The following is a 72089-nucleotide window of genomic DNA, read 5'->3' on the forward strand; positions in this document are numbered from 1 at the left end:
TGATAGATAATCTGATCGTAAATCCACAATTCATCGGATCTCGGCAAACACACCACAAAAGAATATTACATCGAATAGATCTCAAAGAACGTCGAGGAGAACATGGTAATTAGAATCAATGGGAGAGAAGAAGCCATCTAGCTACTAGCTATGGACCCGTAGGTCTGTGGTAAACTTCTCACGCTTCATCAGAGAGGCAATGGTGTCGATGTAGAAGCCCTCCGTGATTGAATCCCCCTTCGGCAGGACACCGTAAAAGGTCCCTAGATGGGATCTCATGGGTAGAGAAAGTTGAGGTGGTGGAAAAGTGGTTTCGTGGCTCCCCTGGATGTTTTCAGGGTATAAGAGTTTATATAGGCAAAGGAGCTAGGTCAGGAGACCCACGAGGGGCCCACAAGGTAGGGGGCGCGCCCTACCTCCCTTGGCGCGCCCTCTACCCTCGTAGCCATCTCGTTGTGTCTTCGACTTCATCTGCAAGTCTTCTGGTTTCCTTCTGGTCCAAGAAAGATCATCGCGGAAGTTTCTTTCTGTTTGGACTCCGTTTGGTATTCCTTTTCTGTGAAACTCTAAAATAGATTAAAAAACAGAAACTCGCGCTGGGCTCTCGGTTAATAGGTAAGTCCAAAAGATTATATAAAATAGCATCCAAAACTGATAATATAATAGCATGGAATAATAAAAAATTATAGATACGTTGGAGACGTATCAAGCATCCCCAAGCTTCATTCCCGCTCGTCCTCAAGTAGGTAAATGATAAAAACAGAATTTTTGATGTGGAATGCTACCTAACATATTTATCCATGTAATTTTCTTTATTGTGGCATGAATGTTTAGATCCGAAAGATTCAAAACAAAAGTTTAATATTGACATAAAAACAGTAATACTTCAAGCATACTAACAAAGCAATCATGTCTTCTCAAAATAGCATGGCCAAATAAAGTTATCCCTACAAAATAATATAGTCTGGCTATACTCTATCTTCATCACACAAAATATTTCAATCATGCACAACCCCAATGACAAGCCAAGAAATTGTTTCATAATTTTGATGTTCTCAAACTTTTTCAATCTTCACGCCAATACATGAGCGTGAGCCATGGATATAACACTAAGGCGGAATAGAATATGGTGGTTGTGGAGAAGACAAAAAGGAGAAGATAGTCTCACATCAACTAGGCATATCAACGGGCTATGGAGATTCCCATCAATAGGTATGAATGTGAGTGAGTAGGGATTGCCATGCAATGGATGCACTAGAGCTATAAGTGTATGAAAGCTCAAAAAGAAACTAAGTGGGTGTGCATCCAACTCGCTTGCTCATGAAAACATATGGCAATTTGAGGAAGCACATCATTGGAATATACAAGCCAAGTTCTATAATGAAAACTCCCACTAGTATATGAAAGTGACAAAATAGGAGACTCTCTATCATGAAGATCAAGGTGCTACTTTGAAGAACTAGTTTGGAAAAAGGATAGTAACATTGTCCCTTCTCTCTTTTTCTCACATTTTTTTATTTGGGCCTTCTCTTTTTGTATGGCCTCTTTTTTTTTGTCCGGAGTCTCATCCTGACTTGTGGGGGGATCATAGCCTCCATCATCCTTTCCTCACATGGGACAATGCTCTAATAATGAAGATCATCACACATTTATTTACTTACAACTGAAGAATTACAACTCAATGCTTAGAACAAAATATGACTCTATGTGAATGCCTTTGGCAATGTACCGGGATGTGCAATGATTCAAGAGTGACATGTATGAAATAATTATGAATGGTGGCTTTGCCACAAATATGATGTCAACTACATGATCATGCAAAGAAATATGACAATGATGAAGCGTGTCATAATAAATAGAATGGTGGAAAGTTGCATGGCAATATATCTCAGAATGGCTATGCAAATGCCATAATAGGTAGGTATGGTGGATGTTTTGAGGAAGGTATATGGTGGGTGTATGGTATCCGCAAAAGTTGCGAGATACTAGAGAGGCTAGCAATGGTGGAAGGGTGAGAGTGCGTATAATCCATGTACTCAACATTATTCATAAAGAACTCACATACTTATTGCAAAAAATCTATTAGTTATCGAAACAAAGTACCACGCGCATGCTCCTAGGGGGATAGATTGGTAGGAAAAGACCATCGCTCGTCCCAGACCACCACTCATAGGGAAGACAATCAATAAATAAATCATGCTCCAACTTCATCACATAACGGTTCACCATATGTGCATGCTACGCGAATCACAAACTTTAACACAAGTATCTCTCAAATTCACAACTACTCCACTAGCATGACTCTAATATCACCATCTTAATATCTCAAAACAATCATAAAGAATCAAACTTCTCATAGTATTCAATGCACTTCATATGAAAGTTTTTATTAGATCCCTCTTGGATGCCCATCATATTAGGACTAAATTGATAACCAAAGCAAGTTACCATGCTGTTCTAAAAGACTCTCAAAATAATGTAATTGAAGCATGAGAGTTCAACAATTTCTATAAAATACAGCCACCGTCGTGCTCTAAAAATATATAAGTGAAGTACTAGAGCAATATTGCCTACCTCAAAAGATATAAGTGAAGCACAAAGAGTATTATAATAAATCATGATTCATGCATGTCTCTCCCAAAAGGTGTGTACATCAAGGATTATTGTGGTAAACTCAAAAGCAAAGACTCAAATCATACAAGACGCTCGAAGCAAAACACATATCATGTGGTGAATAAAAATATAGCCTCAAGTAAAGTTACTGATAGACAAAGACGAAAGAGGGGATGCCTTCCGGGGCATCCCCAAGCTTAGGCTTTTGGTTGTCCTCGAATATAAACTTGGGGTGCCTTGGTCATCCCCAATCTTAGGCTCTTGCCACTCCATCAGATCCTTACCCAAAACTTGAAAACTTCACAACACAAAACTCAACAGAAAATCTCATGAGCTCCGTTAGTATAAAAAAAATAAACCACCACTTTAAGGTACTGTTGAAAACTCATTATTTATTTATATCCATACAATGTCTACTGTATTCCAACTTTTCTATGGTTCATACCCCTTGATACTACCGATAGATTCATCAAAATAAGCAAACAACACGCGAAAAAACAGAATCTATCAAAAACAGAATAGTCTATAGTAATCTGTAACTCCAGAATAATTTTGTAACTGCAAATATCCATCAGAATTAGGGAAACCTTGGCAATTTGTGTACCAATCCAGAGCAATAAGAATCAGATCAAAAGCTTGTCTCTGTGAATTATCAAAACTAATTTACTAAGCGCAAAAGTTTCTGATTTTCAGCAGGATCAACACAACTATAACCGTAAGCTATCCTAAAGGTTCAACTTGGCACAAACACTAATTAAAACATAAAACCACATCTAACCAGAGGCTAGATGAATTATTTATTACTAAACTGGAACAAAAAGCAAAGAACAAAAATAAATTGGGTTGCCTCCCCACAAGCGCTATCGTTTAAGGCCCTTAGCTAGGCATTGATAATTTCAATGATGCTCATACGAAAGACAAGAATTGAAGCACAAAGAGAGCATCATAAAACATGCGACAAACACATATAAGTCTAACATACTTCCTATGCATAGGCATTTTATTAGCAAAAAAATTATCAAGACAAGAAAACTAGCTTAGGCAAGGAAGAAGAAAGAGACGATAGCAATCTCAACATGAAGAGACGTAATTTAGTAACATGAAAATTTCTATGACCATATTTTCTTCTCTGATAATAATTACATGTAGGATCATAAGAAAATTCAACAAAATAGCTATCACATAACATATTCTCAACATGATCCACATGCATGCGAAGTTGACACTCTTCCAAAATAGTGGGATCAACATTAACTAAAGTCATGACCTCTCCAAACCCACTTTTATCAAAAATTGCATGAGATTGAACATTCTCCAAATATGCGGGAGACAGTGGCGGCGGGTGGCAGGACGGCCTGGCTCGGCTGGGGTTGGGCACAGTCGGGCGCGCGCGCGTTTTTTTTAAACAATTCCGCCGAACAAAAAATAAATTCTAGAAAAATAAATAAATATCTAAAAATACCAAAACAAATTTTCACCGTCTAAATAAAATATTTATAACAAGATGAACATTTCCTTGGCCCTAAAATGCAGTTTTGAAAAGCGTGTAATTTTTCCTAAATTCAAATAAAATAACCAAAAACTCCAAAATAAAACTTATTTGATTTTTTATTAAATCCTCAATATTTCTTTATTTTGGGAAAGTCATTTTATTTCCCTCTCTCATATTTTTATAGTTGAAATAATTCAAGATAAAATAAATAAAATCAAATGATCCCATTTTCAAAATTCGAGAAAACTCAAATATGAAAATAACGAAATCCCCAACTCTCTCTGAGGGTCCTTGAGTTGCGTAGAATTTCTAGGATCAAACCAAAAGCAAATAAAATATGATATGCAATGATGATCTATTGTATAACATTCCAAATTGAAAATTTGGGATGTTACAAACCTACCACCCTTAAGATGAATCTCGCCCTTGAGATTCGGGTTGGCTAGAAAATAGCTGAGGGTGATCCTTCAGCGGATCTTCCTCTCGCTCCCAGGTGGCTTCATCCTCGGTGTGGTGGCTCCACTGAACTTTGCAAAACTTGATAACCTTGCTGCGGGTGACTCGGCTGGCATACTCAAGAATCTTGACTGGTTTCTCCTCATAGGTCAAATAACTATCCAACTGAATCGCTTCCAGCGGCACTGTATCTCTCAGCGGTATATCAGCCATCTCTGTGTGGCACTTCTTCACCAGGGAAACATGGAATACATCGTGAACTCCTGACAATCCTTTGGGCAATTCCAATTTGTAGGCTACTTCTCCCATATGCTCCAAAACTTTGTATGGTCCCACAAAACGTGGCGCTAATTTTCCTTTAACTCCAAAGTGCTTAACTGCTCGAAGTGGAGATACTCGAAGATAAACTCTATCTCCGACTTCGTAAACTGTCTCCTTGCGTTTAGAATCTGCATAGCTCTTCTGCCTGGACTGGGCTACCTTGAGCCTATCGCGAATCAACTTTACCTTCTGTTTGGACTCCTTAATCAAATCCGGTCCACACAACTGGCGGTCTCCAACTTCATCCCATGACAATGGGGTCCTGCACCTCCTTCTGTATAAGGCTTCAAAAGGGGCCATCTTCAAACTGGATTGATAACTGTTGTTGTAAGAGAACTCTGCATCTGGCAAATTGTCATCCCAACTAGACCCGTAATCTAGCGCACAAGCTCTCAGCATATCCTCCAAAATCTGATTGACTCTCTCGGTCTGTCCATCCGTCTGCGGATGAAAGGCTGTACTGAACTCTAGCATGGTACCCAAAGTTTCGTGCAACTGATTCCAGAACTTTGAGGTAAACTGGGTTCCTCAGAACTCCATGCAGACATACGATCCTGGTCATGTATATCTTAGCCAACTTAGCACTGGTGTAAGTAGTCTTCACTGGGATGAAATGAGCTACCTTCGTCAAACGATGGACTACAACCCAAATCGAGCCATAGCCTTAACGAGTCCTGGGCAATCCCATGATAAAATCCATGCCTAGTTTATCCCACTTCCATTCGGGTATTGGCAATGGCTGTAACAATCATGCTGGCTTCTGATGCTCTGCCTTTACTCTCTGACATACATCACAAACTGCTACATACTCCACAATATCCTTCTTCATTCCAGTCCACCAGAAAGTATCCTTCAAATCCAAATACATCTTGGTATTTCCTGGGTGAATCGAATATGGTGAATCATGGGCCTCCTGCAGAATCAACTTCCTGATCTCTGGGTCATTAGGCACATAAACACGGTGTTCAAACCATAGGGTATCGTGCTCATCCTCACGAAATCCTTTAGCTTTTCCTTTGCTCATCTTCTCCTTTATACAGGCAATCTCCTTGTCAGTCTTCTGAGCTTCTCTGATCTTATTCATCAAAGTGGACAGAATCTCCAAGGCTGTTACATAGCCTCTCGGACCTATCTCCAAACATAGCTCACGAAGGTCCTTGGCTAACTCCTTCGGTAACTCTCCGGTCATTAGTATGTTCACATGGCTCTTGCGGCTCAACGCATCGGCTACTATGTTAGCCTTCCTGGGATGATAATGCAACCTCATATCATAATCCTTGATGGGTTCTAACCATCTCCTTTGCCTGAGATTCAGCTCCTTCTGCATGAAGATATACTTCAAACTCTTGTGATCCGTGTACACCTCACAATGGTTTCCAATGAGGAAATGTCTCCAAGTCTTCAATGCGTGCACTACGGCTGCTAACTCCAAATCATGTGTGGCATAATTCAACTCACGAGGCTTAAGCTGTCGTGAGGCATACGAAACAACTCTTCCCTCCTGCATAAGCACGACTCCAAGTCTTCGACGTGAAGCGTCGCAATACACCTTGTAATCCTTGCGTTGATCTGGCAGAATCAACACTGGTGATGTAACCAAACGTTTCTTCAACTCCTGGAAACTGGCCTCATATTCCTCAGTCCATTTGAACTTGGTATCCATCTTCAACAACTCCGTCATGGGCTTCGCAATCTTCGAAAAATTCTCAATGAATCTCCGGTAGTATCCTGCAAGTCCAAGAAAACTCCGGATATCTCCAACTGTTGTTGGGGCTACCCAGTTTGTCACGGTGACAACTTTGGTGGGATCTACTGCTATTCCTTCTCCGGATATAACATGTCTGAGGAATCCAACTTCCTTCAACCAAAACTCACATCTGCTGAACTTGGCATATAACTGATGTTCTCTGAGCTTCTCATGTACCAAACACAAATGCTCCTTATGCTCCTCTTAATTCTTCGAGTAGACCAAAATATCATCAATGAACACTACGACGAACTTATCCAAAAACTCCATAAACACCTTGTTCATCATGTTCATGAAATATGAAGGTGCGTTAGTCAGACCAAATGACATAACAGTATACTCGTACTGCCCATACCTGGTGGTAAAAGCCGTCTTAGGTATATCCTGCTCTTGAATCTTCCACTGATGGTATCCTGATCGCAAACCGATCTTGGAAAATACCTTAGCTCCTTGCAATCGGTCAAACAGATCATTGACCATCGACAGTGGGTACTTGTTCTTGATTGTTACTTCATTCAATCCTCGATAATCAACAACCATCCTTAATGATCCATCCTTCTTCTCCACTAGAAGTACTGGCGATCCCCAAGGCAAACAACTGGGGCGAATATAACCTTTATCCAGTAACTCCTTAATCTGCTTCTTAATCTCCTCCAAATCTTTTGCGGGCATCCTGTATGGTCTCTTAGATATTGGCCCTATGCCTGGCAAAAGCTCAGTCAAAAACTCAATGTATCTATCCGGTGGCATGCCTGGCAACTCCTCGAGAAATACGTCAGGGAAATCCTTCACCACTGGTACTTCCTCCTGCACAACTCCTGATAAGGAATTTACTTGGGTCCTCTTCGGTACATGCCGGGATACATACTTGATCCTTCTTCCTTGTGGCGTTGTAAGCAAAATCGTCTTACTGGCGCATTCAATATTCCCTCCATACTTCGATAACCAATCCATGCCTAGTATCACATCCAATCATTGCGATTCCAATACTATTAGGTCCGATGGAAATACGTAGTTACCAATCCTTAATGGTAACCGATCACAACATAAATTAGTCATATACTTTGCTCCAGGCGAGGTTACTAACATGGGTGACCTAAGGGCTTGGGCTGGCAGTTTATACTTATCCACAAATCCCCTTGAGATGTATGAATGCGATGCACCAGTATCAAAAAGAACGAGTGTAGTAAATGACTTAACCAAAAACTTACCTATTACTGCATCTGGCTGAGCTTCAACCTCCTCCACGTTAATGTGGTTCACCTGTCCCCTATTGAAAGGGTTCGACTTCTTCCCCGAGCTTCCATTTCCATTTCCATTCTGGGCTTCAGGACATTCATTTGCATAATGTCCAGTCTTCTGACACTTATAGCAAGTGACTTGGCTCAGATCTCTCTTGGCTGGGGTTGACGGGTTGGTACGGTTCTGACCATTGCTTCCTCCATTCCCGTTACCATTCTTGGGGCCATTATGATTGTGCAAACTCCCTCCTCCATGGGTATGCTGAAAATGTCCTCCCGATTTCAGGGTAAAACATGGCTTCTGCTGAGCTCCAGAATTGTACTTCCCTTGTCCATACTTCCTCTTACGGTTTTCAATCTGCTACTACTTCCCTTCAATCATAAGAGCACGATCTACCAACTCCTGGTAGTTGTTGAAGCTTGCTACCATCAACTGCATGCTCAGCTCATCATTCAGTCCTTCCAGAAACTTCTCATGCTTAGCTGCATCCGTAGCAACGTCATCTGGGGCATAATGTGCTAGCTTGCTAAAGTCATCAACATACTAGCGAACTGTCCATCCTCCTTGGCACAAGTTGCGAAACTCATGCTTCTTCATGGCCATAGCTCCTGCTGAAACATGGGCAGTATAGAAAGCCTGCTGAAACTGATCCCATGTGACAGTGTCGATAGGATAAGTGGCTGTGAAATACTCCCACCATGATGCTGTAGGTCCTTCAAGCTGATGTGCGGCATAACGCGCCTTTTCCGCATCTGTGCATCTTGCAGTGGTCAACTCCCTTCCTGTCCTGCGGAGCCAATCATCTGCAACTATCGGCTCGGTGCTACAGGAGAACACCGACGGATTCGGTCTAAGGAAACGGGTTGAGTGACCAACAGGTGGGGGATGTGGTGGGTTGTTGTTGTCGTTGTTGTTCCCCTGATTCTGATTCTGGACTAGCAACTGCATCAACGTATTCTGCTGCAGGATCAACTGAGTGAGCTCGGTGGGAAAGAAAATCCATTGTCACGTCTCGGAGGTATCCGAGGGTTTAGAAAAGATGAGAATATAGAATAGAATGAGGTCTAGAGAGAAAACACTACCCATATGCACATGAGTCAAATGCAAACAAAATCACTTCATTCAATTCAAACAAGGGCATACAACGGTCTATCTGTCATTATGAAAGTGCTCGCACTATACTAGATACATGGGGGAATACTACTACTGTTATGGTGGTCAACTAGAAAAACTGCTCCAATGAAGATTCCATGATATCTGCTCCAGCTTCATCAACATAGTCATCATCGCTATCGTTTGGGTCCGAGTCGGTGTCGTTGATGATGATGTAGTTATCTGGACAAGTGCAACCTTCGTCTTCTCCTCCAGTTACGGGAAATCCCATGAAAACCTTCAGCTTCTTCTTCAGATCATCATTCTTCTCCATGAGTGTTACTATTTCCTCCTCGTATCCATCGCGTGTAGACTTGAGTTCTTCCTCCAGCTCCGTGATCTTGGTCATGGCCTTCTTTAGATCTATCATGACTGCGCACATCTAGTTCTCCTGGCGTCGAATGTGCTGGTTTAACTCCTGGATGAAAGCTGCAATGGATCTATCCTTCCTCGTGCTGATCATCTCCCATTGCTCATCTTGGCGCCCACAAATCTGGTAAATAGTATCCTTGAGATCCTTGTGGTAAACTTCTCCAATGCGTCCCATTGTGATGTGGGCTGGCATGCTCTTTCCTAGACTCCAGGTTGGTGCATCAAAGGAAAACTCTATGGGCTCAGTGACGGGGATGAACATCCTTCCTGGAACTTGAACTTGAATCGTCCAGCGCTCCTCTTCGGGTAAAGTGGCATTGTAGATCCCGGTGAAGCTTGGTACTCCGATGTTCAGGTATCTAGTGACTTCCTTCAAGTGCCGTCCAAAGGGTGTATCTTCATCCGGTTGCGTGAACTTGTTCCTTGCATCCGCCATCCTAAAAGAGTAGAAAAGATGAGGAGTCAGAAATAAGAAGAGTGAGTAGTGATCTAGGGCTTTAGCTTAGTGGTCGTGTCCTACAGTCAGTGTGTTCTCTGATACATCTTGTAGCGACCAGACCTCAGACAGTCTGATCTCCGTGCTTTAGTGTCATCCCTGGATCAGTAATGCTGACATGCGCAGTGCTTCAAGGATTTATAACAGAGTGGCAATCACACACTTATTACATTGAGTGTCTCAAAAGAGAACTTATTACAATAAATATGGCTTAATGCCATCTAATAACGATAACAGCGGAAGGCTTGGAAGATAAGTGAGTCCATCAACTCCAACAGCATCACTGAGTATAGAACCACGACCTAAGGCACCTTGCTCGTCGTCTGAAAAGTCTGCAACATGAATGTCACAGCCCAGAAACGGGTCAGCACATGGAATATGCTGGCAATGTAAAACATAGAGAGTAATGAGCAGAAATATGCTATACTACATGCATATATGGCTGGTGGAGAGCTCTATGGTTACAGTTTTGCATAAAGCCAATTTTTCCCTACTGCAAAGGAATAAATTTTATTTAACTATCATGGTGGTTGTTAAACATTGAGAAGATATACATCCTCTCAATCCCAATTAAGCATCATCATTAAACCCAACATAATTAATTAAAGTAACATGATGAGATTCACATGATAATCCAAGTACTAGATACTCAAGATGTCCATAACCGGGGACACAGCTAACCATGATTAGTTTATACACTCTGCAGAGGTTTGCGCACTTTTCCCCACAAGACTCGATCTCCTCCGTTGGATTTCTCGCACTACATGGTGTTTGAGAAATGGATGACCGAGACATAGTCTTTCAGAAGCGTTTGCACCTTACGATCGGGTAGACAGTACCAACCTACATCCCCTACATCTGCTAGTCTACCACTGTAAGAGTTCACACGACTTAATCAACTATGCTAGAGCCCATAGTAGTTGTGGCTGCACACAGAAGTTTCTAGCATGAATAATCTCATGGTCCCTTTGAGCCTGGGTGGCGGTCCATAAAGAAAAACAAGCAATCGCTAGAATACCCAGGTGCCTCAATCCACCCAGATGTGTGTTTAAGTTGCCACCTTAAATAAACCATTAAATTAACACTCTCACATCTGTCATGGATTCACTTACCCAATCCACGTCTACAAGCATAGCATGGCATAATAAGCAAACGCAGAAGTAACTCCCAAGGGTTTGATAACAAAACAGGTAATAGGTACTACCTCATCTACTTCCCAAAACCCACATATTAATCAGATCATAATCATGCTATTGTTTGAGGATTGATCTAATGCAATCAAACTGGTATGAAAGAGGTATGATGAAACTATTACTTGCCTTGCTGATGATCCGTGAAACCTAAAGATTCGAAGTAGCAAGTGGCGCACTCCGGGTACTCTAGCGCAAACAAACAAGCATACAATAAGTACTCTCTAATGCACGGGTAAAACTCAAATAAGAGATCAAACCAGAAAGTTCAACTTAAGAACTCCGGTTTGCAAAACAAAAAAAATCGAACGAAGCAATGAAAGTCAAACAACGAAAGAAAGAAGCTTTGTTTACTAATCTGGATCTAAGTCAAATTTTACAGAAGCAAAATCTTGTTTGAGTTGGTTAAACGAAAAGAGGGGTTTGATATGAAATTGTAGGCGCTTCAATCGCCTGATTCCGATAAAACAGTGAAAAGTTATACTGGAACGAAAATCGGATCAGAAATCGCGATAAGAAATAATCACGGAAAAATCCGAGAAAAAGAAAAACTGACGAACAGATTAATGAACGCATGTTCGTTAACTGGAACTAAATGGTGAATTTGTCCGTTAAAATGAACGAACGGGCGAACGCTTGCTAAATAAATAAACCGAAAAAAACCGATCTATTTAAAAAATTTCGAAAACTTGGGTTTTCTAAAAAACCGGATCGGTTTTCTTTAGAAAAACCGGGGCGGCGGGGCGGCTACCTCGGCTCGGCTCTGGCGGGGCTCCGGTGCGACGGCGGGACGGCGTGGGGTGGCAGGGCTGCGGCGGGAGGCGGCGGCGGCGGCTCCTGCTGCTACTGTTGTCGGCGGAGGGGCGGGTCGGGTGGCGGGGTGGGAAGGGGCGGTGGCGGCGGTATTTAAAGAGGGGGGTGGCGGCCTGGGAGAGGGGGCAAGGTGACGGAGAGGAGTCCGGCTCGGACTCTGTCTGAGTCGGCGGCGGCGGCGGCGCGGTCTCCGCGTGGGAGACGGCGGCGGCGGGAGGCGGGCCGGCCTGGTTCGGCTGGGCTTCGGCCCAGCCGGGCGCGCGCGCGTTTTTTTTAAAAACAATTCCGCCGAACATAAAGTAAATTCTAGAAAAAAAATAAAAATCTAAAAATGCCAAAACAAATTTTCACCATCAAAATAAAATATTTAGAACAAGATGAACATTTTCTTGGCTCTAAAATGCAGTTTTGAAAAACGTTTAATTTTTCCTAAATTCAAATATAATAACCAAAAACTCCAAAATAAAACTTATTTGATTTTTTATTAAATCCTATATATTTCTTTATTTTGGGAAAGTCATTTTATTTCCCTCACTCATATTTTTATAGTTGAAATAATTGAAGATAAAATAAATAAAATCAAATGATCCCATTTTCAAAATTCGAGAAAACTCAAATATGAAAATAATGAAATCCCCAACTCTCTCCAAGGGTCCTTGAGTTGCGTAGAATTTCTAGGATCAAACCAAAAGCAAATAAAATATGATATGCAATGATGATCTAGTGTATAACATTCCAAATTGAAAATTTGGGATGTTACACTTCCAAACCCACTTTCAATAATATTGCAAACACTATTATGAATCTGATATTCATCGTCGGGCTTAAATAAACTTTCAAGATCATAAAAAGAGTCACCCTAATCATGATCATTGCAACAAATAGTAGACATAGCAAAACCAGCACCCCCAAGCTTAGGGTTTTGCATATTACTAGGACAATTGACATTAATAGAATTTATAATAACATCATTGCAATCATGCTTTTCATCGAAGGAACTATCAATTATGGGTGCAATAGGAACAATCTCATGTTTAACATAAGGGACAATAGCAAATTCATCTCCATAAATATTGGCATCATGGCCACAAGAATAGCAAGCATCATGTTCATCAAGGGATATTTCAATCAAATCATCGGAATGATAATTATCCATAGATTCATGGATATCATTATTTTCTTCCAAAGCAACGATCATTCTCTCAAGAAATTCTTTGGCATACACATTATGAGTATAGTTTTCATAGCAATTTTTAATTCCTGTCACATCCTAGCTAGTTCATGCATTAGGGTGATGGCATCATGTTATATTCATCAGAAACTGAAATGGGGATGACAAAACCCCCAGCACCCCTAAAACCAACTAGGGTTTACTAAAAATATTTTTAGTGAACCTGAAATGCCCTTCTAAAATGTTCATCATCTTTGCGTTGGTCTTAAACCTCTGACAAAAATGGTGCACAAATTTCTAGGTCATCCTAAGGTCACTGGATTAAATCATTAGATATTTGAATTTGGGCATTTAAATGCTAGTAAATATTTTAAATGTCCAAATAAACCTAAACTGAAATGTTCCATGTTAGATATATTCTAAACAATGGGCATGTGCGGTTTGGTGATTTTAGAAGGAGTCTAAGTATTTTTAGAAATGCCACGAACTTGTAGAAATAAAAAAAATGAAAAAGACTTACCTTGCCGTAACCCACCACCCAGCCCAGTCACATCCCTAGTTCTGGTATGACCTAGACTAGCTAGTCATGTGTGCATCATGTTTAAATTTGATTTAAGTTTGAAACGGGGATATGTGAAACCCTTAGGAATCATTTCTGGAAATGACCCTAATAAAAATTGCTCCAAAATGGTCCAAGAAAATGTTCACGTTGCTCTCTGAAAATGTTGGTCAGAGGTAAAAATCAAACAAATATTTTTAGGAGCTCATAAGTATTTATTTTGGGCATTTGGAATTAAAGCAGTAATTATTTGCTTTGGATATATATTGTTATATATATGAAATATTGTCCAAAAATTATGCTAGTTGATGAGGAGCTCTGGAATAATACCACTAAGTCCTACAAAAGTTGGCATAAGAAAATAAATTAGTTTTGTATTGTTTTTAAATCAAACAAATGTCAGAAAAATAGAAAAGAAAACAGAAATGGAAAAACTCACGTGGCACCTACATGCAGCCCCTGGCACCTGAGCAGGCCCAGCACTATGCGACCCAGCTGGGCCAGCCCACCAGCGCCGTCGTCCTCCTTGAGCCAGTCGGCCAGGCGTGTGGCAGGCGCACGCACACGGCCGTGTCGCCATGCCACCTGCCTGCCTGGCCTCCCCCTCATTGCCTGGATGCCCCGCGTGACGCCACGCGCCGCCCCACACCTCTCTCACTCTCTCTCATTCTACCTCCTCCCCTGGGTCCCTCTCTCTCGACCCGCCGGAGTACCACCGTCGCTGCCGCTCGCCGTTGCTGCGCCCACCGCCACGGCCTCGCCTCTCCGACAAGCTCAGAAGCTCTGCCACATCGGCTACCTCTCCACCGAGCCATGCACCTCGGGAGGCCCTGGAGCGGTCCCATCGCCGTCGTCTTCATCTCTGGACGCCGGAGATCATCTTCGCTACCCCGCCGTCTCAAGTGTGTCCCCGAGCTCGCTGACGACGCTGTCGAGATCGTTGTGAGCTTCTGCTCCGTTCTCTTCTCTCCGTTTAGCCGTTCTTGTGCCGTAGCCCTAAACCCCGACCACGGCCGTAGAGCCTCTCCACTCGCTTTCCCGTCCACTGCAGCCCTCACCCGCACCTGGTCGTGCTCCAGCCGCCGCCTCGAACTCATTTTTGGCGAGCTCCGGCACCCTCGCGCCCTCCCGCTTGCTCCAACCGACGCGGACAAGTCTCAGCTCCTCGCCCGTGGTCTCCTCCGCCTGAATGGTCGCTGGATGGCGAATCCTGTGACCCTCCGCCGCGTTTGGCCTCGTCGGCGGCTAAACGCCGGCGGGTTTGACCGCTTTGACCTCGCCAGCCCATCAGGTGGGCCCCGTCGGTCAGGTGATTAGCTTAGGGCTAATCACAGTTTAACCAACCCCCTGACACTAACACGTGGGCCCTGGCCCAGCTAATCTGTAGTTAGGTTAATACTAATGTTAATTAACCTGTTAATTAACTAAGACACTAACGTGTGGACCCCACACGTCAGGTTTGACCTGGTCAGCTCCGTTGACTTGCTGACGCAAGCGTGACGCGGTTATTCATTTTATAGTTTTAGAATAAATTAGGAAATTCCAAAAAATTGTTATAAACTTCAAAAATTCTGAGTAATTCAACCATAGCTCAGATTCAAATAATTTATATATGAAAAAATTATCAGAAAAATTCAACCTATCCATCTATCTAGTTTCATGCATCACAAACCAACTTATACCTACTGTATAAGTGAAATACTAAAATGGCATTTATAAAGGGCTTATTTTGGAGATGCATTTGAATCTTTGCTTCAAATGGACTTCAACCAAATGAATGCTAGCTGCATTAGCTCAAGCAACATCACATCTACATGCCAAGATCATGCATCATATTGTTGCATATGCTTGTGTTTTGATTGCCGACAACATTCCCTCTTGATAGGTCTTGCTCTAGAGAGTATTCCAGAGTACCCGTGGAGCAGTGCACCCTCTGTTGATCTACCAGGCAAGCAAACCCCCTTGTTCATTCCAATATAATCCTACTCTCTCGCTCCTACTCTCAGTTATTGCATTAGGAAAACAACGATTCAATTGCTACTTCGTGATGCGGTAGTTGAACCCATTCATCTACATGACCTGTCATTTCCACAATAAATAGTTGAAACCCACTAGCATGTGTAGGAGTTGATTGAAGCCATTGTTGTGTTCCTACCATGCCATGCCTGCTATTGCTTAGAGTGTGTCAGGTCTGATTCATTGGGAATGAATTGGAGTGCAGTGCTCTATGTTCAGATGCTGAGAGTGAAGTGTGTGAACACGATTTGGTAAAGGTAGCAGTGAGAGGCCATGTAGGAGTACATGGTGGGTTGTCTCACTAGAACCGTCCTTAAGCACTGAGTTCTGTCTATGTTGTCCAATGACTAGTTAATACCACACATTGGGTTCCGGTAACTCGACCCCTCTCGGCTTATTAACCAACTTGATCTCTATCCAGGAGTCGCAACTAGTTTCTGGTGTTTGTAGGTAGTGTTATTTTTCTACCAAGTGGCACCCGGAAGGGTGGGCTTGGGACAGACTAGGCACACGTGGCCTGGTGTACCGAGTGGCACCCGGATGGTGGGCTCGGGAACCCTGCACACATCGTTTGGGGCCGTGATGGAAACCTCGGCCATACTCCCTTGCGGATAGAACCCGAATAGGTGATAAACCTAGACTAGGGTCTTGTGTGGTTCGTCAGGTCATGGCTGACACCCTCGCCAGGCTTCTGCTTGAAGGTTGCCAAGATACATGACGTGTACATGGCGGTAAGTGGCGAGAGAATGTGTGAAGAACTACACTCCTGCAGGGTTAACATGATCTATTCGAATAACCGGGTCCATGGATATGGACTTATTGGATGCTTACGTGGTACATAGACAACTTGAAGTGGATACGCTAAAATGCTCAAGACAAGTGTGAGTGCTATGGGTGACCTTCTTGTAGGGAGACGGGTATGAATCCATGGTAGTGTATTGTGTGGTGATTAGTGGACTCGTGTGCGTTGCCTCACCTCAAAGAAGTTTCTTGTAGTCGTAGAACAGGATAGCCACTGAGTCAAAGCTGGCTTGCTGCAACTAAACCCCACATTACCTTCTTGATACAAATGCATGTATGATAGGATCTGATGTAAGTCTTGCTGAGTACCTTTGTACTCATGTTGCTTTATTTATGTTTTCGCAGCGGGGACTTCTGTCTTACAAGTGTTCTCGTGGACTTCGATGAGTAGCTTGTACCTCAGCTACGATCTTGATCGAATGTTGTAGATAGTCAGGCTCTTCAGCCTTTTTCATTTGTAGATGTCTGTACTCAGAAATTTAATGCTTCCGCTTGTTGCTTGTATGCTCTGAATGTGGGGTCATGTGACCCCTACTTGTAATAAATGCTATGATGACATTCTGAGTCTTTATCTATATGAGTTGTTGAGTTATGTTGTGATGCCATGTTGTACATCACATACTTGCATGTTATGCGTACATGTAATGTGTATTGCTATGTGTGGGACCCGACAACCTAGTTGTTTATTCTTGGTAGCCTCTCTTACTGGGGAATGTCTCCTAGTTCTTCCACCAAGCTATGGTAGCTTGCTACTGCTCCGGAAGACTTAGGCTGACCGGCATGTGTCCTTCTTCATTCCTGTGTCTGTCCATTTGGGGAAATGTCACGCGGTGTCTACCAGAGTCCTGTTAGCCTGCTACAGCCCGGATTCTCCGGAGTCCTGTTAGCCCAGCTGCTACAGCCCGGATTCACTCACTGATGACCAACAAGTTCGTTGTTGGGTCTTGTATGCCTGTCCCTGTAAGTTAGTGCCAGTTTGGGTTTATGACTAGTCATGTCGGCCCGATTTCTCTGTCATATGGATGCTAGCAGCACAATCATATACGTGAGCCAAAAGGCGCAAACGGTCACGGGCTAGGTAAGGTGGCACCTGTGGGAATACCATGCGTGAGGCTACAAAGTGATATGATGTGTTACATGCTAGATCGGTGTGGCATTGAGTCGGGGTCCCGATAGCCTTGGTATCATTGTCAGGACCCCGACTCAATGCCACACAGGTCTAGCATGTAACACCTCATATCACTTTGCGGCCTCACACACGGTATTCCCACGGGTGTCGCCTTACCTTGCCCGGGACCATTTGCGCCTTTTGGCACACATATATGATAGTGTCGCTAGCATCCATATGACAAGGAGCCCGGGCTGACATGGCTAGTCGTGAACCGAAAGTGGCACTAACTTATAGGGACAGGCATACATGACCCAGCAACGAACGTGTCGGTCATTAGCGAGTGAATCCGTGTTGTTGCAACTGGGCTAGCAGGACTCCGGTAAAGCGGGCTGTAGCAGGCTAACAGGACTCCGGTAGACACCGTGTGACATTTCCCCGAAGGTATAGACACAGGAATGAAGAAGGACACATGCCGGCCAGCCTAAGTGTTCCGGAGAAGTAGCAAGCTACCAAGGCTCAGTGGAAGCACTAGGAGAGATTTCCCGGTAAGAGAGGCTACCAGGGATAAACAACTAGATAGTCAGATCCCACACATACGTATTTCAATCATACACACAATATGCTCGATATGTGCAAATACAACATGGCATCACAACATGACTCTACAACTCAAGTGCTTTATTTAAAGCTCCACAGAGCATACATATCATACACACAGATATGGGTCACACGACCCAGCATTCAAGTCATACAAACATACAAGCCAACAGCAGAAGTAACATGGGTGAGTATAGGCATCTAGAAAATAAAAGAGGCTTGAGGAAGCCTGGCTATCCTACACGGTCCATTGTGAGCTCAGGATCACCACCTGGGCTTCAACCTACTCGTCGACATCAACGTCTACAAAGAACCCATCAGAAGGGCTTGCAGCATCTTCTGTAAAACATAAATTAAGCAAACATGAGTACAAAGGTACTCAGCAAGACTTACATCAGATCCTACATACATGCACATTATCAAGAAGGGATGGTGGGGTTATTGCAGCAAGCCAGCTTTGACTCTTGGCTAAGCTATCTTATGAGACACCAACTTGTAATTGTTTTGTGCACTCGAGTCCACCATACACCACTTCAATACACTGCCGGGGATCCACCTCCGTCATCCTATGGAAGAGCCATCCCCGGCACTCACACATATCTTGAGGCTTTTAGTAGTTTCCATTTACTAGTCTATGAACTGTATAGGCAACCAAGTAGTCCTTTACCGCGGACGCGGCTATTCGAATAGATGATGTTAACCCTGCAGGGGTGTACTTCTTCATACACGCTTCCACCACTTATCGTCGTTTACATGACATGTACTCGGCAACCTTCAAGCGGAAGCCCAACATGGGTGTCGACCATAGCCTACCTAAACACCTAAGTCTCTAGTCCAGGTTTATCGCCTATCCAGGTTCCATCCGCATGGAATCCAGTCGAGGTTTCCACATACAGCCCCGAACGATGTGTGCAGGGTTCCCGAGATACCAAACGGGCATCCGTTACACTATGCCACGTACCTACCGCATCACAGCCCACCCCAACGGTCAGCACTGCCCATGGCCTCCAGTAAGCTACAAACACCAGAAACTACTTGCAACTCCTAGACAGAGGACTAGGGTGGTTAAGAAGCCAAGAGGGTCCATTGGTTTCGGGACCAATGCATGGTAGTAGCTGAATCTTAAATCACACATACACTCAGTGCTTAAGGATGGTTCCAATGAAACAACCCACCATGTACTCCTACATGGCCTCTCATCGATACCTTTTACCAAATCGTGTTCAACACATCACTCTCATTACCGATATTATTATTTCACTCTAGCCCATCACCCAGATGAACCCGACCTGACACGACTCTAAGCATAGCAATAGCAAGGTAGGAAACACATACACATGGCTCAATCATTTCCTACACATGCTAGTGGGTTTCATCTAGTTACTGTGGCAATGACAGGTCATGTAGAGGAAATGGGTTCAACTACCATAGCACACAACAGTTTGAAACACATTGTCTTAAACGTAGTAAAAGAGAGCAGAAGCGAGAACATGGGATTGTATAGATATGATCAAATGGTTGGTTGGTTGGTTGCCTGGCTGTTCTGTAGCCTGATACTGGTCTTCGTACGGGTTCTCGCGGTATTCTTCCGGGGCAGAAGCTACCTCAGAGAGAACCGATATACAATCAATACCAAACAATGTGCAAAAATATGATGCATGCATGAGACATGGCAAAGTGAGTGTATTGGGCTAATGCAACTATGACCAGATGAGTTTGAGCCATTTTGAACCAAGGATTCAAATTCCAAACTCATATGTGATCTTAAATAGGGCTTTATCATGTTTTGCACTAAACATCAAGTTAGCTTGTTTAAACATGCATGAAACCAGTACAGTTGGATAGATTGGATTTTTATGATCATTTTTCATATATAACACTTTGCATTTGGAGTTACAGATTAATTTCTATGAATTATTGAAGTTTGCACTAATTTCTGGAATTTCCTGAATAAGAATAAATCCAGAAAAGTGAGTTACTGCGTCAGCATTCCGTCAGCAGGTCAGCAGGGGCGTCTAGGTCAAAGCAGACAAATGGGACCCACTGGTCAGTTTCTCTGTTAGTAAACTAATTTAATTAGAATTAGATTAATACTAACCTAAGTTTGACCAAACGGCTGGGCCCACATGTCGGTGACCCAGGGAGTCAAACCACTGGTCAAACCACGCTAACTCAACGGCGTTTAGCCGCCGACCATGTCCAGACGCCGCCGAGGTGCGGGATTTACCCTTCGGCGACCAAATGGACAGCGGAGGCCATCTATGGGTAGCTGGGAGTGAGCCACGTCGAGTGGTGGTGGTGGTTGGGCTCAAGGTCGACGGAAATGACGTCGGCGACGAGCTGTGCAGCTGTCGGAGTTCGGGTGAGGTCGAACTCGTCGCTGTGGTGATCTTGGAGGCTCAAGGCCAGCTCCTATGTGGTCTACGTGGCGCTGTGAAGTCACTGAACATGGTGGTGTGACCGTTGGGTGGCCGGAGCATCGTCGGCGACGAGCTCAGGCGGCAGCGCATGCTATGAAGCTCGTTGCAGTCGAAGCAGTGGACCGCTAGGCGGCATGGTCGGGGACGAGCTACGGCAGCAGTGACAGCGAAGGCGTTCTCCAGCGACGGCGGAGTCGGACGAGGTTGATGCACTGGCTTTGGGGTGAACGAGCGCTCGGGGCTCGTCTTGCTCAACGGAGAGGAGGGTGGCGGAGCTGCTAGACACGGTGTGGCAACACAGAGATGGCGGTGGCCACGTCTACGACGGCGAGGTGGGTGCGGCTATGTCGGCCATGGTGGAGGGGAGCGAGGGAGAGCCCCTGGGGGAGAGTGAGTGTGTCCAGGAGGTCGATGGGGCGACGTGGAGGTCGAACAGCGCGTCTAGGGGCTGAGCGGCAAGCAGGTGGCGCCATGGTGAGATCGCGCTCGTCGGCGTCACCTCCCTGCCTGCCTGGCGGGGACGAAGCAGCTGGCTGGCATTGCCAGCACAGTGCTGGGCCACTAGGTGGGCTGGGTGGTGGGTTACGGCTACGTAAGTCTTTTTTCCTTTTATTTTCTATGTTGTTTTATTTCTGGAAGTTTGTGGCATTTCAAAAAATACTTAGACTCCTTCAAAAATCACCAAACTGCACATGCCCACTGTTTAGAATATATCTAACATGGAACATTTCAAGTTTAGGATTATTTGGACATTTAAAATATTTACTAGCATTTAAATGCCCAAATTCAAATAACTAATGATTTAATCCAGTGACCTTAGGATGACCTAGAAATTTGTGCACCATTTTTGTCAGAGGTTTAAGACCAAGGCAAAGATGATGAACATTTTAGAAGGGCATTTTAGGTTCATTGAAAATATTTTTAGTAATCCCTAGTTGGTTTCAGTGGTGCTGGGGGTTCTTTCATCCCCATTTCAAGTTTCTGATGAATATAACATGATACCATCACCCTAATGCATGAACTAGCTAGGATGTGACAACTCTGAAGATTCTTTCGGCATAAATGTGCTTTTGGAATCTTGCTATGAAACAAATAACATTCTGGAACAGTTTAGGACAGAACATGCCTCAGTAAAAAGCGAGCTTTTTTCACGTATAGCCACCTCGAAGCCCAATTAGCGCACGGACTGCCCTCCCAACTCAACCCTGACGAGTATGCAAACACGGTCAGGGAGCATTTAGATGGTGCAATTAGTATTTACCACTACCGCCAAGTCCATAATTCACAAATTGATGAAGTCCACATAATGGAGCTCAAAAGCCGACTACCAAATCTACTTTTTTGGCATCTTGAAATCGCACATAAGAAATATTATGAATGAATCACCTTAAGTATGTCAAAATTTACAGATTTGTAGAGAGTAATATCATACTTTTCAATCAAAGAAGCAACTTCATAAGCACCCTTAACAGCAACAAATTCTTCAATTTGTTCGATATCATAGTAACTATAAACACCCTCTTGAGCTTGCGTTGGTTTTTCCCTTGAAGAGGAAAGGGTGATGCAGTAAAGTAGAGTAAGTATTTCCCTCAATTTGAGAACCAAGGTATCAATCCAGTAGGAGACAACGCACAAGTCACCGAATACCTACACAAACAATCAACAACTTGCACCCAACGCGATAAAGGGGTTGTCAATCCCTTCACAGTTATTTGCAGAAGTGAGATTTGATAGACATAGGTAAACGGTAAAGTAAATATTTTTGGTATTTTTGGTTTATAGATTGGAAAGTAAAGATTGCAAATTAAAGGAACTGCAACAGAAATTGGCAAGTTGATGGGAAACTAATAAGATGTAAAAGAGATTCAATATAATTGAAAAGAGACCAGGGGGCCATAGGTTTCACTAGTGGCTTCTCTCAAGATAGCAAATATTATGTTGGGTGAACAAATTACTGCTGAGCAATTGATAGAAGAGCGCAAAGTTATGATGATATCTAAGGCAATGATCATGATCATAGGCATCACGTCCGTGTCAAGTAGACCGAAACGGTTCTGCATCTACTACTATTCCTCCACACATCTAGCACTATCCATCATGCATCTAGAGTATTAAGTTCATAAAGAACGGAGTAACGCATTAAGTATGATGACTTGATGTAGAGGAATTAACTCAAGCAATATGATGAAAACCCCTTGTTTTATCCTCGATGGAAACAATACAATACGTTCCTTGCTGCCCCTACTGTCACTGGGAAAGGAGATTGCAAGATTGAACCCAAAGCTAAGCACTTCTCCCATTGCAAGAAAGATCTATCTAATTGGCCAAACTAAACCGATAATTCAAAGAGACTTGCAAAGATAGCAAATCATGCATACAAAAATTCAGAGAAGAACCAAATAATCTTCATAGATAATCTGATCATAAATCCACAATTCATCGGATCTCAGCAAGCACACCGCAAAAGAATATTACATATAATAGATCTCCAAGAACATCGAGGAGAACATGGTATTGAGAATCAAAGAGAGAGAAGAAGCCATCTAGCTACTAGCTATGGACCCATAGGTCTGTGGTAAACTACTCACTCTTCATCGGAGAGGCAATGGTGTTGATGTAGAAGCCCTCCATGATCTAATCCACCTCCGACAGGACACCGGAAAAGGTCCCTAGATGGGATCTCAAGGGTACAAAAGGTTGCTTGGTGGAAAAGTGGTTTCGTAGCTCCCCTCAATGTTTTCAGGGTATAAGAGTATGCATAGGTGAAGGAGCTAGGTCAAGAGACCCAAGAGGGGCCCACGGGGTAGGGGGCACACCCTACCCCCCTGAACACGCCCTCCATCCTCGTGGCCGCCTCGTTGCATCTCCGACTTAATCTCCAAGTCTTCTGGTTTCCTTCTGGTCCAAGAAAGATCATCGGGAATGCTTCATTCTGTCTGGTATTCCTTTTCTACGAAACTCTTAAATATATAAAATAGAAACTGGCACTGGGCTCTCGGTTAATAGGTTAGTCCCAAAATTAATATAAATAGCATATTAATGCATATAAAACATCCAAAGCAGATAATATAATAGCATGGAACACTCAAAAGTTATAGATACGTTGGAGACATATCACCTGGGCCCCCAGGCGCTCCTCGGTGGGTTGTGCCCACCTCGGTGGCCTCCCGGACCCCCTCTTCGCCCTATAAATTCACAAATATTCCAAAAACCCTCACAGAGACCCTAGATCAGAAGTTCCGCCGCCGCAAGCCTCTATAGCCACCGAAAAACAATCGGGAGCCCGTTCCGGCACCCTACCGGAGGGCGAGATCATCACTGGTGGCTATCTTCATCATCCCAACAGCCACCACGATGAGGAGGGAGTAGTCCACCTTCGGGGCTAAGGGTTTGTACCAGTATCTATGTGTTTAATCTTGCTCTCTCTCATGATCTTGAGATGTCATGATCTTGATGTATCGCGGGCTTTGTTAACATAGGTGGATCATATGATGTTTCTCCCCTCTGTACACTTGTTGTGATGAATTGAATCCTTACCCTTTGAAGTTTTGTCTTATCGGATTGAATGTTCAGAGCTGAGAACACATTATATATGTCTTGCATATGAATACCCGTGGTGACAATGGGGTATTATTATGACTCACTTGATATATGTTATGGCACTCAACTTGCGGATTCCCTAGGTGACTTTGGGGTAATCTATGCATAGGGGTTGATGCACGTTTTAATTATCTTTTCTCTGATAGAAACTTTGGGGTCTCCTTGTAGTTCTTTCTGTTGGTTCAGTATTATGAATCTGAAATTGTTTGATACATATCATATAATTAACTCATGGGTACTCGCGGTGACATTGGGGTATCTAGGTGACATTAGAGTTGGTTGATATGTATCATATGGTGTTATTTTAATATGAACTCTTAATTAGATCGATCAGAAATAATAGCTTGCTGTTATTTTAGTACGAACTCTAGGATAGATTGATCAAAAAGAATAGCTTTGAGGTGGTTTCGTACCCTACAAGCAATTTCTATCTTTTGTTCGCCGCTAATAGGAACTCGGGAGTGATTCTTTATTGCACTTTGAGGGATAATCATATGATCCACCTATGTTAGTATTGTTGAGAGATTGCACTAGTGAAATTATGCACCCTAGGCCTCATTTTCCAACATTACAATACCGTTTGTGCTCCGTTTTACTATTTACCACCTTGCTGTTTTTATTGTTCGCACTACAAAAACTCATATCTACTATCCATACTACACTTTTATCACCATCTCTTCACCGAACTAGTGCACCTACAATTTTCCATTGTATTGGGTGTGTTGGGGACAAAAGAGATTTCTTGTATTTGATTGCAGTGTTGCTTGAGAGAGACTATCTTCATCCTACACCTCCCACAGATTGATAAACCTTAGGTCATCCACTTGAGGGAAAATAGCTACTGTCCTAAAAAACTCTGCGCTTGGAGGCCCAACACGAGTCTACAAGAATAGACTTGCGTAGTATACATCAAGCTCTTTTCTGGTGCTGTTGCCGGGGAGGTGAGTGCTTGAAGGTATATCTTTAGATCCTGCAATCGAATCTTTTAGTTTCTTGTTTTATCACTAGTTTGGTTTATAAAAGGAAACTACAAAAAGTGGAATTAAGGTTGCATCATATTATTGGTCATATTTATAATATCTTTCTTGAAAATGATGGTTCGGAAAATTGTTCTCAATTGTTAGAAGAAGAAGTCAATAAAATGTTTGGCACAAATTATTTGAATGATGAGCATGATTGCAATGTTGTTCGTATGAATTCTTTGATTATTCAAAATGCTAATGGTGATTGTACTAGCCATGATAATGATGTAACGCCCCGAGACCGACGCTCCAGAAGACTTCTAGCTATTCCGAGTTTCGCCGTGTGTTTCTTTTGTGCTTGCTCTTTTATTTTTGCATTGCATCATGTCATCATGCCATCATGTCATTTAATTTTTAAAACTCAACTAAATAAATTGTATGGATCTTCGATCCATTTAAATCGAGGGAAGGTGACTTCTCTTTATAACATATCTTCCAATATTAGGGAGCTATATTTAAATGTTCCATTGATTTGGAATTAACCATAACCCACTTGCAAAATATCCCATGCCGTTGTTATCTCAATTCTTGGTCTCCAACCTTGCCCATAATTTCTTTCATCATTTTCCGGAGCTCCACCAAAAATCTCAACATTTTTGGACCTTCATTTTATCAAGTCCTAGTTCAAACCCATTTGAATTAAATTCAAATGAGTTTGAATTTAAATCTTTCAATCATGGCCTTTCTATTTTTCTTGGAACAAGCGCATTTATGCGAGTCCGGGAAAATTATCCCCATGTCCAAATTCTTGTCCACTCATTTATTTTCTCTCCCTTTCTTTCTTTGCTTTTCTATTTTTTGGAAGAGATCTGAAAAAGAGAGAGGGAGAAGAGAGCCTAGCAGCCTAGACCAGACCGGCCCATTTGCCCCTGGAGGCCCAACCACAGCCTACCTAAAACCTAGCCCGATCGAACCCTCTCCCGATCCCCATCTCCTTGCATCCAGCGCCGCCAGCGCCCGGCCCCCTCTCCCTTTCCTCGCACTCGATCCTCATCTCTCCCTCCTCACGCTGCACCTCTTGTCCCGATCCGCCTCTGCCATTCGCCTCCTGCAGCCCGAGCGCCACCACCAGTAGCAGCTTCAGGATGTCCCCGCCGCCAAGTCCCTCGCCGCCCCTCTCTGCTACACCTCGTGCGCCCTCTTCCATCGCGCCCAATCCCCATCGCCAACCTCCTCCTCGCGCCGGCCACCCGCAGCTCGCCGCGCCCAACCTCCTCCGCCCGCGCTGCCATTTGCCCGTTCACGGCCGGATCCCGCCGGCAGAGCCCCGTTCTCACCTCTGGCGCGCCAAGCTTGCCGCCTCTGCCTCCTATAGTCTCCGCTCGATCGGGAGAGGAGCTCCCGATCCTTGCGCCGCTCGTCCCTGTCGTTTTGGCCGGAGATCGCCGGGGCCCTAGCACCGGTCGCTGTCGTCCTCACCCTACTGCAGCTGCTCTGTTGCCGCCCTCCATGTCGCCCGCTCACCCTTCGCTCAAGAGCCTCCCCATCCTGCTGCTTCATCTTGCCGGGCCCTGTGCCACCTTGTCCCCGTCGCTCTTGAGCCCGTAGCCGCCGGCGACCACCTCCTCTGCTCGCGAGTCCCCGCTTTGCCGCTGCGCCTCCCATGGCCTCGCCGCCTCGCTGTAGTGTTCTTCCTCGAGCCACCCTTCATGGTTCCTCTTTGTTGTGGATTGCCAAGTACCACCGCACCGAGTCTTTTGCCTTGCTTCGTTTTGGTTTGAAGACTGAGAAGAGACCGCCAAGATGCACCTTGGTTTCGCCAAGACCCTGTGCTTGGGCCCTGTGAACGACTACAGCGATATGAACATCTACGAACTATGTACAACTACTGTTTCCTGCCTAGAACGACTACCGCCGACGTGCATTTCGCTAAGTACAACTACCGTCGCCAAGCCCGCGTGAACAACTACTTCCCACGATGACCCGTGAACGACTACCGTCGCCGAGACCGCAAGTACCACGACAACCCCGAAGGGATTCGAATCCGTCAAGTTCATCTACGAAACGAGTACCACTACTTCCCTCGACGACTTGAACCGCTCCGAAAACGCACGCTTCGAAGGTATAATCCCGAGATGACCGCCGCCCGTGAACGAATGCATGCTTGGTTGTGTGAGATGCTCGAGTTTTGCATCGTGATCGAATTGTCCTTGCGATGCCCCTCTTTTGCCATGCCACCGTCCCGTGGGAACCCGGTAGCCGGGAGCACCCCACAATCCATGCATGACACGCTCACGCCCACTTCTTTTGCACCAGTATCTCCGTGAGCTACTGGAACCGATATGTTGCCGTGGCATCATTTTCGGATTCGTTGCCGTGGCACCTGTTTTGTTCCGCCATGGTGACCAAATGCTTAATAACATGCTCATGTCAACATTTTCATAAAAATGCATATAACTTGCATATGTCATCCACATCATGTTAACAACATTTAAAATGTTTAAAATTGTGTTTGCATTAAATTGCTAAATGACATATGGGGATTTTCCGGAATTGTTGTTTGTTGTTTCTGGCCTCATTTAAACTTGCCTAAATTGTTGGTTCAATTATGTTTCACCTCTTGCCATGTTTGACAACATTTAATATTGTTGGTTAGCCTAAACGAGAGAGAACTAAATATTTGAATGTGGTGTTTCGTCAATATGCAACTCGTTGCATATTGAGCTCCACTTAACTTGTAGTATTGTTTGTTGCACTTTGCCATGCCATGCCTCATTAAACCAGACATGCATCATACTTGTTTGTGCATCATGACATGTTTATGCTTGTGCGTTTACCATTTTGTTTGCTTCTTTCCAGTTTGCTTCTCTCATTAGCTTCGGTTTCGTTTCGGAGTTGTGAGGATTCGTTCGACTATGTCTGTTTGTCTTCTTCATGGACTCGTTCTTCTTCCTTGCGGGATTTCAGGCAAGATGACCATTACCCTCGATATCACTTCTATCTTTGCTTGCTAGTTGCTCCGTTCTATTGCCATGATGTGCTACCTATCACTTGTTTACCATGCCTCCCATATTGCCATGTCAGCCTCTAACCTTTTCACCCTTCCTAGCAAACCGTTGTTTGGCTATGTTACCGATTTTGCCTAGCCCATCTTATAGCGTTGTTAGTTGCAGGTGAAGTTGAAGATTGCTCCATGATGGACATTATTATGTTGGGATATCACAATATCTCTCTTATTTAATTAATGCATCTATATACTTGGTAAAGGGTGGAAGACTCGGCCTTATGCCTGGTGTTTTGTTCCACTCTTGCCGCCCTAGTTTCCGTCATACCGGTGTTATGTTCCCAGATTTTGCGTTCCTTACGCGGTTGGGTGATTTATGGGACCCCCATGACAGTTCGCTTTGAATAAAACTCCTCCAGAAAGGCCCAACCTTGGTTTTAACATTTGCCACCTAAGCCTTTTTCCCTTGGGTTCTGCAGACTCAAGGGTCATCTTTATTTTACCCCCCCGGGCCAGTGCTCGTTGTGAGTGTTGGTTCAACCTATCAGCCGCCGGTGGCCACCAGGGGCAACTCTGGGCTGGCCTACCGGAAGTTTGGACAATCTAGTGTGCCCTGAGAACGAGATATGTGCAGCTCCTATCAGGATTTGTCGGCACATTCGGGCGGGTTTGCTGGTCTTGTTTTACCATTGTCGAAATGTCTTGTAAACTGGGATTCCGAGTCTGATCGGGTCTTCCTGGGAGAAGGTATATCCTTCGTTGATCACGAGAGCTTATCATGGGCTAAGTTGGGACACCCCTGCAGGGTATATTATCTTTCGAAAGCCGTGCCCGCGGTTATGAGGCAGATGGGAATTTGTTAATGTCCGGTTGTAGATAAGTTGACACCAGATCCGAATTAAAACGCATCAACCACATGTGTAGCCGTGATGGTCTCTTTTTGGCAGAGTCTGGGAAGTGAACACGGTTTTGGGTTATGTTTGACGTAAGTAGGAGTTCAGGATCACTTCTTGATCATTGCTAGTTCACGACCATTCCGTTTGCTCTCTTCTCGCTCTTATTTGCGTATGTTAGCCACCATATTTTCTTAGTGCTTGCTGCAACTCCACCTCATTACCACTTCCTACCCATAAGCTTAAATAGTCTTGATCTCGTGGGTTTTGAGATTGATGAGTCCTCGTGACTCACCAGATACTATCACAACAGTTGTAGGTGCAAATGATACCAGTGTAGGTGATGCAACCGAGCTCAGATGGGAGCTCAATGAAGATCTTGGTCATTGCTATGTTTTGTTTCATGTTGATCAGTAGTGGAGCCCAGTTGGGACGATCGGGGATCTAGCAGTTGGGTTATCTTCTTTTCTTTTGGCTTCGTTTGTAGTCAGACTATATGTGTGTACTCTGAATGATGTATGATTTATTATATGTTCATTGTGTGAAGTGGCGATTGTAAGCCAACTCTTTATCCCATTCTTGTTCATTACATGGGATTGTGTGAAGATGACCCTTCTTGCGACAAAACCACAATGCGGTTATGCCTCTAAGTCATGCTTCGACACGTGGGAGATATAGCCGCATCGTGGGTGTTACAAGTTGGTAATCAGAGCCATCCCCGACTTAGGAGCCCCCTGCTTGATTGTTTGCTGGCGTTGTTGAGTCTAGAAAAAAAATGTTTTGAGTCTTAGGATTATATATATCGGAGAGTAGGATTCTTTTTACTCCTTAGTCCCTTCGTCGCTCTGGTGAGGTCTCCTGACGTAGATGTTTTGACTTTCCTCTCCTCAAATTTCACTAATTTGTTTTTTACGATCACGCAGGTATCTTGGAATCATTCCGAGGGTTTTGTGACGAGAACATTGTTCTTGGTGCCTCCTGTCTATTATGTGGCATTGACCCAGGGAGTTGAGCTCCGAGGTGTTGTCGTCACAACTTTATCGTTGCAATTCTGGAATACCTGAGTTTTGCCGACATCGAAAATCTCTTTTATGCAGTTGTTGGTGAGATAACCTCGACGCCACCCAGTACTGGGCGGGAGTTCGGGAGTATTGCCATAACTCGTATAACGGATGCTTTTCGAAGGTTGAGGTACACGATTTCCGAAGGTTTCTTGGTTATGTGTTGACGGATGGATACAGCTGGATGTAGGGATTGTTAGTTTTGGGTGAGATATATATTGCTTCCCCTGTATCCCCAACACCAGATTGCATAACCAGAAAGTTTCGGGAGTTTTATAGGTGGGAATTCAAGTAGCTCTAGTTTTATCTTTCCAACAGACACATGATACGATGTGGGATCTATCATATGTTTGTTTCCGGCTTATTCTGCAAGCCAAATCCTTTGTTTTGTGTTATATGTGGTATTCGAGTTGCTTCAAAGTCAAATGTTGAATCCATACCTTCCCTAAACATTGTTCTCATATGGCTATGTGAATACGAATCCTTCTTGTTCATCGAGGTCGTCATGTTAATTCTTTTCCCAACCGGCGTGCTTCTCTTCAAGTGGATCCTATCATTTCAACATTCGCAAGATCAATTCTAAGTTTTCTCAACGGTGTTTGTTTCATCCGTCCCAAGTTGTCTTTGTTTTCCCGCCCTCCCACCCTTTTCTTCAATGACTCAGATTTCTTAATCGGGTATCCATTTTATTGATGGGAAGTCTCTCCATTCTTTTCTGTCAATGTTCTTATCCGGTGATTCTCAGGAAGATACTAATGGGGTTTCAAGTTCATCATTTTTCATTCTTTTCTTCTCCGATGGATTCAATTCGAGCTTTGCCGATCATATCCCTTCCTCGTTTCAAATGTTTTCTCATGCCGATGCACCTCTTAATCATTCACTTCTCGAGATTCCTTCATTCTCGAGTGCTGAAGATATCTTAGAAGGCTCGTCTTTTCATTCAAGATCCGTTCAAGCTATTTGGAGATTATTATCTCATTCTAGTCATTTAATTCAACTGGTGCAATCCCCCCTTTCAATCAATCGTTCAACGGTGTTTTCCTTTTGAGTGGGCCCTAACCCACATGTCTTTTCCCAGGATCTTACCTGACTCTTCTAATTATCAGGATCGATTCTCAAATTCATTTTTCCAAGTTTGACGTAAGAATGAATTTTCATTAGTCATATTCTTTCCCCAAGATTGCTTTCAAATTCTTTTCTTCGTTGGTTCAACCTTTCTAATTTTCATCCCAGGGTATCTCAACAATTTTGGTGGTTCTCGTCATCATTCTCAGCAAGTGAAGACCGAAGAAGAGTTCCTCTAAATCCTTACCCGTTCTTCCAAAGATTCATGGTTCTAGCTTCATGCCATCCTCATAATTGTTTCGATCGTGAGAAATTCTTTTACCCATCCGGAGCATTTCATGAGTTGTTTCCATTTCTTTCCTCCGAAGGCCATCATGTCTAAATTCTTCATTCTCAGCGTGTAGCTATCGTTCTCTTCTTACCGGTGATTCACCCCTTTACTTCATTCATTTTCAATTCATACGGTGGTTCGTTCAGGATTTCACCTCCTTCGTTATCATATCAATTCATTTGGTGTTTCCAATCCTACCGGTGGTTCGTTGAAGACCTTCCCAAGTTTGCGCCATATCTATCTTAATCCTATCTACAAGAATAAGTAGTATGCCAAATCTGTTGCTTGTCATCAATTTAAATCGGTGAAGGGTAGGCATGACATAATTCTTATTCTTGTTTCATCCAAGTGATTAATCCTTTCCTTCGGAGTTTGTTCAGGAGGAATAAATTCTTGGCTTCTTGTTTTTCATCTTTTCTTTCTGGAGTTCCAAGTTCTCTCGGTTATATCGTCGCAAAGCTCCTTCTAAATCATCGCAAGGCTTCACCTTGTGTTTTCAACTTCTCTTTCTTTCTATCATCCTTTTATTACCGGAGTTCTTCATGGAGGCTCAACATGGTGGTTCATCAAGGATTCTTTTCATTCTTCAATTGTTCTTCAAGATTTCTCTTGAAGTTAACATCCGCCAAGCTATACTCAAAAATAAACATGGTGCCCAACACATGTTTTGTTTTGAGGAGTTCAAGCATTCTTTATCGTGCATTCCAAAGTGCAATTCTCCTACCTTATCTTTTGGGATGGTGTTATGTCACTCTTGAAAATTTCCTTCTTCTTTCATGATTCATATGTTGTCAAGAATGAGGTATTTTAAGTCCATCAATCTCTTTGTTGGAGTTATCTTGTGTCATATTTCACCTAAAAGCCTTCCCCAAGGAATGTTGCTATTGTGGTGCTTATCAATGATCCAAGTTTTTCTAATATCCTCTCGACGAAAGCAGTTTTCATCTCTCCGTTGATCTCAAGCAAGCAATTGTTTCCGTTAGTGGCCGGTTTTCACCTCATAATTTTTAGATGTTTTCCATAAGCCCACTACAAGCTTATTCGTTTCGTTGTTGGTTTCCAACAACTCCGTTATAACCTTCTTGGAAGGGTGCTTTCCAAGCTCATTTGTGGCAGAAGTTGGCATTTTCTTCTCCATTCTGTTATTCCAATGATCGATCTTCTATTATTTCTTCCGGAGGCATTGTGATGTTGCTCTTTTCACTCTTCATCTCGAATTGTGAGGATCGTGTCATTTTCGTGCTTATCCATTTAACCAGAGTGTTGTGTCATCTCTTCAAGTTCTTTTCATCTTATCAAGTTTTGCCTCTCTTTTCAACGTGAGTGCTGTCTGAAATCCTTCTTACCCATTATGCCATTCTTTTAATAGTTCCGGAGGCAGTGTGTTGTTGATTTCATCAAGTATCATCCCATCTTCTCAAGTTCATGTTCAATTCCTTCCATTTACAGTCGGAGTGCTGCCAAAAATTATATCATTCTTATTCATTCTTATCTCGTTTCAACAACAGTGGTTTCAATTCCTTGTTGTTCATTGTGCTCGTCATTCATGCCTTTGCAACCTTCAAGTTCTTGTAATGTTCCTTGTTCCTCTTCTCTAACAGATTGTTTGCAATCTCGTTCATCTCTGTTGTACTCTTTCTTTTAAATTGCTCAACTTCTCAAGGTTCTTTGGTTTCACTCATTGGTCGAAGAAGCAACTTAGTCTTACCTCTTCTCTTCCTCTTCCGTTTCTCTCCGGTGCCATCCTAGATATCGGGACGAGATCCTCTTGTAGTGGTGGAGTGTTGTAACGCCCCGAGACCGACGCTCCAGAAGACTTCCAGCTATTCCGAGTTTTGCCGTGTGTTTCTTTTGTGCTTGCTCTTTTATTTTTGCATTGCATCATGTCATCATGCCATCATGTCATTTAATTTTTAAAACTCAACTAAATAAATTGTATGGATCTTCGATCCATTTAAATCGAGGGAAGGGTGACTTCTCTTTATAACATATCTTCCAATATTAGGGAGCTATATTTAAATGTTCCATTGATTTGGAATTAACCATAACCCACTTGCAAAATATCCCATGTCATTGTTATCTCAATTCTTGGTCTCCAACCTTGCCCATAATTTCTTTCATCATTTTCCGGAGCTCCACCAAAAATCTCAACATTTTTGGACCTTCCTTTTATCAAGTCCTAGTTCAAACCCATTTGAATTAAATTCAAATGAGTTCGAATTTAAATGTTTCAATCATGGCCGTTCTATTTTTCTTGGAACAAGCGCATTTATGCGAGTCCGGGAAAATTATCCCCATGTCCAAATTCTTGTCCACTCATTTATTTTCTCTCCCTTTCTTTCTTTGCTTTTCTGTTTTTTGGAAGAGATCTGAAAAAGAGAGAGGGAGAAGAGAGCCCAGCAGCCTAGACCAAATCGGCCCATTTGCCCCTGGAGGCCCAACCGCAGCCTACCTAAACCCTAGCCCGATCGAACCCTCTCTCGATCCCCATCTCCTTCCATCCAGCGCCGCTAGCGCCCGGCCCCCTCTCCCTCTCCTCGCGCTCGATCCTCATCTCTCCCTCGTGCTGCACCTCTTGTCCTGATCCGCCTTTGCCGTTCGCCTCCTACAGCCCGAGCGCCACCGCCAGTAGCAGCCTCAGGATGTCCCCGCCGCCAAGTCCCTCGCCGAGTCTCTCTGCTACACCTCGTGCACCCTCCTCCATCGCGCCCAATCCCCATCACCAACCTCCTCCTCGCACCGGCCGCCCGCAGCTCGCCGCGCCCAACCTCCTCCGCCCGCGCTGCCGTTTGCCCGTTCACGGCCGGATCCCACCGGCAGAGCCCCGTTCCCACCTCCGGTGCGCCAAGCTTGCCGCCTCTGCCTCCTGTAGTCTCCGCTCGATCGGGAGAGGAGCTCCCGATCCTTGCGCCGCTCTTCCCCGTCGTTTTGGCCGGAGCTCTCCAGGGCCCTAGCACCGGTCGCTGTCGTCCTCACCCTGCTACAGCTGCTCTATTGCCGCCCTCCATGTCGCCCGCTCACCCTTCGCTCGAGAGCATCCCCATCCTGCTGCTTCATCTTGCCGGGCCCTGTGCCACCTCATCCCCATCGCTCTTGAGCCCGTAGCCGCCGGCGACCACCTCCCCTGCTCGCGAGTCCCCGCTTCGCTGCAGCGCCTCCCTTGGCCTCGCCGCCTCGCTATAGTGTTCTTCCTCGAGCCAGCCTTCACGGTTCCTCTTTGCTGTGGATTGCCAAGTACCACCGCACCGAGTCTTTTGCCTTGCTTCGTTTTGGTTTGAAGACTAAGATGAGACCGCCAAGATGCACCCTGGTTTCGCCAAGACCCTGTGCTTGGGCCCTGTGAACGACTACAGCGACATGAACATCTACGAACTGTGTACAACTACTGTTTCCTGCCTAGAACGACTACCGCCGACTTGCATTTCGCCAAGTACAACTACCGTCGCCAAGCCCGCGTGAACAACTACTTCCCACGACGACCCGTGAATGACTACCGTTGCCGAGACCACAAGTACCACGACAACCCCGAAGGGATTCGAATCCGTCAAGTTCATCTACGAAACGAGTACCACTACTTCCCTCGATGACTTGAACCACTCCGAAAACGCACGCTTCGAAGGTATAATCCCGAGATGACGGCCGCCCATGAACGAATGCATGCTTGGTTGCATGAGATGCTCGAGTTTTGCACCGTGATCGAATTGTCCTTGCGATGCCCCTCTTTTGCCATGCCACCGTCCCGTGGGAACTCGGTAGCTGGGAGCACCCCACAATCCATGCATGACACGCTCACGCCCACTTCTTTTGCACCGGTATCTCCGTGAGCTACCGGAACCGATATGTTTGCTTCTTTCTGGTTTGCTTCTCTCGTTAGCTTCGGTTTCGTTCCGGAGTTGTGAGGATTCGTTCGACTACATCTGTTTGTCTTCTTCATGGACTCATTCTTCTTCCTTGTGGGATTTCAGGCAAGATGACCATTACCCTCGATATCACTTCTATCTTTGCTTGCTAGTTGCTCCTTTCTATTGCCATGCTGCGCTACCTATCACTTGTTTACCATGCCTCCCATATTGCCATGTCAGCCTCTAACCTTTTCACCCTTCCTAGCAAACCGTTGTTTGGCTATGTTACCGCTTTTGCCTAGCCCATCTTATAGCGTTGTTAGTTGCAGGTGAAGTTGAAGATTGCTCCATGATGGACAGGATTATGTTGGGATATCACAATATCTCTTATTTAATTAATGCATCTATATACTTGGTAAAGGGTGGAAGACTCGGCCTTATGCCTGGTGTTTTGTTCCACTCTTGCCGCCCTAGTTTCTGTCATACCGGTGTTATATTCCCGGATTTTGCGTTCCTTACGCGGTTGGGTGATTTATGGGACCCCTTGACAGTTTGCTTTGAATAAAACTCCTCCAGCAAGGCCCAACCTTGGTTTTAACATTTGCCACCTAAGCCTTTTTCCCTTGGGTTCTGCAGACTCAAGGGTCATCTTTATTTTACCCCCCGGGCCAGTGCTCGTTGTGAGTGTTGGTCCAACCTGTCAGCCACCGGTGGCCACCAGGGGCAACGCTGGGCTGGCCTACCGGAAGTTTGGACAATCCGGTGTGCCCTGAGAACGAGATATGTGCAGCTCCTATCAGGATTTGTCGGCACATTCGGGCGGCTTTGCTGGTCTTGTTTTACCATTGTCAAAATGTCTTGTAAACCGGGATTCCGAGTCTGATCGGGTCTTCCTGGGAGAAGGTATATCCTTCGTTGATCGCGAGAGCTTATCATGGGCTAAGTTGGGACACCCCTGCAGGGTATATTATCTTTCGAAAGCCGTGCCCGCGGTTATGAGGCAGATGGGAATTTGTTAATATCCGGTTGTAGATAACTTGACACCAGATCCGAATTAAAACGCATCAACCGCGTGTGTAGCCGCAATGGTCTCTTTTCGGCGGAGTCCGGGAAGTGAACACGGTTTTGGGTTATGTTTGACGTAAGTAGGAGTTCAAGATCACTTCTTGAGCATTGCTAGTTCACGACCGTTCCGTTTGCTCTCTTCTCGCTCTTATTTGCGTATGTTAGCCACCATATTTGCTTAGTGCTTGCTGCCACTCCACCTCATTACCACTTCCTACCCATAAGCTTAAATAGTCTTGATCTCGCGGGTTTTGAGATTGCTGAGTCCTTGTGACTCACCAGATACTATCACAACAGTTGCAGGTGCCGATGATACCAGTGCAGGTGATGCAACCGAGCTCAGATGGGAGCTCAATGAAGATCTTGGTCGTTGCTATGTTTTGTTTCATGTTGATCAGTAGTGGAGCCCAGTTGGAATGATCGGGGATCTACCAGTTGGGTTATCTTCTTTTCTTTTGGCTTCGTCCGTAGTCGGACTATATGTGTGTACTCTGAATGATGTATGATTTATTATATGTTCATTGTGTGAAGTGGCGATTGTAAGCCAACTCTTTATCCCATTCTTGTTCATTACATGGGATTGTGTGAAGATGACCCTTCTTGCGACAAAACCACAATGCGGTTATGCCTCTAAGTCGTGCTTCGACACGTGGGAGATATAGCCGCATCGTGGGTGTTACAAATGATGTTTCCTATAAGAATGTCAATTTTTGCGGAGTGAATTGGGAGTGCAAAAGCACACAAAAAAGGGAAGATAGATTTTGTAAGAAGCATAAATATTTAGAAACGAAAAAGTCGGAAGAGAGGCTAGATGATTGTGCTGAAAGATTTAATATTTCTCGCCATCCTTGCGAACTTTCCAATGAATGTGGTCATTTAAATCTCCAATGCTATTTGTTTCATGATAAAATCGTGTCCAAAAATTGTGATAACTTAAGTACCCTTGAGCATCATAAAGAGCTTAGTCTTATTTTGGGGTATGAAGAAATGAAATGTATAACTAAGGGTATTCCAAAATTTAATCTCAATAGATTTCTTGATTTTGATCTAGAGGGAATTTATATGTTTTGTGCAGAAAATTGCATTGAGAATCCTTAAATTGCCAACTTTCTAAAGACAAGAAAACAAATATAGTATGAAGAGAGTACTAATGAAAGGGAAAATATTTCCCAATACCCTCCTAGTGTTTCTTATGATGAATCATGTAACAAGGAGGAGCTTCCTATCCAATCAATCTCTTCAACAAGAAGCTCGAATTTTTTTATTAAACCCACACGTGAGGTGGTGAAGAAGAAAAAGAAAAGAAGAAAAGGTAGAAGTAAAAAGGTAACTCTCCCAAGTAATATTGCTCCTATCACCATTGTGCATCATGAAAGTGAATCAAATATGTTGATGGAGGATGATGATACTGAGTATGATTTTGTGATGCCTAATACTTACTGTAATGATTATGCTTGGGAAGACAATGATGTCTTTTATGATCTTGAAAATATTTTTGGCACTTGCTTGGAAGAATATTATAATAATGTTTGATATACTATTGGTGCCATTCATGCTATTAATAAGAATGATTATGATGATATACAAAACCACAAGCTTGGGGATGCAATGTTTGATGAGTATGAAATGTTTGAAGATTTATTTGCTGAAAATAATGCTTGTACCAAGCTTGGGGATGCTTTGCATAATGAATATGATCCTTTGATTCCTTCTACTTTTGATAAGAAATGTTATTATGATGATAGCATGCCTCCTATTTATGATGATTACAATGATGAAAGTGGGTTTGGAAGAGTGTCAACTCTAGGTAGTAGTGATACCACTATTTTGAAGGGTGTTGAATCTTATTACAATATTGATGAAAGTGGATTTGGAGCGGTCATGACTTTATTTAGTGATACATCCACTATTTTGGAAGAGGTTGCAATTGACTATGATGAGAACAAAGTAGCTACATATGATGATTATTATGATGACATGTATGCCATAAAGAGTGATAAATCTTCTATGCTTTTCGATCATGAAAAGAATGCTTTATGTGATCGTTATATGGATGAATATATTCATGATGCTACTGAAAATTATTATGAGAGAGGAACTTATGATTTATGATGTTCTTGTTATGTTTCAACTTTTATCTTTTATGCGAGCATCATTGAAATCATCATGCCTAGCTAAAAGGCATTAAAGAAAAGCTCTTGTTGGGAGATAACTCAACACTTTCACCTAATGTTTTTGTGTGTTCACATGAATATGCTAATGTATTAATCATGTTTTATTGTCTTTTTTTCAATAAAGTGCCAAGTAAAGCCTTTGGGATCATGTTGGGTGATAGTTGATTTGATTTTGCTGAAAAACAGAAACTTTTGCGCTCACGAAAATAACTCACATTTTTAACAGAACAGTGATTTTGAGTTGATTCTTTTTGCAGAAGATTAATATTCAAATGTCTCACGTGGTCCTAATTTTTTCATAATTTCTTTAGGGCCAGAAGTATGGTTTGAGTACAAATTACTACAGACTATTCTGTTTTTGACCGATTCTGTTTTCAATGCATAGTTTGCTTGTTTCCTTGTTTCTATGGCTTATATTGCTCAATATAAATTGTTGAAATGATAAGATACAGTAGTAATTCTGTGTAAACAATTATGAATATTGTCTTTGACGGTACCAAAGTGAAATGGTTTGCTCTTTATCATACTAACCTATCTCACGAAGTTCCGTTAAGTTTTGTGTGATTGAAGTTTTCAAGTTTTGGATGATATGTCGATATGAGGAGAATAATTAGTGACAAGATACTAATATTGGGGATTCTAAAGGCACCCCAAGGTAATATTCAAGGAAGATCCAAGCAACTAAGCTTGGGGATGCCCCGGAAGGCATCCCCTCTTTCGTCTCCAACATTATCGGTAACCTCACTTGGAGCTATGTTTTCATTCGTCACATGATATTTGTTTTGCTTGGAGCGTCAATTTATTTTGTTAGGATTTTCTTGCTTTTATTTAGAATAACGTTTTACATCTTTTATTTCAATAAAAGTGGCAATGATAGCCTTTGCCATGCTTATTTTGCAAGTATACATGTTGCTGTTTCAAAACAGAAAGTTTATCGCTGTTGCAAAAATTCCCTAGAAAAGTGAGAATGTGATAAAATGCTGAAACTTTCTGAAAAATAAGCTATGATAAATTTTCTAAAGTGTGGTAATTTTTTCAGAATTTTTGGGGTTAGGGAAGTATGATGAATATTGCATTCTTTACAGACTGTACTATTTTGGTAGATTGCTTTTATGTTTGCATTGTTTTCTTATGTTTGCTTGTTTAATGATTCTATTTGAGGATAGGAGTATTAAATATGCAGAGGAATTTAGTATGCAATGTTGAATAATAATTTTAGTAATTTTCTACGGTAGAGAATGATAAGGTTTTGCACTGATTTATAATAACTTATCTCACGAGTTCTTGTTGTGTTTTGTGTGGATGAAGTTTTTAAGATTTAGGGAAACCGCGATATGAGAGGAATTAAGGAGACACAAAAGCTCAAGACTGGGGATGCCCAAGGCATCCCAAGCTAATATTCCAAGAAGTCTCAAGCATCTAAGCTTGGGGATGCCCCGGTAGGCATCCCACCTTTCTTCTTCAACAATTATCGGTTAGTATCGGTTGAGCCTAAGTTTTTGCTTCTTCGCATGAGTTGTGATATGCTTGGAATGTCATTTTGTTTTGTTTTGCTTGCTGTTTTAATAAAATACTTAGGTTTGAAAGTTTTTAAATAAGATAGAATCCTCAAATAGCTACCCAATTACATAACTACTCGCTTGATCTTCACTTATATCTTTTTGGAGTAGTTTGTCATTTACTCTTGTGCTTCACCTATATCCTATGAGTAAATTGTTGAATGAATTGAATACCATGAAATTGAAATTGTATGTTCATATCATGCCTAGTGGTAGCTTCACATTGGGTTTAGAAAGTGAAATCTTTTGAAGTCTGACAATCCCAATATTGGTCATACAAGCAATTCATGAATGATTAGTATAAGGAAGGGAACTTTCACATGCAAATACACTATCTTGGAAATCTTTTGTGATTATGATCCCCCATCAAAATATTATATGCCAAAAATTTTAACATTGGACAAGGAATACAACCTAATGATTTATGTTTGTTCATATTCACATAGAAGTTATATTGTCATAGATCCTTCAACATGTGGTGCTTTCCCCCCATCTTTGCTAGCCAAAAATTCCGCACCAAGTAGAGATACTACTTGTGCATCCAAAAAAACCCTTGAACCCAAATCTTGTTTTGAGAGTCCACCATACCTACCTATGGATTGAGTAAGAGCCTTCAAGTAAGTTGTCATCGGTACAATAAGGCAATAAAAATTGCTTCTAAAAGTGTTAGCTCATTTGCTGTAAGAGAAAATTGAGCGTTGTACGGACTTGTCATGGCAAAGAATAAAAGCGACAGACTGCATAATAAAGGTTGCTATCATAAGGGGCAATATAACGTGACGTTCTTTTGCACTAAGGGGTTGAGCATACAAACAAATAAGTGCATGGCAACCTCTGCTTCCCTTTGCGAAGGGCCTATCTTTTACTTTTCAGTATTTACTTTTATGCAAAGAGTCAAAGTTTTTCTCTCTACTCCTTTTTATTTTTCTCTTTTGGCAAGCATCATGTGGTGAGGAAAGAGCTAAGCACATATATCCAGTTGAATATGGGTAGCATGAGTTATTATTGTTGACATCACCCCTAAGGTGACTACGTTGGGAGGCGAGAAGATAAGCCCCTATCTTTCTATATGTCGGGTTGAAACATTTTTCTCATGTGTATGCGGTGAGTGTTAGCAATCACAGAAGACTATATGATGGTTGAGTATGTGGAGCTCTTACTTAGACTCTGTTGAATAAGTTGAATTAGAATTGCTTGGTGACTGAGAACATAGGTTGTTAAGTTTCAAGAGAATTCATTGTTTAAACCATAACATGTGAAATTGGTTGCTACTTGGTCGTGAGAAGTTTTATAAGAAAGTATTGCTGTTATGATGCTAGGAGAAGTGATTGAAATTGTCATTGATCAAAACTTGTGCACTTTGCTAGCATTCACAATTAATAAATTATTTCTTTTATCATTTACCTACTCGAGGATGAGTAGGAATTAAGCTTGGGGATGCTGATACGTCTCCAACATATCTATAATTTATGTAGTATTCATGCCATCTTTACAATAATTTTATATAGTTTTGGTATGATTTGCATGGAACTAACTCGGACTGACGCTGTTTTCAGCAGAACTACCGTGGTGTTGTTTTTTTTGCAGAAATGAAAGTTCTCCAAACAACACAAAACTTTTTGTGGATTTTTTATGGACCAGAAGACTACCAATGGGCTAGAGCAGCACCTGGGGGGTGCCCCAAGGGGGGCACACCCACGAGGGCATGCCTGGGCCCCCAAGCGCTTCAGTGGGTTGTGCCCACCTTGGTGGCCTCCCGCACCCCCTCTCCGCCCTATAAATTCTCAAATATTCCAAAAACCCTCACAGAGACCCTAGATCGGAAGTTCCGCTGCCGCAAGGCTCGGTATCCACCGAAAACCAATCGGGGACCCGTTCCGGCACCCTACCGGAGGGGGAGATCATCACCGATGGCCATCTTCATCATCCCGACGGCCACCGCGATGAGGAGTGATTAGTCCACCTTCGGGGCTAAGGGTTTGTACTAGTAGCTATGTGTTTAATCTCTCTCTCTCTCTCTCGTGATTTGAGATGTCACGATCTTGATGTATCGCGGGCTTTGTTAACATAGGTGGATCATATGATGTTTCTCCCCTTTCTACAATTTTTGTGATGAATTGAATCTTTACCCTTTGAAGTTTTGTCTTGTCGGATTGAATGTTCATATATGAGAACACATGATATATGTCTTGCATATGAATATTCATGGTGACAATGAGGTATTATTTTGACTCACTTGATATATGTTATGGCACTCAACTTGCGGATTCCCGACGTGACTTTGGGGTAATCTATGCGTAGAGGTTGATGCACGTTTTTATTATCTTTTCTCCATAGAAACTTTGGGGTCTCCTTGTATTTCTTTGTGTGGGTTGAGTATTATGAATCTGAAATTGTTTGATACATATCGTATAATTAACTCACGGGTACTCGCGGTGACATTCTGGTATCTAGGTGACATTAGAGTTAGTTGATATGTATCATATCGTGTTATTTTAGTACGAACTCTTGATTAGATCGATCGGAAAGAATAGCTTTCTGTTATTTTAGTGTGAACTCTAGGATAGATTCATCGGAAAGAATAGCTTTGAGGTGGTTTCGTACCCACAAACAATTTCTATCTTTTGTTCTCCGCTAATAGGAACTCGGGAGTGATTTTTTATTGCACTTTGAGGGATAATCATATGACCCAACTATGTTAGCATTGTTGAGAGATTGCACTAGCTAGTGAAAGTATGCACCCTAGACCTTATTTTCCATCATTGTAATACCATTTGTGCTCTGGTTTACTATATACTACCTTGCTGTTTTTTATTGTTCGCACTACAAAAACTCATATATACTATCCATACTACACTTTTATCACCATCTCTTCACCGAACTAATGCACCTATACAATTTTCCATTGTAATGTGTGTGTTGGGGACACAAGAGATTTCTTGTATTTGATTGCAGGGTTGCTTGAGAGAGACTATCTTCATCCTACACCTCACACGGATTGATAAACCTTAGGTCATCCACTTGAGGGAAAATTGCTACTGTCCTACAAAACATTGCGCTTGGAGTCCCAACACGAGTCTACAAGAATAAAGTTGCGTAGTAGACATCAGCTACTATCGGGGGTATGACCCTCGGCTACCCCAAAGATGGTGAATCAACGCTTCAAGACACCGGGGCGTCCAACACCCCTCAGTCCGACTGCTCCGTACGGCTCGCCACCCGGCCGCTCTGGACGGCTCCCCATCCGGCTGCACTGGCCAGCTCGCCACCCATTGCTCCCACCGGCTCCTCATCCGACTGCTCCAATCGGCCTACTGCGCGGAGTCAATCACAACATCACATCCGACGCGACATGGACAAGACGGTTGTACCCGTGCACTGCTGAGCAATAGTGGCACACTATTGTCGGCATCACGCGTCACTGATACGTCTCCAACGTATCTATAATTTTTGATTGTTCCATGCTATTATATTACCCCTTTTGGATGTTTATGGGCTTTATTTTACACATTTATATCATTTTTGGGACTAACCTACTAACCGGAGGCCCAGCCCATATTTCTGTTTTTTGCCTATTTCAGTATTTCGAAGAAAAGGAATATCAAACGGAGTCCAAACGGAATGAAACCTTCGGGAGCGTGATTTTTGGAACGAACGTGATCTGGAGAGCTTGGAGTGCAAGTCAAGAAGCTTCCGAGGGCCCCACGAGATAAGGGGCCGCGCCCCCTGTAGGGTGCGCCCCCTGTCTTGTGGGCCCCTCGGGTGGCCACCGACGTACTTCTTCCTCCTATATATACCTACGTACCCCGAAAACATCTGGGGGCACCACGAAACACAATTTCCACCGCTGTAACCTTCTGTATCCGCGAAATCCCATCTTGGAGCCTTCGCCGGCACTCTGCCGGAGGGGCAATCGACCATGGAGGGCCTCTACATCAACATCCTTGTCCCTCTGATGAGTTGTGAGTAGTTTACCACGGACCTACGGTTCCATAGTTATTAGCTAGATGGCTTCTTCTCTCTTTTTGGATCTCAATACAATGTTCTCCCCCTCTCTTGTGGAGATCTATTCGATGTAAACTCTTTTTGCGGTGTGTTTGTCGCGATCCGATGAATTGTGGGTTTATGATCAAGTTTATCTATGAATAATATTTGAATCTTCTCTGAATTCTTTTATGTATGATTGAGTTATCTTTGCAAGTCTCTTCGAATTATCAGTTTGGTTTGGCCTACTAGATTGGTCTTTCTTGCCATGGGAGAAGTGCTTAGCTTTGGGTTCAATCTTGCAGTGTCCTTATCCAGTGACAGAAAGGGTTGCAAGGCACGTATTGTATTGTTGTCATCGAGGATAACAAGATGGGGTTTATATCATATTGCATGAGTTTATCCCTCTACATCATGTCATCTTGCTTAATGCGTTACTCTGATCTTATGAACTTAATACTCTAGATGCAGGTAGGAGTCGGTCGATGTGTGGAGTAATAGTAGTAGATGCAGGCAGGAGTCGGTCTACTTGTTATGGACGTGATGCCTATATACATGATCATGCCTAGATAATCTCATAACTATGCGCTTTTCTATCAATTGCTCGACAGTAATTTGTTCACCTACCGTAATACTTATGCTATCTTGAGAGAAGCCTCTAGTGAAACCTATGGCCTTCGGGTCTATCCCTTATCATATTTGCTTTCAATCTACCTTTATTTGCATCTTTACTTTTTGCATCTATATACAAAATACGAAAAATATATTTATCTTATCATACTATATTTATTAGATCTCACTTTCGCAAGTGGCCGTGAAGGGATTGACAACCCCTTTATTGCGTTGGTTGCGAGTTCTCAGTTTGTTTGTGTAGGTGTGTGGAACTTTTGAGGAGCCTCCTACTGGATTGATACCTTGGTTCTCAAAACTGAGGGAAATACTTACGCTACACTTTGCTACATCACCCTCTCCTCTTCGAGGAAAACCAACGCAAGCTCAAGATGTAGCAAGAAGGATTTATGGAGCCATTGCCGGGGAGGTCTTCGCTCAAGTCAAGACATACCAAGTACCCATCACAAACCCATCTCCCTCGCATTTACATTATTCGCCATTTGCCTCTCGTTTTCCTCTCCCCCTCTTCACCCTTGTCGTTTTATTCGCCCTCTCTTTCCCAATCTCCTCCTCTCTTTTTCGCTTGCCGTTTTTCTGTTTGCTAGTGTGTTGGATTACTTGTTGCCATGGCACAAGATAATACCAAATTGTGTGATTTCTCGAATACCAATAATAATGATTTCCTTAGTACTTCGCTTGCTCCTCTTAATGATGATGAGTCTTGTGAAATCAATACCGCTTTGTTGAATCTTGTTATGAAAGATCAATTTGTCGGCCTTCCTAGCAAAGATGCCGCTACTCATCTAAACAACTTTGTTGATTTGTGTGATATGCAAAAGAAGAAAGATACGGATAACAATATTGTCAAATTAAAGTTATTTCCGTTTTCACTTAGAGATCGTGCTAAAGTTTGGTTTTCATCTTTGCCTAAAAATAGTATTTTCCTCCCACTAAGATCATCACTCTTAGGAACGATATTATTAATTTTAAACAACTTGATCATGAGCATGTTGCCCAGTCTTGGGAAAGAATGAAATTGATGCTTCGCAATTGCCCTACTCATGGTTTGAATTTATGGATGATCATACAAAATTTTTATGCCGGTTTGAACTTTGCTTCTAGAAATCTCTTAGATTCGGCCGCGGGAGGCACGTTTATGGAAATTACGTTAGGAGATGCTACAAAATTACTTGATAATATTATGGCTAATTATTCTCAATGGCACACTGAAAGATCTTCTAGTAAAAAAGTGCATGCTATAGAAGAAATCAATGTTTTGAGTGGAAAGATGGATGAACTTATGAAGATGTTTGCTACTAAAAATACTCCTCTTGATCCCAATGATATGCCTTTGTCTTCTTTGATTGAGAATAATAATGAATCTATGGATGTCAATTTTGTTGGTAGGAATAGTTTTGGAAACAATGCTTATAGAGGAAATTTTAATGCTAGACCGTTCCCTAGTAATTCCTCTAATAATTATGGAAATTCCTACAATAATTCTTATGGTAATTTTAATAATATGCCCTCTGATTTTGAGAATAGTGTGAAAGAATTTATGATTTCTCAAAAGAATTTTAATGCTTTGCTTGAAGAAAAATTGCTCAAAGTTGATGATTTGGCTAGGAACGTTGATAGACTTTCGCTTGATGTTGATTCTCTTAAAATTAGATCTTCTCCTCCTAAGCATGATATCAATGAGTCTCTCAAAGTAATGAGAATTTCCATTGACGAGTGCAAGGAAAGAACCGCTAGATTGCGTGCTAAAAAAGAAAGTTTTATAAAAGCGTGTTCTTCTAGTTTCCATGAAAATAATGATGAGGATCTTAAAGTTATTGATTCGTCTCCGATTAGATCTATGTTTTGCAATATGCATTTTGATGATTATGGGACTGATGATGAATCAACTTTGCCTAGAAGGCGTCCCAGAAATTTGGAGTCTTTAGATCTTAATGTTATATTTGGTAAAAGTGAGATTGGAGAATCCTCAACTTCCAATAATATTGAACCTACTAACTCGTATTTCAAGGAATTTGATTATGATAATTGCTCTTTAAAAAGTTGTATTTCCTTGTTGCAATCCGTTGTTAATTCTCCTCATGCTTATAGTCAAAATAAAGATTTTACCAAACATATTGTTGATGCCTTGATGCAATCTTATGATGAAAAACTTACTTTGGAAGTTTCTATACCTAGAAAACATAATGATGAGTGGGAACCTACCATAAAGATTAGAATTAAAGATTGTGAGTGTTTTGCTTTGTGTGATTTGGGTGCTAGTGTTTCCACGATTCCAAAAACTTTATGTGATATTCTAGGTTTCCATGATCTTGATGATTGCTCTTTAAATTTGCACCTTGCGGATTCCACCATTAAAAAGCCTATGGGAAGGATCAATGATGTTCTTATTGTTGCAAATAGAAATTTGGTGCCCGTAGATTTTATCGTTCTTGATATAGATTGCAATCTTTCTTGCCCTATTATTCTTGGTAGACCTTTCCTTAGAACGATTGATGCGATTATTGATATGAAGGAAGGGAACATTAGATTCCAATTTCCCTTAAAGAAAGGCATGGAGCACTTTCCAAGAAAGAAAGTAAAATTACCTTATGAATCTATCATGCGTGCTACTTATGAATTTAGTGCCAAAGATGGCACTCGTTAGATCTATCTTTGCTTTTTATGCCTAACTAGGGGCGTTAAATGATAGCGCTAGTTCGGAGGCAACCCAATTTTCTTTGTGTTTTTTGTTTTTGCTCCTGTTTAGTAATAAATCTTGCATGTACCTTCTGTTTAGATGTGTTTTTATCTTTTAATTAGTGTTTGTGCCAAGTAGAACCTATAGGATAACCTACGATGATAGTTGATTTGATTCTGCTGAAAAACAGAAACTTTGCACGCACAAATATAATTTTGTTAAATCACAGGAACGTGATTTTGCGTTTATTCTTTTTGCTTATGTTCAATAAAAAAATTGTCCAGGACTTCCTATTTTGGTAGGATTTTTAGAGTTCCATAAGTTTGCGTTAGTTATAGATTGCTACAGACTGTTCTGTTTTTGACAGATTCTGTTTTTCGTGTGCTGTTTACTTATTTCAATGCATCTATGGCTAGTAAATTAGTTTATGAACCATAAAGAAGTTGGAATGCAGTTGGTTTAACACCAAAATAAATAAAAATGAGTTCATTGCAATACCTTATGTGGTGGTTTTGTTTTCTTTCACTAACGGAGCTTATAAGATTTCCTGTTGAGTTTTGTGTTGTAAAGTTTTTCAAGTTTTGGGTAAAGCTTTTATGGACTATGGAATAAGGAGTGGCAAGAGACTAAGCTTGGGGATGCCCAAGGCACCCCAAGATATTCAAGAATAGCCAAAAGCCTAAGCTTGGGTATGCCCCGGGAAGGAATCCCCTCTTTCATCTTCGTTCATTGGTAACTTTACTTGGAGCTATATTTTTATTTGCCACATGATATGTGTTTTGCTTGGAGCGTCGTGCATTATATTAGTGTTTGATTTTTAGTTTACCACAATCATCCTTGCTGTACACACCTTTTGGGAGAAGCCTATTTGATTAGAATTTGCTAGAATATTCTATGTGCTTCACTTATATCTTTTGATCTTGATAGTTTTTGCTCTAGTGCTTCACTTATATCTTTTAGAGCACGATGGTGTCTTAATTTTTAAGAAATTGCTAGTCTCTGATGCTCCACTTATATCATTTTGAGAGTCTTTTAGAACAGCATGGTATTTGCTATGATCATAAAGTTGGTCCTAGAATGATGAGCATCCAAGTTGGGTATAATAAAAACTATCATAGAAAGTGAATTGGATGCTATGATCAATTTGATGCTTGATAATTGTTTTGAGATATGGAGGTAGTGATATTAAAGTCATGCTAGTTGGGTGATTATGAATTTAAAGAATGCTTGTGTTGAAGTTTGTGATTCCCGTAGCATGCACGTATGGTGAACCTCTTTGTGATGAAGTTGGAGCACAATTTTATTTATTGATTGTCTTCCTTATAAGTGGCGGTCGGGGATGAGCGATGGTCTTTTCCTACCAATCTACCCCCCTAGGAGCATGCACATAGTGCTTTGGTTTTTGATGACTTGTAAATTTTTGCAACAAGTATATGAGTTCTTTTGATTAATGTTGAGTCCATGGATTATACGCACTCTTTCACCCTTCCACCATTGCTAGCCTCTCTTGTACCGTGCAACTTTCACCAGTACCATACACCCACCATTTACCTTCCTCAAAACAGCCACCATACCTACCTATTATGGCATTTCCATAGACATTCCGAGATATATTTCCATGCAACTTTCCATCGTTCCATTCATATGACACGCATTACTTTTGTCATATTGCTTTTTGCATGATCATGTAGTTGACATTGTATTTGTGCCAAGGCCACCTTCATAATTTTCATACATGTCGCTCTTGATTCATTGCACATCCCGGTACACCGCGGAAGGCATTAATATAGAGTGTGATGATCTTCATTATTAGAGCATTGTCCTAGTGAGGAAAGGATGATGAAGACTATGATTCCCCCACAAGTCGGGATGAGACTTCGAACTTTACAAAAAGAAAAAAAAGAAAAAGGAAAAAAGAGAAAGGCCAAAAGAAAAAAAAGAAGGCCAAAGAAAGAAAAAAGAAGAAGAGAAATAAAAAAAATGAGAGAAAGAGAGAGAAGGGACAATGCTACTATCTCTTTTTCTACACTTTTGCTTCAAAATAGCACCATGATCTTCATGTTAGAGAGTCTCATATGTTGTCACTTTCATATACTAGTGAGAATTTTTCATTATAGAACTTGGCTTGTATATTCCAATGATGGGCTTCCTCAAAAGTGCCCTAGGTCTTCGTGAGCAAGCAAGTTGGATGCACCCCACTTAGTTTCTTTTGTTGAGCTTTCATATATTTTTAGCTCTAGTGCATCCGTTGCATGGCAATCCCTACTCACTCACATTGATATCTATTAATGGGCATATCCATAGCCCGTTGATATGCCTAGTTGATGTGAGACTATCTTCTCCTTTTTTTGTCTTCTCCACAACCACCATTCTATTCCACATATAGTGCTATGTCCATGGCTCACGCTCATGTATTGCGTGAAAGTTGAAAAAGTTTGAGATTATTAAAGTATGAAACAATTGCTTGGCTTGTCATCGGGGTTGTGCATGATTAAATACTTTGTGTGATGAAGATAGAGCAACAGCCAGACTATATGATTTTGTAGGGATAACTTTCTTTAGCCATGTTACTTTGAGAAGACATGATTACTTTGATTAGCATGCTTGAAGTATTACTATTTCTTATGTCAATATGAACTTTTATTTTGTATTCATTTGGATCTGAACATTCATGCCACAATAAAGAAAATTACATTATAAATTATGCTAGGTAGCATTCCACATCAAAAATTTCTTTTTTATCATTTACCTACTCGAGGACGAGTAGCAATTAAGCTTGGGGATGCTTCATACGTCTCCAACTTATCTATAATTTTTGATAGTTCCATGCTATTATATTACCCCTTTTGGATGTTTATGGGCTTTAGTTTACACATTTATATCATTTTTGGGACTAACCTACTAACCGGAGGCCCAGCCCATATTGCTGTTTTTTGCCTATTTCAGTATTTCAAAGAAAAGGAATATCAAACGGAGTCCAAACGGAATGAAACCTTCGGGAGCGTGATTTTTGGAACGAACGTGATCCGGAGAGCTTGGAGTGCAAGTCAAGAAGCTTTCGAGGGCCCCACAAGATAGGCCCCCCCTATAGGGCACGCCCCCTGTCTCGTGGGCCCCTCGGGCGGCCACCGACGTACTTCTTCCTCCTATATATACCTACGTACCCCGAAAACATCTGGGGGCACCACGAAACACAATTTCCACCGCCGTAACCTTCTGTATCCGCGAGATCCCATCTTGGAGCCTTCGCCGACACTCTGCCGGAGGGGGAATCGACCATAGAGGGCCTCTACATCAACATCCTTGCCCCTCCGATGAGTTGTGAGTAGTTTACCACAGACCTACGAGTCCATAGTTATTAGCTAGATGGCTTCTTCTCTCTTTTTGGGTCTCAATACAATGTTCTCCCCCTCCCTTGTGGAGATCTATTCGATGTAAACTCTTTTTGCGGTGTGTTTGTTGAGATCCGATGAACTGTGTGTTTATGATCAAGTTTATCTATGAATAATATTTGAATCTTCTCTGAATTCTTTTATGTATGATTGAGTTATCTTTGCAAGTCTCTTCGAATTATCAGTTTGGTTTGGCCTACTAGATTGGTATTTCTTGCCATGGGAGAAGTGCTTAGCTTTGGGTTCAATCTTGCGGTGTCCTTGCCCAGTGACGGAAAAGGTTGCAAGGCACGTATTGTATTGTTGCCATCGTGGATAACAAGATGGGGTTTATATCATATTGCATGAGTTTGTCCCTCTACATCATGTCATCTTGCTTAATGTGTAACTCTGTTCTTATGAACTTAATACTCTATATGCAGGTAGGAGTCGGTCGATGTGTGGAGTAATAGTAGTAGATGCAAGCAGGAGTCGGTCTACTTGTTATGGACGTGATGCCTATATACATGATCATGCCTAGATAATCTCATAACTATGCACTTTTCTATCAATTGCTTGACAGTAATTTGTTCACCCACCGTAATGCTTATGCTATCCTGAGAGAAGCCTCTAGTGAAACCTATGGCCCCCGGGTCTATCCCTTATCATATTTGCTTTCAATCTACCTTTATTTGCATCTTTACTTTTTGCATCTATATTACAAAATACCAAAAATATATTTATCTTATCATACTATCTTTATTAGATCTCACTTTCGCAAGTGGCCGTGAAGGGATTGACAACCCCTTTATTGCGTTGGTTGCGAGTTCTCAGTTTGTTTGTGTAGGTGCGTGGGACTTTTGAGGAGCCTTCTACTGGATTGATACCTTGGTTCTCAAAACTGAGGGAAATACTTACGCTACACTTTGCTGTATCGCCCTCTCCTCTTCAAGGAAAACCAATGCAAGCTCAAGACGTAGCAGTCACCTCGCATGACATCGCCAATATTGTAGTTGGTGGGTGGGCCACCACCCACCATGCCCATTCACCTAGCTTTTGGAGTAAGCTACCCACACTATATATAAGGCATCCATCCACCCACACTCTCACTCTCACTAACACTCATGGCCACAAGCTATTTGTCCACTAGAGCATGCATGCTTATCCGGCCACTTGCTTATACGAAGCCAGATGCCTATGGCACTGCTCTCAGATACAGCTCCAGGAGCAACTATGTACCAGATATACCACATATATATATACATGCAGGAGTAGGGGTATTATCTCTCCGGAGAGCCCCGAACCTAGGTAAACCCCCGCGTGCTACTCGCATACCCGTCCCGGATATTGCACTGTATTCTTGCTCCACCCACGATAAGCCACCCCGTGGCATCTGCCGTCACGCGGGACCCCCTGCCTGCTCCCGTGAAAATACCACGACAGGTATCTATCCCTTAATCGAAGAAGAAGAAGTAGAACAACTCCAAAACAAGCAAGCATCACTCTTAGGTCAGACCATCGCATTACCTATACATGCACATGTTGTTGTAGTAATCTATAGGCCACGAGGACTCAGTAATCCCATTACCATGGGTATCAAGACTAGCGAAGCTTAATGGGTATGGAATGGATAAGTGGTGAGGTTGCAGCAAGCTCTCAACATTGTATGGTGGCTAATTTACGAGTACAAGAGTAAGAAGAGTAACTACCCATACGGTCGCAAACTAGTAATGATCAATAAGTGATCCTAAAATACTTACATTCAAACATACCCCCACCATGTTCTCTTCTCGAACTCACTCGAAAAGATACGATCACGGTTACGCACCCAGTTGGTGTATTTTAATTCGGATCTAGTGTCAAGTTCTCTACAACCAGATTTCATAAATTTCCCATCTGCCACATAACCGCGAGAACGACCCTCGAAGAGATTAAACCCTGCAGGGGTGTCCCAACTTAGTCCATCACAAACTCCCACAATCCTCTTTGAAAAAACTCAACCTCGAGATAACCCGAGGTGTCCTCAGAATCCCGGTGCACAAGTTCTTCGAAGAAAGGAAAACTATCCCATGGAGATCTCCCGATGAGTCGGAGCCTCGTCTAGAGCCACACGCTCTCTATCTACAAAGTCATCCATCTATGCATAGTGGATGATAGCCAAATACCTTGAGTTTCCCCGAGGCACCATCGCCGGCTCCTAGGTAGGTGGACCAACACTCATGAGGAGCACTGGCCTAGGTTGTTGATTAATTATACTTGGGTACCCGTATGTCCCTCTGCAAGTTTTAGTTATTATTAGGCAAATGGTAAAACTAATGTTGGATCTCCTCGGGAAAGCTTTCCTTTAAGTGAAGAATCTAGGGGGGGGCATAAACCTCGACCTTGTTAGGAATGCAAAATCAAGGAACATAACACCGGCTTAGCGGAAACTAAGGCGGCATGAGTGGAACAAAACACCAAGCAAAAGGCCAAGCCATCCACCCATTGCTAACTATATAGATGCATTATTTAAATAAGAGATATTGTGATATCCCATGATATCCATGTCCCAACATGGAAAATTCTGCAATGCACGTGCAACTAGCAACACTATAAGAGGGGCCACGCAAAGCGGTAACATAGCGGAACAACGGTTTGCTAGGAAGGTGGAAAAGGTTAGAGGCTTATCTCAGCAGATTGGGAGGCTTGATAAACAAGTGGTAGGTGGCGCGACATATCGATAGCATGAAAACAATTAGCAAAGAAAAGATAGACATCCAAGGTAACGGCCATCTTGCCTGAAATCCCGCTAGGAGGAAGACTGAGTCCGTGAAGAAGACGAACATGCATAGTTGAGCGAGTCCTCACAATCGCAACATAACCGGAACTATTGAGAAGAAGCACAACTAAAAAGAAGCAAACAACATGGTAAACAACCATCACATACATGTGGCATGATGCACAATCAAGTATGATGCATGTCCAGTTTAATAAGTCATGGCATGGCTAAATGCAACAACCAATACTACAAATTAAGTGGAGCTCAATATGCAATGAGTTGCATATTGACGAAACACCACATTGAATTATTTAATTCTCTATTGTTTATGTACAAGACAAGATTAAATGTTGGTTACATGGCAAGAGGTCAAGCAAAATTAATCTACCTAGCTAGGCAAGTTTAATGAGGCCAGAAACAAGAAACAACAATTCTGGAAAATCCTCATGTGCATATTTTGGATTTGGTACTTTTCTGGCCTAAACCATATTATAAATTTGTTAAACATGCAAAATAATTGCACCATGTTAATCTATGCATTTTTCAAGACCATTTACATATATAGTTTATTTAATTCGAAGCTACGGTCATTTAGTTAAGAAATAAATGTTTTTAACATGTCATTATGCAAATTTAGTCAAACAGCAAGTTTAAACACTTTAAACACGGATGAATGTTGGATATTATGAAACTATATGAAATTCTAAACATTTTACATATAAAGTTTGTTTAATTCCGGTGCACGGTTTGTGATATATGATATGCATGAACATGAGGGTTTTTCTGCAAATCTGTAATCCTGGAATATTAGCCAAATTCGTCTAGAGAAAAAAACATGACACGGGCCGAAACTGAGACCTAGCCCAGGGCGCGGGGGAGCTGCTCACATCAAGCCTTGAGGCCTGTCGGTGGAGACAGCAGGCTGAGGGGCGGCGCGAGTGAGCTAGGCCTTGGCTCGAGCCCGATATGGAGGCGGTCCACGTGGTTGGGACGAGCGGGCGAGGCATCAGTTGCGAGCACGGTCCTCTACTTGACAGGGAGCAGAGCAGCAGTGCGGTTGGAAGGAGAGCTTCGACGCAGGGCGCAAGTGGTAGACGGCGGCACGGGGTCGGCTACAGCCACGACGGAGATGAAGCGGGGCTGGCAACAATCTGTAGAAGAGCGGCGAGGGACTTGGCGTTGGGGACTAGGAGAAGGAGTCCGGGCACGACGGATGGGTGGCAAAGGTCACCGAATATGGACGAAGATGGCGGATCCGGTCACAGACGGAGATGAAGCAGCCAAGCCTTGCGGTTGGCGGCGCTGAACTCCATCGGGCTGCTATGGATGGGACCTGCGAAGCACCATGGCTATGGGGCGAGGGAGAGGAACGAGGGAAACTGAAAAAGGGTAAAGGGGAAATAACGAGGTCACCAGCAACGAGGTTTGTGCCCAGGCAGGAGAAGGAGGGCTGGGGAGGTCCTGTGGTGGCACTGTTGCACGGGCCGACGACAGCGAAGCTTCTTGCGGACGAGCTGTGGCTTCGGAGCTCCTGTTTGGGCACGAGCATATAGAGAGACGCGGGGATGCTGGCCAGAGGAGCTTCTTGTGGGCGCGGACGACGACGGTTGCAGGCAGCCGAACGCGTCCATGAGGCAAGGGAGGAGGAGGTGCCAGGCTGCGCTCAGATCTGACGAGGTTGGTGGTTCATCTGGGAGGAATCCGAGGAGGACTTGGTGGAGTGGCGGCGGCGAGGACAAACCTCCTAGGTTTTAGGGTTAGTCCAGATTAGGTATGAGGATGGTCTATATATTGGTAAATGGGAGGTTTAAGCTGGATTTAGACCCTCCGATCGTAATCGGACGGTCGAGAATAAATAGGCTAGGGATTCCACTTAAAGAACCGAAGATGTTTTATGGATATTTGGAGATGATCCGAGTCCAATGGAAATCACTGTGCGGGTCTGGTTCGGGTAAGTTTTTGGACATGGGCGAGGGGTTTGAAAAAGGCCGCGGAGATAAGGGGGTTTGCTGGTCTCACGGAAGAGAGAGTAGAGAGCAGTATGGTTGGTCTAAGAGAAGGTCGAGAAAGACAAGGGGCCTGACAAAAGGTCAACAGAGACAAAGAGAGAAGCGGAAACTATGAACGACTACGAGTTTTATGAAAAACATGCGGATGCAATGCACATGATGTCATGATGAAATGCAACAAACAACAATAATTAAAGCGGGTACCTAGAAAACATGGAAGGCTTCTGGAGCTTCGGTCCTAGGTCGTTACAACTCTCCCCCACTTACAAGAGATCTCGCCCCGAGATCTAAGGATGGCACTGGAGAGAAACAGAAGAGGAAAAGGTAAAACGAAGTTGCTTCTTCGACAAACGAGTGAAACCATGGACCTTGAGAGGTTGAACAACTTGAAAGAAAGAATACAACAGAGACGAACAAGATTTCAAATAGTCGGTTGGACAAGAGTGTCGGTGTACTAGAATAGGGGTACCCTAGTACCCCGAACTTGTGCACGAGCAGTTGCAGCACGCCACGGCAAGGCTTGCCGGGCGAACGCCAAGATCCTCCGCGGTTCCCTTGGAGCCATTCAAGAACAAAGTATTTAATCTCAGGAGAGAAGGCCCCGGCAAGAGGAGCTTGCCGGGAAGGCCAACCAAGGCACTCCAAGGAACTTGCCGCGACGAGCCACGCGCTCCGGCAAGGCAACAAGGCCCCGACAAGAGGAGCTTGCCGGGAAAACCAACCAAGGTACCTCGAGGCCCGGTGAGCGACAAGCTTCCAGACCCGACAAGATAACAGCAGCGGCAAGGCACTTGTCGCGGCAGGCGGCCACTCTGTGCCCACGCTCCAGCGCATCCACCAACGTGTTGCTCTGGTGGCCTCTCCAGGCGCGCGTGGCGGGAGGTTGTGCAGCCAGCGGTGCGCAGTGGCATGTGAAGCTGACAAGATCGCCATCGTGGCGAACGATGGCGTCCCTAACGGTCCTTTTCTGCACTGTTTGGGCGACTCAGACGGGCATTTAATGCCCTTGTCCCCTGCCATCAGGGTTAGGTAGGGTGCACTGTACAGGTAACTGTACCAACCACCTCACTTTTTACATTTGTACCCTTCTTTGCGTTGCCACCTGTCGGTGACCCCTTTAGCGTATAAAAGGAGGCCCATGCACAACGTAGGGGGGGTTTGGGAGGTTCGCGAGGTTCGACTGGTTCGGAACCCAGAAAAACACTACGCTCTTTCTGTGGAGCAAGAACACAAGATAAACAAATAAGCAGCAGTAGGAGTGTTATCTCTCCGGAGAGCTCCAAAGCTGGGTAAACTGCTCGTGTGCTTCGCCTCGATCTGCTCTTCGTGTGATCTCCGCCCCCCGCCGAACCAAAAGGGGCTCGGTCCGCCGGCCCCATACGTGTTCGTGGATCAGTTTCCCCCGACATCTTTGGCGTGCCAGGTAGGGGGCGTGGAGATTGTGTGAACCTGATCCAGCGTTCACACGAGCTAGATCTTCATTCCCTTCATCAACATGCCACCGAAGAAGAAGACTTCAGCGGCAGCCGCTCCGTCCACGTCACTTCCGCCACCGTTGGAGCAAACGGGTGGTGGAATGGACGCCGGCGGAAGAATGGACGTCGACGAGGAAGCTTATGATGCTTCCAGGTCCAAGGACAAGGCTGCACAAACCTCGGCGACTGTACATGTTCCGCGCCACTCTCAGGAGGTGCAAGACCAACAGCGTCATGGCACTTGCGGTGCCATACGCATGATAGGCCAAGACCAAGCTGGTGGATCTCGGGGCGCTCAAGACCAGCATGCACGCCAGCGTGCTGGCACGGGCGGGGCACGGTCGCTTGGACGGGATACTGCTCCTTCTAACATAGTTAGAAGTCCGAGCACGTCCCGCTCCTCACGCCGTCCACCACTGCCACCCACCACTCCAGCAGAAGCTTTGGAGCGAGCTCAACTGCTCCTATATTACCCTCCGACGTCGGACAAGATTGACGAATGGAGGGCCACCATTCAGAGTCTCATCGGCTACGCCAACGGCGACACTCCACGGCGGCCGAGCGCGTCGCCGCCGCGGCAGGGTTGCCGGGCGCGAGCCGGTGGCGACGAAACGGGTGGAGGTGCAACTACCATGCAATCACCACCCCGAAGGCCAAGATCGCTGACTCGCCGGATCCACCTCGATAGCGACTCCACCGCATCTTCGGATCCACGAGCTCGTCGCGATCAGCACCAAGTTCTTCATGATCGACAAAGAAGACGCTCGAACTCGCATCGAGTGCCGAAGAGAAGCGCGACGTCAATCCGACAAGCGCGCTGGGCCCTCTGTTGACATGCATGCGCCAGGGGAACCAGGCGATCTGCCGTACGCGGTAGGTTGCCCTGCGTTCACTCATGAGCTACGGCAGGTCCAGTGGCCCAGCACGAAGAACTTCAAGCCAGACGTACCAGAGAAGTACGACGGCAAGACGCATCCGTCGGAGTTCCTCAGCATCTACAACATTGCGGTGCAGGCTGCCGGGGGACGGGATGACAAGATCCTTGCCAACTACTTCCCGCTGGTGCTCAAGCCCAACGTCAGATCCTGGCTCATGCACTTGCCGGACAACTCCATATCCTCTTGGGCTGATCTGTGCCATCAGTTTGTCGGCGCCTTCACAGGCGGACACAAGCCTCATGGCCAGGAGAGTGATCTTCATCTGCTCGCCCAGAAGGAAGGAGAGCCCCTGCGCAAGTACGTTCAGAGATTCAGCAGTGTGCAGCACAACATCCCAGACGTCCACCCTGCCGCGGTGATCAGCGCGTTCCATCAGAACGTGCAAAACCGCAGGATGCGGGAGGAAATGGCGATGTGCAAGATCAGGTACGTCAGTGAGTTATATGCACTGGCCGACAAGTGTGCACGTGCTGAGGAAGGGAGAAGACACCCTGGAGAGAATGTAGGAGCGGGAGGATCTGACAGTGAAGATGCTGCCCCGGCAAGGAAAAACCGGCGGCGGAACAACAGGAAGAGGAAAGGCAAAGAGGTGCTGGTTGTTGAGCAGTCCGGCAACGGTGGTGGCACCAACAAAACCAAAGCTGGTGACTCCGGCAAGGAGGTTGCCGCGGAGGTGGCGGTCGCTGACAAGCAGGACAGCACCAACAAGCAGTATTGCAAGATCCACTGTACCAAGGGCCATGATCTCCAGAGCTGCAGGAAAGTCGAGCAGCTTGTTGAGCAACAGAAAGCTAAATACGAGCGGCGCGACAAGGAGAAGGCCCAAGAAGGTGCTGGGGGATCCGGCAAGAAACGTCCCGACCGAGGAGGACGCCGTGACAAGGCCAAGCAGCGGCAAGGAGACAGACCTCCTCGCGGCCGCGACAAGGATGAAGATGACGACGATGATGAAGACATGGATGATGAGGACACCGATGAGCAGGAGTTCCAGAAAGCCACAGAGGTCCTGTGCGTTGACGGTGGTGCTTCCCTACATACCTCGCACCATCAGCTCAAGCAGTGGGTGTGGGAAGTTAATGCAGCAGAACCACCCGTCGAGTCACGCAAGCCTCTGAAATGGTCCAGCACGCCTATCATCTTTGATATTGAGGACCACCCTGATCGCATAACTGGGGTCGGGTGCTTGCCGATGTTGGTTTCACCAACAATCCGCAACCTCAAGGTCACTAAGATGCTAGTTGATGGCGGAGCCGGCTTGAACCTGATCTCCTCCGCGGTGCTCCAAAAACTCCAGATCCCTGACAGCGAGCTCGAAGAGACCGGTACATTTCAAGGAATCAACCCGGGAAGGAGCAAGCCGAAGGGAAAGATCACGTTGCCGGTAACATTTGGCAGCGAGCTGAACTTCAGGACTGAGATGGTCACGTTTGATGTTGCTGACTTTCCATTACCTTACAATGGAATCCTCGGCCGTCCGGCACTCGCCAAGTTCATGGCAGCCTCTAACTATGCGTACAACGTACTGAAAATGCCAGGCCCGATAAGTGTCATCTCTGTCCCTGGCGACAAGAAGGATGCTCTTATCTGTGCCGACAAGATCTACCGAGAAGCAGCAGCCGCAGCAGAACGCAAGACACTTGCCGCTGAAGCTCCCGGGGGGAAGAAGAAGACCAAGTCCGGCAAGAGCTCTGATGCCCACTCCGGCAAGCGCACCTCTTCGGAGTGCTGCGCTACCGTCGAGGATGCACCATCGAGCTCCACCGGCAAGTGTAAGAAGGCAATGGCAGCTCCACCAGAGACCAAGAAGGTGTCCGCCACGGAGGACGGCACTGGTGGTACCTTCACCATCAGCGCCACTGTTGACCCCAAATAGGAAAGCGCGCTCGTTGCTTTCCTGCGGGCGAATGTCGACGTGTTTGCGTGGCAACCGTCTGATATCCCCGGTGTTCCCAGGAAAGTAATTGAGCACCACCTTGCCGTCTGTCCTCATGCGCGGCCCGTCAAGCAGAAAGTCAAGCAACAGGCAGTGGAGCGCCAAGAATTCATCGCAGAAGAAATCAAGAAGTTGGAAGCAGCAGGCCTTGTCAGAGGAGTGCTCCATCCCACGTGGTTGGCCAATCCTGTTGTCGTGCGCAAGGCTAACGGGAAATGGAGGCTTTGTATTAACTTCACTGATGTTAATAAAGCTTGTCCCAAAGACCCATTTCCCTTGCCGCGCATTGACCAAATTGTTGACTCCACAGCCGGATGTGATTTGCTTTCATTTCTTGATGCATACTCCGGATACCATCAGATCTTCATGGCAGAAGAGGATGAAGAGAAAACCGCATTTATCACCCCGTGTGGCACGTACTGCTTCTTACGGATGCCTTTCGGTTTGAAGAATGCTAGTTCAACATTCGCAAGGGTAGTCCACCACGCTTTTGAGCCGCAGATGCACAGAAATGTGGAAGCCTACATGGATGACATAGTGGTCAAGAGCAAGAACAGTGCGACCCTGATTCAAGATTTAGACGAGACATTTGCAAATCTGCGCAAGATCAACCTCAAGCTTAACCCCGAGAAGTGCATGTTTGGAGTCCCTTCCGGCAAGCTTCTCGGGTTCTTCGTGTCTCAGCGGGGAATTGAAGCCAATCCCGACAAGATCAAGGCCATTGAGAAGATCGAAGCACCAAAGCGCGTCAAGGATGTACAAAGGCTTGCCGGTTGCGTGGCTGCTCTCAGCAGGTTTATCTCTAGATCTGCTGAGCGCGCCCTGCCATTTTTCAAAATTTTGAAAAAGGCAGGTCCAATAAAATGGACTCTGGAGGCGGAGGCTGCGCTGCAGGACTTGAAGAGATACCTGTCCTCCACTCCAACACTTATCGCATCTAAGCCACAAGAGAAGTTGCTGCTGTATATAGCGGCAACCAATCAAGTGGTTAGTGCTGCGTTAGTGGCGGAAAGGGAGGCAGATGATGAGCCAGCAACCACGGCAGATGCATCCAGTGACAAGCAAGGGGCTTCGCCGACAAGCTCTGGTCCCGACAGAGATGGATCCGCGCAGGAGCATAATAAGATGCAGAAGAGAATGGTGCAGCGTCCAGTTTACTTTGTCAGTTCCCTTCTACAGGGGGCTAGATCAAGGTACTCTGGTGTGCAGAAGTTGCTTTTCGGCCTCCTCATGGCCTCGAGAAAGCTGCGCCATTACTTCCAAGCACATGAGATCACAATCGTCACTCGCTTTCCGCTGAAGAGGATACTGCAAAATCCAGAAGCGACAGGCAGGATTGTCGAGTGGGCGCTAGAACTGTCAAGCTTTGGCCTCAAGTTTGAGAGCACTTCAACTATCGAAAGCAGAGCATTGGCAGAGTTCATAGCAGAATGGACGCCGACACCAGATGAAGAAATTCCAGAGACGAGCATCCCCATCAAAGAGGCAAGCAAAGAGTGGCTGATGTACTTTGATGGTGCCTTCTCGCTGCAAGGCGCCGGTGCGGGCATGCTTCTTGTCGCACCCACCGGAGAGCACCACAAGTACATAGTCCAGATGCACTTTTCCAAGGAGCAAGCAACCAATAATACTGCAGAGTATGAAGGATTGCTTGCCGGTCTCAGAATCGCAGCAGACCTTGGGATCAAGAAGCTCATCGTCAGGGGTGACTCACAGCTTGTCGTCCGCCAAGTGAACAAGAACTACCAGAGTCCATTGATGGGAGCATATGTTGATGAAGTGAGGAAGCTAGAAGAACACTTTGACGGCTTACAGATGGAGCATATCCCAAGAGCTCAGAATGACATTGCTCATGGCCTGTCAAAGTGCGCCGCACTAAAGTTACCCGTGGAACCAGGGATCTTTGTGCTCTAGTTGACTCAACCATCCGTAACACCATCAACTGGACAAAGCAAGAAGAGGAAGTTGGTTTCTGGTGACTACTTTCCGGCAGAGCTCCCCGAAGCCGCCGCCAAGAAAGTCCCCAAGATCAACACCAAGGATGCTGAGGGGCAGTTTGCTCCGGCAAGCCTTATGGTTTGTTCCATTGAAGCAGACGCTCCCGACAAGTTTTGCTCCGACAAGCTTGCCGGGGAACATCAAGCTCCGGCAGGGCCGCAAGTCCTTGCCGTAGAAGCGAATGTTCCCGCAGCAGCAGATGTGCCTTTAGTCCTTGTTGTCGAGCCACAAGCTCCAGCATGGGCACAACAGATTGTCCATTTCCTTCAGACAGGAGAACTTCCCGAAGAGCAAGAAGAAGCGGAAAAAGTAGCCCAGCAGTCAAGTATGTACCAGTTTGTCGATAGCATACTGTACAGAAGAAGACTCAACAGTGTGAAATTGAAGTGTATTTGCCGGGAAGATGGACAAAAGCTGTTGGCAGAGATACATGGGGGCATATGTGGCCACCACATTGGCGCAAGAGCACTTGCCGGTAAAGCTTTCCGGCAAGGTTTCTTTTGGCCGACAGCCCTCCAGGATGTAACTGCACAAGTAACCAAGTGTGAAGCATGCTAGTTCCACTCCAAACAGATACACCAGCCAGCTCAAGCTCTCCAGACGATCCCTTTATCCTGGCCATTTTCGGTCTGGGGGCTCGATATCATCGACCCTTTCCCCCGAGCTGTCGGGGGCTTTGAGTACTTGTACGTCGCAATCGACAAATTCACAAAGTGGCCAGAAGTGCAGCCAGTGAGGAAGGTGACAGCACAGTCAGCAGTCAAGTTCTTTAGGTCAATTGTTTACCGTTTTGGTATCCCTAACAGGATCATCACCGACAATGGCACGCAATTCACGAGCCGCACCTTCATGCGGTACGTCCAAGACCTTGGCGCCAAGGGCTGCTTCGCTTTTGTTGCTCATCCGAGAAGCAACGGTCAAGCAGAGAGGGCAAATGCTGAAGTGCTGCGTGGGCTCAAGACCAGAACTTTCGACAGGCTGCGCAAGTGCGGAAGAAACTGGATCGAGGAGCTGCTGGTGGTTCTTTGGTCGATTAGAACAACGCCAAATCGAGCCACTGGCCAGACGCCTTTCGCTCTAGTCTACGGAGCAGAGGCAGTTCTCCCCACGGAACTCGTATATGGATCGCCTCGAGTGCTCGCTTATGATGAGCTTGAGCAAGAACAGCTGTGACAAGACGACGCACTGCTCCTTGAGGAAGATCGTCTTCAGGCTGCTGTACGAGCTGCTCGATACCAGCAAGCTTTGCGCCGCTACCATAGCCGCAAAGTTAAAGCCAGAAGCTTCAAGGAAGGCGACCTTGTTCTTCGGCGCGTTCAGTCCGCCAGGAATTCCAACAAGTTGACGCCGAAGTGGGAAGGCCCTTATCGGGTGAAACGAGTCACAAGGCCCGGCGCTGTCCGCCTTGAGACCGAAGATGGCATTCCGGTGAGCAACTCCTGGAACATAGAACATCTTCGTAAGTTTTTCCCGTAGGGCGCGGTTGCCGGAACCCGTTCCAGCAACCACCTTTTGTACAAGTCTTGCCGCTGTTGCATGTAATCCTTTGTACAAAGTCGGGCGCAGATCACGTGCATAAATAAAACCCCATGTGCTCCACACAACTTGTCCATTTCATGCATTAGTTTCTTTATTGCATGCGTTATCTGACACTTTGTGCAGCACCTACATCCGGTAAGCAATAACGAGTCAAAGGGCTCCATATCATTATTTTCTCTTCTTTCTTCTTTTCAACAAAGGAAAGAAGGTTCCCTCGCACACAAGTTTGCCGGGGGGGGGGGAGGAGAAGATTGTGGTATGGACCAGGCGTCGTTCAAGCAAAGTTTTGCCTTGCCGGGAAGCAAACGACAGAAAAGATAAGTTGCCAAAGTTTGAGCAATCAGTTTTTAAATTTTTGAGTTATCTTCCTCGAACGACCCTGCTTTGTATGGAAAACCTGTGCGCAGAGGAACCAACTCGTGGCTAGTTGCGCCCTTACTTTGTTTCGAGTCTGCTCAACAACTTAAGTGTGCTGCATCTAGTCGCGACAAGGTTTCTTGTTGGAAGTAGCGCCGCCAGCAGGCTGCTGACGTTCCGCACTTAGCGCTCGCGGCTCGGGTACCTGCACCGACAAGTTCCCTAGAAGCGTAGGGTAAAAACATACAAAAGAAGGAATCTAGTAGAGGAAATAACATAGCAATTGATAATAGAAATAAAGTTATATTACAAGATAACTTGTCGTGGCTCTAACAGACTGTTTTCATAACATGATTAGCAGCGATAAGGGAAGAGAAGAAATGGGCGGCCTAGTCTACGTGATCGCCCTCAACCCTCTTGATCTCGCTCACCTTGTCCACAATGGGTGCGACAAGGGCCTTGAGTGCGTCCCGATCGGCGTCTGGCGGCAAGGACTTGAGGACGTTGGTGAAGCTGAGGCCTGGATTGCGGAAGGCCACCTTCATCAGCACCTTCTGGAGAACCCCGGTGCAGATTTTGCGCGACTCATCGGCCAACTGGTTTGGGATCCTCTCCCGGAGCCGCTAGAGTGCCGTCGCCACGCCCTTGAAGAACAGGCTGAGCTTGGCGCTGGGTTGGAGATTCTCGTCGGAGGGATACCCAAAGTCCTCCGTCCCCAGCTGCGCCAGCTCCTCATCGATGACTGCGGCAATATTCACCAGACCCTCGGTCCAACGCTCCACAGTATCTCTGAACGAGTTCTGGGTAACTGCGATGCTCTCCAGCAGCGCCTTGTCAGCTTTGACCTTCTCCGACAAGGTCTTCTCCCGCTCCTTGGCGGCCTCCAGCGTCTGCATCAGCGTGGCCAGCTTCAACTCCAGGTCCGCATTGGAATCCTTGGCGGCGCTGAGCTCCTTGCCCCTCTCAGCAAGAAGACCATGCAGCTCACCGTGGGCGGCAGCATCCTTCTCACGCTCACGCTTGAGCGCGGCAAGCTCCTCGCTGCTCTTCCCGATGTTGGCCTCCAGCTGCGCCACCTTCTCCTCCAGCTCTTTCTTGGCGGCCTCTGCGGTTGCGGCTGCGTCCTTTGCTTCCTTGAGCGCCCCGCCAAGTGCTTTCTCGCGCTCGGCAAGCTCCTCCTCGTAGATGTCGAGGTTGGCCTTCCGCTGCACCAATTCGCCTTCTCGCGCGAACTGCTTCTCGGCGGCCAGCCTTTGTTCCTCCTCAGCTTCGGCCTTCTCGAGAAGGAAGGCCGTGCGCTCCTCAGCGAGTCGCTCCCGCTCCTGTGCCAGGGACCGGAGAGCTTCTTGATTGTGGCCTCAGAGCTCCTCCGCGCGCTTCTCCATATCAACTCCCGCCTTCGCGACAAGCGCTTCCTGGGAAGCCAGCTCGGCTTGCCGCGCGCGGTAGAGTGACAGCAGCCTCCGCAGCAGCTGCTCCTCCTCAGGCTCGCCACTGCTACTGCTGGGCGCATCGACCAACGACAGTCCGGCGGAGGCGAGCACCTCCTCATCGAAAGTTTCCCCCTCAACCGGCGCCCTGGAGCTCGACGCCCAGGGTAGCTTGATGAAGATATCGTCGCCGGCCTTCAAGTAGGCGCCGGGCTGGGGCTCCTCGGAGCCCGGCTCCGCAGCAGGGCAGAGGGATCGGCGGCCGGCGCAGCGCCTGGCGCTCCTGCGGCCTCAGGGTCGTCAGTGCGATCGCCCGACCCCTCGCCGGCTTCTGCGGCGGCAGCCTTGGCGGCCTCCTCGCCGGCGGTCTCATCAGCACCGACCCCTTCTTCGTTGGCAGCGGCGTCGTCAGTGCTGCCATGCGCGCCTTCCTCGCCGGCGCCCTTTGTCTACATAGGCTCAGTTGCAGATGGGTCTGAAGAACGAAGAAGGGAGAAAAATCAATCAAAAATCCAAGAAAAGAAAGTCAGAAGAAGAAGAACCCAAGGGAAAGTTTGTGGACAAGTGAATTACCTATGCCAAGATCTGTAGTTGCGGTCTCGGCCGTCGCAGGATCGACGGTGCTGCCCCTTGCCGGAGAGTTCTCCCTTGCCGGAGAGCGCTCCCTTACCGGGAACTCCTCCCTTAGCGGCGTAGTCAAAGCAGATGGCACTTCGGGACCAGCTTCCGGGCGCTCCTGATATGGCTGCTCTGCTCCTACACAAATCAACAAGCAAGATATCAACAAAGGAAAAAGCACTCATGCGCGCCTGACAGCAGAAAGCTAACTATGAACTTACGCTGGGGGCTGCGCTGGGGGCTGTTTTGAGGAGTGGTTGCCGGGTCCGTCAAGGTGGACTCGGACCCACCCCCTGCTGACACGGTGGGGTTATCTTCGATGACAATCACCGTGGCCTTGGCCCTCTTCGCCGCTCTCTGGGCCAGCGTCCTGAAAAGAAAGGAGTCCAGATTGAAGCAAGTCAGATACAAGAGTATTCAGGAATTTTCTTAGATTTTTGTGGGCAAGAAAAATGAGGGTTGCTGTGGAGTAGAAGTGACTGAAAGTCTATTTCAGAGAGAAAATGAATATTTTTATTTAAGAAAAATATTCCAGTGTCCATATTTTGATATATCAGAGAAAAATATATGAGTTTGAGAGTGACATGAGCCATTTAGGTGAAAATCAAAGATATGCCCAAGTGATTAAGTCTAAATGAGTAGATTCAAACTCAAATTCAAATCAAGGATGCAATAAAATCCAGAAAAAGAAAAAGGGCAAAAACCAGGATGTCATAAAAAGAGACGCAAGACTTGATAAGATGAAAGAACTTGACTGAGAACACAACACTCCGGTAAAATCGATAAGTAAGAAAATAACATGATCTTGACAAAACAAGGTGATGGGTGAAGAGAGCAACATCACAATTCCTCCAGAATGAAAGAATAGAAGCTAGATTGTTGGGATAAAGGGATGGAGAAGAAAATGACAACTTCTACCACAATTTAATTTCGAAAGCATCCTTGGGAAGAAGGATTGAATGGACTTGTTGAAACAAAATCAACAATGAAATGATATGAAATTGATTGGCTTATGTACATATCTCAATAAACCGAGGTTAATTCTTCCACCAATGAAAACAATGATAGGTTGAGATCAATGAAGGGATGAAACACTTCCTTCGCCGAGAGGATAGGAGAAAACTTGGATCATTGATAAGCACCACAGATAGCAACATTCCATTGGGAAGTCTTTTAGGTGAAATCTATACCAAAATAACTCCAATGAAGAAACGATGGGTTGATATATCTCATTCTTGAAAAATCTTCTTCGAGACACCTCATGAATAAAGAATGTTATAACACTATCTCAAAAGATAGGGGGAAGAATTTCAGTTAGGAATGCAAGATGAAGAAGACTTGAGATCCTCAAAAAGGAATCTAGAAGAACACTTCGAGAATGAATTAAATCCTTAATGAACCGCCATGTTGAGCCTCCGAGAAGAACTTAGTAATAAAAGAATGATCAAATGAAAGGAAAGTTGAGAAGAACAAGATGAAGTGTTGCAATGATTTAGTGGAGCTTCACGATGATATAACCAAGAAAACTTGGAACACTGAAAAGGAAAAGATGAAACACTTGAACCCACGATTTTGATGAGCCTCCGGGATGAAGAATTAAATCACCTCGATGAAATAAGAATAAGAATTATGTCATTCTTACCCTTCATCAACTTTAATTGATGACAAGCAAAGCATTTTACATGCCACTTATTCCCACTAAAAATTATTAAAGAGAGATAGAACAAACTTGGGAAGGTCTTCAACAAACCACCATAAGAACTGAAAATGAATGTAGCAAAGGAACGAATCACCGGGAAGAATTGGAAAATGAACGAAGATAATTGAGTGAATTTAGGTACAGAAGAGCTAAGAGATGACAAGCTAACTAGAGAATACTTGAACGTGGCACCGGTAAGATTTGGAGAATGAGAGCTGAAAGACGAGAATAAGTAATATTCAGAAATGATGGCCTTCGGATAATCGAGAAAGGAAAGCAACTCCTGAAATGCGTTGGATGGGCGAAAAGAATTCCCACAATTGAATACAATTGTGAGGATGGCATGAAGCTAGAACCATGAATCTTGAAGAGAACGGACAAGAATTTAATAGGAACTCTTCTTCGGTCTTGAATGCGGAGAATGAAGACGAGGAACACCACCAAAACTATTTGAGACACTCTGGAGCAATGAAGAACAAAGAGGTTGAGCCAAAGAAGAAAAGAATTTGAAAGCGATATTGGAGAAGGTAATGACTGATAAAAATTCTTTCATACGTCAAATTTTGAAAAGAATTTGAGAATAACTCCAAAAAATTAGAAGAGTCAGGTAAGATCCTGGGAAAAGACATGTGGGTTAGGGACCACTCGAAGAAACACCATTGGAACGAATAATTAAAAGAGACATTTGCACCGGTTGAATTGAATGGCTTGAATGAGATAACAACCTCGAAATAGCTTGACCGGATTAAGAATGGAAATGCGAATCTTCTGAGATATCTTCAACACTCCGGAGAAGAATTAGAGAGAGTTGAATAAACAAGGGAGACTTTGGATAAGAAATTCCAACATGGGAAAACATGTGAAACAAGAGGAAGAGATATGATTAACACCAAAGCTTGGATTTAGTCCACCAGAGAAGAAACAAGAACGGAGAATGATAAACTTGTAGCTCCTGAGCATCCTCACGAGAAATCACCGGATTAAAACTTGAAAGAAATGGATGAAGAGAATTTGCATGAATAAAAGAGACTTGATTAAGTATTCTGGCTCCAATAAGAAAAAGGGTGGGAGGGTGGGAAAAATAAAGACAACTTGGTACGAATGGAATGAACAAATCCTCAGGCTTCTCAATGGTGCTCATATGGAATAACTTGAAGAGAAGTGCGCCGGTTGGAAAGGAATGACATGACAGTCTCAATGATCCAGAAGGATTAACACTCCCATAGAATATGAGAACACCACTTATGAAGAAGGTATGGAATCAACACTTGACACTGAAGCAACTCGAATACAACAACTTGTAACAAAAAAAAGGTTTTGGCTTGCACATAAGCTGGAAACAAATACATAACCCCTCATGCATTCGTTAGAAGGATAAACCTAAGTAACTACTTGAATTCCCACCTAGGAACTCCCAAAACTTTTTGGTTATGCAATCTAGTGTTGGGATACAGGGAGGCACAAATATCTAACAAAAATAACAAATCCTACACTCTAAGTGTATCCTTTTGTCAACACATAACCGAGAAAACCTTAGAAATCATGTACCTCAGACCTTCGAAAAACATCTACTATACTAGTTGTGGCAATACATCTGATCGCTCTCCCCAGTTCTGGGTGGCGTCAAACTACTCTCACCACAAGGGGCATAGAAGTGTTTTCGATGTCGGCATCCTGTGGTATTCCAGAACTGAAACGATAAGCACTGTGATGAAAACACCTTGGAGTTCAACTCCCCGGGACACTGCTACAACCCCGAAATGTCAGGACGCACCAAGAACAGAGTTCCCGTCATAATGATATCAGACCGATTCCACAATACCCGCGTGATCGGGATAGAATCGCATCTTGGGCGCTACAAGTTGGTATTAGAGCAACATACCATGTAGTAGATATATGAGAATACAAGACAAAGGCTTACACTCACCACAAGCCACAACATGAATACATCAATACATCAATACATAGCAATCATCATACAAAAGAGCAGGATCCGACTATGGATGAAATCAAACAAAAAATAAAAACGACATCCACCCTGCTAATCCTAGGCACCCGACTTGGGACCTATCTCTTGATCGAAGAAGAAGAAGCAGAAGAACTCCAAAACAAGCAAGCATTGCTCTCATGTCAGATCATCGCATTACCTGTACCTGCACCTGTTGTTGTAGTAATCTATGAGCCACGAGGACTCAGGAACCCTATTACCATGGGTATCAAGACTAGAAAAGCTTAATGGGTATGGAATGGATAGGTGGTGAGGTTGTAGCAAGCACTAAGCATTGTATGGTGGCTAACTTACGAGTACAAGAGTAAGAAGAGTAACTACACATACAATCGCAAACTAGTAATGATCAATAAGTGATCCTGTCGTGGATTTCTCACGGAAGATGTCCTAGTGTGAGGACTTAGTCGTGAGGCCAACACATCTATGTGGTAGCTTGAGAGGGGTTGAGCGGAATCGAGAGACGCAATACAAGACAAGGATTTAGATAGCTTCGGGCCCCAGGAAACATCATCCGGTAACAACCCTACATGTTGTTTGAGGCTAGATCCCATTATCATCACGAGGGAGTTGCCGTAGAGCGACTCTCCTAGTTATGTCTAACCCTTAAGATTCTGCCCCTCCTTATATAAGTTGAAGGGGAAGTTACATGTAGAGCCCAACTCGGATCAAGACTTAAACTATTCTGACTTCTCTTCATGGGCTTCTTAACGTCTTGCGCTTCATAATGTCTCGAGCTTATTAACCCCAGGCGACTTAACGTCTGCCGGGTTATCATCTGCCGGGTTATCATATGACTTAACATCTGCCGGTTTATGACTGTCTACCGGGTTATGATTGTCTACCGGGTTATGACTGTCTGCCGGGTTATCATCTGGCTTAACATCTACCGCTTTATCACCTGCCGGTTTATCGTCTGTCTTAGCCACCTATCTTAACTATCAGCCGATTTATACCTACTGGTTTACCGTCTGTCTTAGCCACCTATCTTAACTGTCAGCCGGTTTATCACCTGCCGATTTACCGTCTGTGTTAGCCACCTGTCTTAATTGTCAGCCAGTTTATCACCTGCCAGTTTACCGAGTCCCAGCCAGGTTATAACTCTGTTCGGGTCATGCCGCGGTGTTGGTGTACTAGAATAGGGGTACCCTAGTATCCCGAACTTGTGCATGGGCAGTTGCAGCGCCCCGCGGCAAGGCTTGCCGGGTGACCGCCAAGGTCCTCCGTGGTTCCTCTGGAGCCATCCAAGAACAAAGTATTCAAGCCAAGGAGACAAGGCCCCGGCAAGAGGAGCTTGCCGGGAAGGCCAACCAAGGCATTTCAAGGAACTTGCCGTGACGCGCCGCGCGTCCCGGCAAGGCTCGGTGAGCGACAAGCTTCCGGGCGCGGCAAGACAACGACCGCGGGAAGGCGCTTGCCGCGGCAGGCGGCCACTCTGTACCTATGCTCCAGCACATCCACCAACGTGTCGCCCTGGGGGCCTTTCCAGACGCGCGTGGCGGGAGGCTGTGCAGCCAGCGGTGCGCGGTGGCATGCGACGCTGACAAGATCGCCATCGTGGCGAGCGATGGCGTCCCTGGCGGTCCTTTTCTGCATTGTTTGGGCGACACAGACGGGCATTTAATGCCTTTTTCCCCTGCCGTCAGGGTTAGGTAGGATACACTGTACAAGTAGTTGTACCAACCACAGCTCCTTTTACGTTTTTACCCTTGTCTGCGTTGCCACCTGTCGGTGACCCCTTTAACATATAAAAAAAGGCCCATGCGCAACGCAGAAGGGGTTCGAAGGCAAAAATACACACACGCTCGGTCTCGTTAGCAGCATGAATGTACTGTAGCATTCAGCGCTCTCGAGCAAGAACACAATACAATCAGATAAGCAGCAGTAGGAGTATTATCTCTCCGGAGAGCTCTGAAGCTGGGTAAACTGCTCGTGTGCTTCGCCTCGATCTGCTCTTCGTGTGATCTCCGCCCCCCGCCGAACCGAAAGGGGCTTGGTCCGCTGGTCCCATAGGTGTTCGTGGATCAGTTTCCCCGACATCTTTCACGCGCCAGGTAGGGGGCGTCGAGATTGCGTGAACCTGATCCGGCGTTCACACGAGCTAGATCTTCATTTTCTTCATCGACATGCCACCGAAGAAGAAGACTTCGGCGGCAGCTGCTTCGTCCTCGTCACTTCCACCACCACCGGAGCAAACGGGTGGTGGAGTAGACGCCGGCGGAAGAACGGACGTCGACGAGGAGGCTCACGATGCTGCCAGGTCTAAGGACAAGGCTGCGCAGACCTCGGGGTCCGTACATGTACCGCGCCCATCTCAGGAGGTGCAGGACCGACAGTGTCATGGTATTCGCAGTACCATACATTCGTTGGGGCAAGATCGAGCTGATGGATCTCGGGGTGCTCAAGACCAACACGCACGCCAACGTGCTGGCACGAGCGAGACACGGTCGCCTGGACGGGATACTGCTCCTTCTAACATAGTTAGAAGTCCGAGCATATCCCACTCCTCGCACCGTTCGCCACTGCCACCCACCACTCCA

The sequence above is a fragment of the Triticum aestivum genome, chromosome 4B (genome assembly GCF_018294505.1).
Source record: "Triticum aestivum cultivar Chinese Spring chromosome 4B, IWGSC CS RefSeq v2.1, whole genome shotgun sequence".
Taxonomy (NCBI): Eukaryota; Viridiplantae; Streptophyta; class Magnoliopsida; order Poales; family Poaceae; genus Triticum; species Triticum aestivum.